At 39.7% G+C, this 71278-nt stretch overlaps 3 protein-coding genes across 3 annotated transcripts; all 3 read left to right on the forward strand.

The window, feature by feature from the left end:
* The first annotated feature begins 1410 nt into the window (after nt 1-1410).
* Nucleotides 1411-28773, forward strand: LOC104240820 (uncharacterized). The gene is made up of 9 exons (XM_070166191.1): nt 1411-1660; nt 2062-2189; nt 25500-25988; nt 26149-26265; nt 26314-26563; nt 26669-26812; nt 27204-27725; nt 27896-28242; nt 28363-28773. The coding sequence occupies exons 1-9, from the start codon at nt 1411-1413 to the stop codon at nt 28771-28773; spliced, it is 2658 nt and encodes an 885-aa protein (XP_070022292.1).
* A 2745-nt stretch (nt 28774-31518) lies between these two features.
* On the forward strand, nt 31519-32819 carry LOC104240815 (uncharacterized protein At1g66480-like). Its single transcript, XM_009795700.2, has one exon. The coding sequence runs from the start codon at nt 31942-31944 to the stop codon at nt 32611-32613; it is 672 nt and encodes a 223-aa protein (XP_009794002.1). The 5' UTR covers nt 31519-31941; the 3' UTR covers nt 32614-32819.
* A 3325-nt stretch (nt 32820-36144) lies between these two features.
* On the forward strand, nt 36145-36741 carry LOC138885261 (uncharacterized). Its single transcript, XM_070166192.1, has one exon. It carries the CDS (start codon nt 36145-36147, stop codon nt 36739-36741), a length of 597 nt encoding a protein of 198 aa, XP_070022293.1.
* Nucleotides 36742-71278: the final 34537 nt, after the last annotated feature.

A 71278-nucleotide genomic window follows, 5' to 3' on the forward strand; every position in this document is an offset into this window, starting at 1 on the left:
TTCATCTTAGCTTTTGGGCTTGGTTGACTTTGGGTGTGGGGTAGTATCTGTTTGGTTTGGGTTACGGAATATGGGGTCTGTCCTGGCTTTTGTTTGTGTCGTGGGCCCATGTCCAAAATTTGTGTGTATTTGTGTATTCCCTTCGTTAGACGCTTGTGTTAGGCCTTTCTCTTGTGGGCTGCCCGGTTGTATTTTGTTTTCCAAGTTATTGTCCCTTTGTGGTAGTGGGTTGGGTCCGGTCCATCTCCTGCAACGGTTAGATTTAGTGGTGTATCGGAAAGTTTGAGTATCAAGGAACTTACCGGATATAGCATCGAACATTTTCACTTTGATGCCTTCTGGCTTTGTTGATGTTTTATCCTTTCTATTCTTGTCTGTTGCTTCATTTTGCTGTGTGTTGTACTCTTTTTTACGTCTTCTGGGGAAAGAGACCACTTTCCATTCCTTTTCTTCCTCGTTGTTTGGTATTTGGCTTGAAACATCATTTTGCTTTGTATTTGAGCACTTTTAGTTGTCTTGCATATGTGGCTGCTGTTGTTTTTGTCTGTGCAAGCATCCTTTCAGGAGGTGCCCTATCCTTTCACAGCCAGTGCACAGTACATTTTCTCCTTCATAGATCACCAACTGTTTGTGATCCCCTATTGTGACTGAGGTAGCAACTGGTGTTTCCAAAGGTACCTGTATACATATTCTTGCATACCTTCCTTTGAGAGTGGCTAAAGTGCATGTTGGAGTTACATAGTAAATGCAAAAGTTTGAAGTGTATTTATTTGTATTGGGCTTAGCAACCCACATTACTTAGCAACCCACCCTCTGTCGGTTCAGCCCGCATAATTAGCATTAGCTCTTTACATTTTTACCATTGTATATAAAAATACAAAACTCCAAAACCTTCAGTAGCGAAGGAATTCATTTTTTACTATTCTTCTTTGTTCCTTCTTCTCTCAAGCCCTAATGTACAATTTCTTCTTTGATTTCTGGTTCAAATTGAAGCTTTACATGGTATCAGAGCCGGAAATATTGGAGATATTCATCTCTCGAGTCGATCGATGGTACCCTCGTCCAATTCCGTTTATGGTCTGATTTTCGTCAGGATTCACTCACATCGTCGATTTCCTGGTTTCCGGCGAAGATTTGTTGGTTTCATAGTGATTTTCTTCCATTTTGTTAAGCTCTCACTCCGATTGTCAGTGTATTTTGTCGAAATTCTCCGGTTTCGAGAGAAGGTTCGAAACTAGGGTTTTCAATGCCGTTCTTCTCCGATTGCGAAGAAGGCTGGTAAACACATTTTATTTTTTTTATTGCTTCTGCTGGTTATTGAGCACTGTTGGTTGAAGTTAAACCCAGTGGTATATTTCTGTTGATTTTCATGGTATATTTCTGCTGGTGTTGCTCCGTCTAGTTTCAGTCATGACTAACGGGTCTAGTAGTACTACTGCTGATTCTGAATTTACACCACGTGCTTCTAGTCCATTATTCCTTCATTCATCTGATATACCTGGGATGTCCTTAGTTGTTGTTCCTTTTTCTGGTTATGGTTTTGGTGGGTGGAGAAGGAGCATTATTGTATCCTTTTCGGCTAGGAATAAAATTGCTTTCAATGATGGTAGTTTTCCTAAGCCGGTTGTTGGTTCCCCTAAGTCTAAACAGTGGGACAGATGTAATAACATACTTATATCCTAGCTAACCAACTCACTCACACCTGCGATTGCTGAGAGTGTCAAATATTCTGACACTGCTAAAAGCATCTAGAAACAATTGAACAATATGTATGGAACTATTAATGGAACAAAGAAATTTGAAATTAGAAAAGGACCTCTTGATATAGCTTCTTATTTCAACAAGTTAAAGAAATTATGGAATGAATTGGGGGCTATGGGTTCAAATCATGCAAATACATGCACTTGTACTGCAAAGGAGGGTTTGTTGGGGAAGATGAAGAAAATAAAGTTCACCAATTCTTAATGGGCCTGAATGAAAATTATATAACTATCAGAAGCAACATCCTCATGATGAATCCACTATCTACACTTGATAATGTATAGAACATTCTTCTGCAAGATGAAAAGCAGAGACAAGTGACTCCCAATACTCATTTCATACCTGACCTGGCATCTTTCAATGCAAATGCAACTACACCTACTAGGTTTCCTCCTCATTTTCAGCCCCAAAGGCAGTACACTCAAAAGGTTAATTTTGACTCACCTATGTAAGCACGTGATTTTTGCTTTACGAGCAATCGCTCCAAAAGAAAATAAAAATAGTGACAAATGATTTCGCTGTACAATTGTTCGAGTTTTTCGTGACATGTGTTGTTAGTCATCTGTGGATCTGTCCATTTTGCATTTAATCATTAACAAACAAAATACAAAATATGCATGTCAGGGTGATTAAACCATAAGTCGGTCAGTAAAAGAAAATTCAAAAAATATATGTGCATCGTTCGTTCTAGGCTTTTAGTTAACTTACCGAAATATTTTTTGTGATAATTGTGTTAAAATGTTGCATTGTTGTTGGTTTTAATTTCATTATTTTATTGTTTGTTATTTCATTTTTTGTTTTAAAAGAAAAAATAAAATAGAAAACAAAAAGAGGGATTGAAAAACGGGTTAGGCCCAGGAAATAAAACAAAAAAATGGGCCCAAACCAGCACAAGTCCGGTCCAGACCAGGCCTGCCCAGGCACCTCCTGAAACGACGTCGTTTCAGGGACGGTTAATCTGGGCCGTTCATTCCCATTGATCCGATGGCCCTTATTAGCCCTCATGACCCGACCCATTCCCGTTTTTGACCGACCCCTTGATTAACCAAACGGCACCGTATGGTCTAGCCTCCCCAATCCTGGCCATCAATTTTAATCAATCCAACGGCCAGGATTGAATCAGCCTCCCCGTATATAAGCCTCCTATCACACCCCACGCCCCCTATTCTAACCCCCCCACTCATCGTCTTCATCCAAACACTGAAGCCCCCCCAAACCCTAGCAGCTGCCCTAGCTTCCCTTTCACCAGAACCCGGCGGCATGGACGCCGGTGGCCACCTCCTGAACACCCTAGGACCACCTCACTGTCCTGAACACAAATCCACTAACCACGAGCCTCGAATCACTTCCGTTCGTCTCGAATCTTCATTTGAAGATTTGAGTCGAACCCGGATCTATGCCAAACCATCCCATCTTCATACCAGACACTCCCCTGACCTTCCTCGTGACCAAACCAAGCTTGGTTTGGTCCGAATCTACCCACAACTCCTAAAAATCCAGATCTGGAAATCCAGAACTTGAAACACATGCACCTGGGGAACCCGGCCGGTTTGGACATGGGTTTGAGGTCTAATAGACCTTAATCAAGGTGTTCTCATGTGAGAACACCCTGATTAAAGTTTGTTCGGCCTCAAAAGTTCGAAGTTGAATCAGATTTGGGTCTGTTTGATTTAAACATTTTCGGTAAGTTTTCCTTTCTTTTGTGTTAGTTTTGATTAAGTGGTCAGCATGTTTCGTTGTGTTTGTTTGTTATTTTTTGTTATTTTTCATTCGGATTTCTTCATCTCTGTAAAGACCTTTTATTTGGTCGATTGGTTTCTGTGTATGATTTAAATGTATCCTATGATAAGCATGTCCGATTAGTATAGTCGTCGCATGAATAAACTTATATAGGTTCCTAGTGACTGACCAAGTTGTCCGAAGCCCTTTAGGTCCCTGAACATATTGTTTATGTGAGCGACTGATTATTACCTGCTATAATTAGTATAGTCGACTCGATAAATGTCGTTGATTAGTTTCTATAACTAATGAATCAAACGAGCTAATAATGTCGCATGACTAATTGATACTTTGCCACTGATTGAAGGCCCCAACATTGTTTGAAATAGTTTGTTTGCATTGAAAAATGACTGAAAGGTTCAGTCTAGGCAGTCCTGAATTTGAACTTTCATCAGTTCAAAAATGCCCTGATGCTGCAAAGGGTCAAGACAGTGATAACCAGGGTTTAACAGGGGTAGTCTGGGGTTTGCAAAGAACAAAAATGATTAGTTTAAATGAGCTGACAAGTAGGGTACTAATTTGGGATTAAATTAATGCCAATGGGGAACAAGACATAAGAGTATGGGACTTAAATTGAATAAAAAATGATGCCCATAACTCCTGATTAAACAAAACCAGGCGTGGGAATAAAGGGGGCTGACACCAAAAGATGCTTAGGCATGGGCTTTAAAGAGTATGGGCAGGCTGCAAGTTGCAGCAAAAAAGGCAGCTTAACTGCACTGGTTTTTGGCTTATAAATAAGCCATTTTGAGAACTTAAACGAGGCTAGAGTTTTGAGTCTTAGGCTGGACTTTTGAGTCTTCAAAAAGAAAAAAACTTTAGTCTGAAGAGAGGTCTAGTGAGTCCCAAATCACAATAGCGTAAACACAAGGTAGTTTCCAATAGACATTGTAACCAAACACTGCCTGAAAGTTGTACAAGAGTGCATATTGGTCAAAGCTGTCTTGGCCAAGTTCTGTTGCTTGCATTGGCTGAGTTGTTTGTTGGTTGTTGAACTGTTAGTTTTACTGCATTTGAATACTCTGGTATTGCTGTTGTTTCATCACTCTTTCCTGGGATTGCTCATTTGGGTGCTCGACTATTTGCTGGTTTTCTTTGTTCTGGGAAATATTGTTGGTTGTTTGTGGGCTGTGGAAAACATTTGTGGTTGTTGGATTGTTGCTGTGTTATTGCTGTTTATCTGCTGCTGCTGTGCTTGCTGCGTACCACTCAGCTGATCATTTCCTTCTTCTTTTGTTTCTCTATACCAGGTACATGACTAATACTCTGTCAAATGTAATTGGAAAGTTGAGCATGAATACAAAAGAAAAGACCTGAAGAGTGACTTTTATACATAGATTGTTACATTAGATATCATGTACTGTATAATAATTTTCATTCCTGTTTTGATAATGGAGGTAGCCTGTATGCCCAGTATATATCAATGTAGATTAGCTGAATGTTAGTTTATATATGTATGTTGTTAGGTGAAAATATTCCCAATATAATAGGTTGTATCTTAGACTTAGTTTAACTGTGCAGTATATTCTTTAATAGGCCAAGCATGAAAACTATCCACTACTAGTTAATTTCTTTCCCTTTAATAGGCGATCCTTTTATAACTGATAAACCACGCCAATAGAACCCAGAACAAGTTCACGGCCTCAACCTCACAAGGGTCGAGCCCAGGTCGAGGACAGATCAGGCAGGCCCGCATCGAGCGAGCAGTGGCCCAGGTCTGGCCAACCGCGCGTGGGCTGGATTTGGGCCCAGGATTATTTGTTTGGCCGACTGTGCACGCAGCTTCGGTCCCAACTTTTGTTAAGCATTTCCGAATTCCCTTACAAACAACTTGCAAGCATGTAATTAATTAGGACTATCTACCGTTTTCAATTGATAGAGACGAACACGACAAGAAACGTAGTTGCTATAGGATATCCTTTTAAAATAAGAACAAGATGAGCCTCGATGAAAATAAACAAAACACGCAGATGCGGGGCCCTTGTTAAATGTATATTATTGAAGCATTTAGTTTCCAGGACGGGTTGTTTAGCAAATCTCACAACCCTCCTAAAATAACAACACGTTAGTCTCTTTAGGACACGCTTTAATAAACCTTACCTTCTTAAACTCGGGTGCACATTTATGTGACCCAAATCCAAATCTCGACGGATTCGAAATGCCTTTCTAATCACGGGTACATTGACTGTGACGTGGTTCGAGATGCATGTCCATGACGTTGCAAATTCATTAAAAATAAAGAACGAGATGAGCCTCGCCAAATAAAATACAAATTGCGGGGCCCTCAATAAATATTGCTTTAAAAATTGTTTAGACTTCGGGATGGACCGTTTAGTAAAATTTCACGGTCCTACCCAAAATAAATACGCTAGTCGCTTTAGGCGCGCCTTTAATAATTTAATTTCCTTAAACTCGGGTGCACATTGATGTGACCCAAATCCAAATCTCAACGGAGTCAAAGCGTGTCGATGACCACGGGTACATTGATTGTAACGTGGTTCGAGATACATTTTATAACGTTGCAATTCTTGATAAAAATAACGGTAAATGATAAAAGCGGTTGAAAGATAAAATTTGCACATAAGTTCGTATTGTATTTAAAATCAGATAATCAAGCCGAATATAACAGTTGAGCGACCGTGCTAGAACCACGGAATTCGGGAATGCCTAACACCTTCTCCCGGGTTAACAGAATTCCTTATCCGGATTTCTGGTACGCAGACTGTAATATAGAGTCATTCTTTTCCTCGATTCGGGATTAAAATTGGTGACTTGGGACACCCTAAATCTCCCAAGTGGCGACTCTGAAATAAATAAACTCATCCCGTTTCGATTGTCCTTTAATTGGAAAAACTCCCTTGTACCCTCTCGGGTGCCGAAAAAGGAGGTGTGACAGCTCTGGCGACTCTGCTGGGGATCATAACCCAGAACCACTGGTTCAGGGTTAAGAATTCGAGCTTAGAATAATTGTTATTATTTGGCTTTATTTATTATCTGATTATTACATTTCCTGAGCCTAATGTGCTAAATGCTGCCTTTACCGCTTTGATATTATTTGAACTGTATATAAACTGTGCCGAAACCTTTCTCTTCTTGCCTCCGGGGATGTGCTCACTGGTTGAGACTCCCTATTCTGTTAGTGTCATACCCTAAATAAAAGAGGCTCGGAAAGTTTCTAAGCCGGCTGGCCTTTTGGTTCCCGGAAAGGAGCTCCTTCCTCAACTCGAGTTGTCCGCTCGGGTACACTGTCTAGAACACCGACCCAGGTTTTGAACATAGAATAACGTGACTTCATGCCGGATCCCTAGTAGGAACGCTTATTTGCATCATGTTGCATATGACTTAGGGGACTCAACACAGGGGTTGGGTCCGTCTAGGACTAGCAACCTGATATGAAAAGGCCATTCTGACGCATCCTATTGTTTTCCGTGCATTTATTTGTCTCATACCCGCATGCTGACCGGTGTTTGAATATTTGGAATATTGTGAAAAAAAGGGAAATAACGGTTAGGAATTGATTGTTTATTGTTGAAAAAAAAAAACAAATACTGTCAAAACTATGCCAAAATTTTGAAAAGTCGTTGTTCTGTCTTTCAAAAAAAAAACAAAGAAAAAAATATCAATAGAAATATAGAGTTTGTCTTGTCATAAAAATCAAAAAAAAAAAAAATCTTATTTTTAAAAATTGTTTTTTTAATAATAAAAAAGAGTCTTGTGTTGTCTTTACTTTTATTATTTGTTGCAAATATATATATATATATATATATATATATATATATATATATGAAAAATTCAAAAGTTTTGCTTTACTTCAAAATGTATATATATCTTTATTTGTGGCAAAAGTATTTATCTTGCTAAAGGTCTAGAAAAGTCCTTTCAGGCTCCCAGTTTTCGAAACAAAAATCCAAAATATTTTCCGTTATTGACTTTCTTTAGAAAGTTTTTATATATATATACGAAAATTCAAAATTCACAAAAAATCGCATATATTTTTGTTTTTATCAGGATAAGTGTCGTTTGTTAAAATCTTATTAATAAATGTGCAGAATGAGCACGATTCCGAATGAACCCTTTTCAATCATGAATAAAATTCCCCTCCAATTGCGGCTCTGGTGGAATGATTTGGGCAAAGAGGGGCATGACGAAATCAAGAAGTATCTGAAAGGCCTCACGAGTTTGTTGGATATCAGGCCACGAGGAGATATCATAAGGGCACTAGTCCCCCACTGGGATCCTGCGCACAATGTCTTCCGTTTCTCAGATTTTGAACTTACCCCAACTTTAGAAGAAATAGCAGGGTATATCGGCAGCACTGAGACTCCTTTGAGGCACAAATATCTGATTGCTCCAAGAGCTGTAGCAGTACACCGGTTCCTGGACTCCTTAAAGATAGTCAGAACAATTCATAACCCTGACTTGGCAAAAGGTTTTTGCAGCATGAGTTTCATATATCAAAGATATGGTCACATAGGAGGATTCGACAAGCCAGAAAACCAGTTGTGCAGCAAAGGTAATCGCCAGAAGTGGGAAGAACATAGACGAATTGCTTTCATGATAACTTTCTTAGGACTACTAGTATTCCCAAGAAAAGATGGGAATATTGACATAAAGATAGCAGGGGTCGTCAGTACGTTGCTCACACAGAGTGATAGTACGTTGGCGCCCATGATAGTATCTGATATATTCCGGGCACTCACTTCTTGCAAAGCCGGAGGAAGCTTTTTCGAGGGTTGCAATTTGTTGTTGCAAATGTGGATGATCGAACACCTATGTCACCGAGCCCAGTTTCTGAGCCATGGATCCGCTGGAAAGACCTGCATAGAGGAGTTCTATACCAGAGTTGATGAAACCTACCTACCAGAAGGAGTTATAGCATGGACCTCATATTTCCATACCCTCAACGCCAGTCAAATACAGTGGGCGCTAGGGTGGCTACCGATCGACGAAGTCATATACATGCCAGCAGCCAGGCCCCATTTTCTCTTAATGGGACTTAAAAGTATTCAACCATACGCGCCGCATCGGGTTTTAAGGCAACTTGGGAGGTATCAGATAGTGCCGAAAGACGAGGATCTGAGCATCCAGGTAATCGAGATCAGTCCCGACGGCCAGTTTCCTGAAGCAAGGGTTCGTCAAATTTGGAGCCAATGTCAATACTTAGAAGCAAATACTTGTGTAATGAATCGGGCAAAAGGGGAAGTTTCGCCCGGGTATCAGGCCTGGTACAAAGGGGAGACATCATCTGGAAGACCGACCAAAAGACCTCACCTGCAAGAATTTGCCAAATCTTCACAAGAACAGTGGGGCTGGTTGGCCAAAGAGCAGGAATATCTTGTCAAAGCAGGCAAACTGAAGCAACAAGTTCAGGATATGAAGTTTGAGTGCCAATTACAGTCTGCTGCCCACAAGGGAGAAAAGAACAAGTTAATCAGAGAAGGCGAGATCCTCAAAGCTCAGATCCGGAGAATGAAAAAAGAGGCTAATAGCCAGCTAGGAAGCCGGGCAGATAAAAGATTGATAGCAGGGGTTAAAAGATCAGGTTGCGGAATGCCAGGAAGATTTGGAAAAAGCCAGGGCCAGCACAGCAAAATTGCGAACCAAGTGGGCAAAGGGTGCGATGGCTCGGAGGCAGCACCTGCAACAAGTCATAAGGGAGTATGAACTGAGCATCGGGACATTAAGGGAAACGAATGCCTCTCTTCGAGAAAGGATCCTCAAGCAAACACGAAATGCCCAAGCCGACAGAAGGCAATATTACGATGCAATGACCAGAATGGAAAGGCAAATGGAGATGTTCCAGGATCAGCTTGCCAACAATGCGCAAACACTGGGATTGAAGAACCAACAGATAAGGCATTTGTTCACAGAAAGGGACAACATCCGGGGAAGGATTGATGAAATAGGGCATTACATCTACATGAAATGCTTGGCATATGAGCGAACACCTCGGAAGACCCTCCTTGTTTCCATCATGGGCTGCGTCCGCCGGATTATGAACGAGTTGAAGAGCTTGCAAAGAGACCTTACACCTAGAGCCGCGAAAAGGCCGGATGATGCCTCGCGGCCCCTTAAATTGGAGAATTAGTTTTGGTCAAGTCCTGTTTATTTGGCTTTGGTTGTTTTTCCATATGTTGTTTTCTTTTTCGTTAAACCGAGTTTAAAACCGTGGAGTCTGTACTATTGCTATTCCTTGCTTGATGTAATTTGTAATAGCAAAATTTTGAGAATGAATTCAATGATTTCACAAGAATTGTGTGTTTCTTTACTTTAAGGCAGAACTACGCCTGGTCTGATTCACGCGGGGACGTGATACGTAGGCAATCCCCATAAGATTCGACCGCTTTCAAAAAAAAAAAAAAGAAAATGTAAATAGAATAAAACGCAGGGTTTCGCAAAATACTTTAAAGAGACGAATGAACAAACCGGGATGACGCATGTGGATTGAAGCAAAGCATGTAGAAACGGTTAACTGCTTAGGTGCATTGCATCCTCTATGTGTTATGATCAAATCTGTTAAGCTCTAACACTAACAAAGTTTGTTGTTGTCTGATACCAGACAGTTAGTTGTTAAAGAATTCTGGCAACACATTCATACCAAACCAGATCCAAAGGACCGGTAGCAACAAGCATGACTACTTCAGAGAATAGTAATGAGGAAGAAAGGCCGATGAGCCAGTTGCTAAAAGAGGCAATGGAAAAGATTGAAAGGATGGGACTAGAGATGCATGCAATGCAGCTAGCCCTGGCCAAAACGCAAAAGAGCCCCGAGACACTGGGACACGTGCCGGAGTACCCTCACTCTGGCCCTTCCACAAGCCGCCCAAATCCCCTCTATCATCAAGAAAGAAGCCCTCATGACTCCCAAGCTCCACCACCCCATCAACCTCTCCCAACACCCAATATTCCCATTTTTGTGGGACCTGCATCAGCCCCTTTGCAGCGAACGACCAGTGAGCCATTGTTTCAGGCTCACGATACACAATACTATCCCCCTGAGCCTACATTCCACGCACCGGAACCACAGGCTTACAATCCCCATTTGGAAGTACCGGCAGAGGTTGAGAAGCCGGTTAAGGCCCCTGAACAGGATGAAGTGTTAAGAAAGTTCAAAAGCCTGGAGCAATCCTTCAGGAACTTGCACGGGCTGGGCAATCAAGTCAGCGTGGCATACAAAGATCTGTGCCCTTTCCCAGATGTCCAACTCCCGGCTGGGTTCAAGATGCCCAAGTTTGATTTATATGAAGGGCACGGTGATCCCATGGCACATTTGCGGGGATTCTGTAGCAAAATGAGAGGGGCAGGAGGCAAGGATGAGCTTTTGATAGCTTATTTCGGCCAAAGTCTGAGCGGATCTGCACTGGAATGGTATACCAGGCAGGATTTCAGCAGGTGGTACACGTGGGATGACCTGGCGCAGGCTTTTGCAGGTCATTTCCAGTACAATCTGGAGATAGTTCCTGACCGTCTCACGTTACTGAGAACTGGGAAGAAACCCGGGGAAAGTTTTCGCGAGTTCGGGTTCCGCTGGAGAGAACAAGCAGCTAGGGTCGATCCTCCCATGAGAGAGGGAGAGATGGTAGACTACTTTTTGCAGACATTGGATCCAACCTACTTTGGTCACTTGGTGACAACGGTTGGAAAATCTTTCAACGAGGTGGTCAAAATAGGGGTCATGATAGAAGAAGGTTTGAGGTCGGACAAGATCTTAAACTATTCGGCACTTAAGGCCACAACCCAGGCTATTCAAAGCGGCACGGGAGGTGCGTTAAGAAGAAAGAAAGAAGAGGTTGCCACGATCGAGGCAGGCAGTTGGTCCAGGGCTGGCAGGCCACACTACAACCAACCCAGGCCTCACAGGTCAAACTACCCATACAACCCACCACAAAATTTCTATCCACCTCGAGAACCACATTGTTCCGTACACCAAGCCCAGGTATACACTCAGCCTCCGGTTCGCCCACAATGGCGCGCACCGGCTCCCCAGAACATATGTGCACCACCACAAAACACTTACCCTCCACCAAGGGCATATAGAAATCCTTCAGGGGCAGGTTTCCGGGGAAATCCAGATGCTAGGAATGACAGGTTGCGGAAGCAAAGAACCTTCACCGAATTGGGAGAAACCTACACCGCTGTGTTCCACAAGCTGCGGCAATTGGGTTTGGTTAGTCCTGTCCATACTCGGGAACCAAATCCCCCGCCTCAGAATTTGGATCGTTCAATCAGTTGTGAATACTGTTCAGGGATGCTCGGGCACGATACCGAGAAGTGTTGGAAGTTAAGGCATGCCATACAGGATCTTATTGACACCAATAAGATCGAGGTCCAGACACCAGAGGCTCCTAACATCAACCAAAACCCACTGCCAGCGCACCACGAAACTCACATGATTGAGTTGGTGTGTGAGGGAGGAGAATTAAGAAAACCCTCACAAACAGTGATGATGATCCAAGCTGCCCCAAAAGAAGTCTTAACCAGTGGAGGAACAAATGTACAGTCGCAGGGAGAAGGCGTCAAGCCGGTAGTAATATGGGGGAAGAGCCCGTCCGTCATAGCAAGCAAACCCGAGCCAAGCAAGTTGGTAATACCAGGGATCCTGCCCACACCGGCAGTCATGTTGAAAGGGGTATGTGGAGAACGGGTGACCATAAAGCCGGTGGTCCAACTGCCAATGCTTGACAGCAGGGCTGTGCCCTGGAAATATGAAAAAGCAGTGGTGACGTACCAAGGAAAACAGGTGGAAGAAGTCAGTTGTGAAGCGCAAGGGCTGACTCGATCAGGTCGATGTTTTGCTCCGGTGGAGTTAAGGAAAACCAACCCAGTGGCAACCAAGAAGCCAGTGTCAGAAGAAGAGGCTGAAGACTTCCTGAGGAAGATGAAAGTGCAAGACTATTCTGTGGTTGAGCAGCTGAGAAAAACACCTGCCCAGATCTCACTATTGTCATTACTCCTCCATTCCGAGGAACATCGCCGGGCCCTGTTAAAGATATTGAACGAGGCCCATGTACCCAGTGAGATTTCTGTAAACCACCTGGAAACCATTGCCAGCAAGATTTTCGAGGTGAACAGGGTAACATTCTCAGATGATGACCTGCCGGTGGAAGGAACGGAGCACAATAAAGCTCTATACCTAGCTGTCAAATGTGAAGACTCGGTGGTAACCCGAGTATTGGTGGATAACGGCTCAAGCGCCAATATTTGTCCATTATCCACCCTGGACCAGTTAAAGATTGACCGTGGAAGAATCCGGGAGAATAGCATCTGTGTCCGAGGGTTTGACGGAAACGGAACAGCCACTGTGGGGGATGTTGTACTTGAACTAACCATTGGCCCGGTCCTGTTTACCATGGAATTCCAGGTATTGGACGCCACGGTATCTTACAACTTGCTGTTAGGACGACCCTGGATTCACGCAGCTAAAGCGGTGCCTTCCACCCTACATCAGACAGTGAAGTTCGAGTGGGAAAGACAAGAGGTCGTGTTGCACGGCGAGGATACAACATGCACCATGGGCGGAACCATTGTGCCTTTCATAGAGACCACTGATGACAAGGGTCCCTGGGCCTACCAGATTCTCGATACAGGGTCGGCCAACAAAATTTCTGAAGGAGAAATCATCCCGCACCCTAGGGTAGCTGCCGCAACAGTCATGATGATATCAGAAATGCTGGGTAATGGGTTTGTGCCGGGCAAAGGCCTGGGAGTTGAACTTCAAGGGATAGTCCAACCTGTCTCCCTTCCTAAGAATCTGGAAACTTTCGGGTTGGGGTTCAAACCAACCGCAGCAGACAGGAAGCAAGCGCGAAAAATGAAGAAGAGAGTTTGGTTTCTGCCTAAACCAGTGCCACGCCTCTCAAGGTCTTTTGTTAAAGCTAGTGCCAAGGGGTCAGCGATCCCAAAGATTCGAGGACCTTTGATCGGCATAAGTGAAGACCTGAATCAAAGTTTTGAGAGACTATTCGCGGATGTCAGTATGGTGGAAGCTGGAGAGGGTTCCAGCAGAGCAGAGATACAATTCGTGGGGCCTGAGGCCAAGACCAACAATTGGACGGTTACTCCTCTTCCTGTCCGAGGGGAGTCTTGGTAGTAGGCTTTGATTAATGTTTTGTTTGTTTATTTGTTTGATCGGATTATTCAAGGGTGTAATCCAAATTTTACTCCCGTTTTGTAAAAGTGTGAACCCTTTTTATCCTGCAAATTTAATAAAGTTCTTTTCTTTTGTCCCATTTTAATTTCTTGTTTTGTTCTTTTTCTTTCTGAACAGTTCTCTTTTTACTGGTCCTAATGACATGGCATGCACAGCGGATCTTCGACCTAGTCTAAATAATCAATCTAAATCTGACTCAATGATGCAAGAGGTCGTTTGTGATAATGAATCCGAAGGTGACGAAGGGGAAGCCTTCGAAGAAATAAACCGAGAACTGTGCCAATTTGAAGAGAAACCCAAGCCTAACCTAAATGACACTGAGGCTGTGAACCTAGGAGACGCTGATAACATCCAAGAGACCAAAATTAGCATCCACATTGAGCCGAATGTCAAAGCAGAATTGATCGAAACTCTCAGGGAATTCAAAGATGTTTTTGCATGGTCATATGATGATATGCCTGGATTGAGCACCGATTTAGTGGTTCACAAATTGCCCACTGACCCGGCATACCCTCCGGTCAAGCAAAAACTAAGGAAATTTAAAACAGAAATGAGTGTAAAGATCAAAGAAGAAGTGATTAAGCAGTTGCAATCGAAGGTCATTCGGGTCACTCGATATCCCGAGTGGTTGGCCAATGTGGTACCAGTCCCAAAGAAGGATGGAAAAATCAGGGTGTGCGTCGACTACCGCAACCTCAACAAAGCAAGTCCCAAGGACAATTTCCCGTTACCCAACATTCATATCCTGATCGATAATTGCGCTGGGCGCGAGATCGGATCCTTTGTGGATTGCTATGCGGGTTATCATCAGATCCTAATGGACGAAGAGGATGCTGAGAAGACAGCGTTTATTACGCCATGGGGAACCTACTGCTATCGGGTAATGCCGTTCGGGTTAAAGAACGCCGGGGCAACGTACATGCGAGCAATGACTGCGGTGTTTCATGACATGATACACAAGGAAATTGAGGTGTACGTCGATGATGTGATCATCAAATCTTGGCGTCAGGAGGACCATGTAGCAGACCTAAGGAGATTTTTCCAAAGACTCCGGAGGTATGATATCAAGCTTAACCCGGCCAAATGCGCATTCGGGGTTCCATCAGGAAAGTTGCTAGGCTTCATCGTCAGTCGACGGGGGATTGAGTTAGACCCATCCAAAATTGAATCCATCCGAGACTTGCCACCGCCAAGGAACAAAACAGAGGTAATGAGTTTGCTGGGTAGACTCAATTACATCAGCAGGTTCATCGCTCAACTCACAGCAACTTGTGAGCCCATATTTCGGCTACTGAGAAAGGATGCTGCAGAAGGTTGGACGACAGAGTGTCAAGAGGCTTTCGACCAAATCAAAGGGTATCTGTCTAATCCACCCGTGTTGGTCCCACCTAAGCCCGGGAAACCCCTAATCCTTTACCTGACAGTCTTGGAAAATTCATTTGGTTGTGTACTGGGGCAACATGATGACACAGGAAGGAAGGAGCAGGCCATCTACTATCTTAGCAAGAAATTCACAGTGCATGAGGTCAAGTACACTCAACTCGAGAAAACATGCTGCGCCCTAACTTGGGTAGCTCAGAAGTTGAAGCACTACCTGTCTTCATATACTACTTATCTCATATCCCGCTTGGACCCATTGAAGTATATCTTTCAGAAACCTATGCCCACGGGAAGGTTGGCAAAGTGGCAAATTCTGCTCACAGAGTTTGATATCATCTACGTAACGAGGACGGCCATGAAAGCCCAGGCACTGGCAGACCATTTGGCAGAGAATCCCGTTGACGAAAAATACGAGCCCTTAAGAACGTATTTTCCTGACGAAGAGGTGATGCACACGACTGATTTGGAATTACCTGAGGAACCGGGTTGGAAGCTTTTCTTCGATGGAGCTGCAAACGCAAAAGGGGTTGGAATAGGAGCAGTACTCATTTCTGAAACAGGACGGCATTATCCTGTTACGGCTCAACTGCGCTTCTATTGCACCAACAATATGGCCGAATATGAGGCTTGCATTCTGGGTCTGCGCCTGGCTGCCGACATGGATGTCCAAGACGTCTTGGTCTTGGGAGACTCGGACCTCTTGATACATCAAATTCAGGGAGAATGGGAAACACGAGATCTAAAACTCGTACCATACCGACAATGCTTGCATGATCTGAGCAAGCAATTTCGATCGGTAAAGTTCAAACACATCCCGAGAGTTCACAATGAGGTTGCGGATGCCTTAGCCACCTTAGCATCAATGCTGCACCACCCTGACAAAATGTATGTTGATCCTCTACACATCCAGGTCCGTGATCAGCACGCCTACTGCAATGCCATAGAAGAAGAAGCGGATAGCGAACCCTGGTTTCATGATATCAAAGAATACCTCAGGATGGGGATATATCCAGAACATGCCTCTGGAGACCAAAAAAGAGCCCTTCGGCGGTTGTCGAATGGTTTCTTCCTCAGTGGAGGGGTATTGTACAAAAGAACCCCGGATTTGGGATTGTTGAGATGCATAGATGCCGGGCAGGCAACGACGGTTATGGCAGAAGTACATGCTGGAGTTTGTGGGCCCCACATGAGTGGATATGTATTGGCAAGAAAAATCCTTCGAACAGGGTGTTATTGGCTCACCATGGAACACGACTGTATCACTTTCGTGAGGAAATGCCATCAGTGCCAAATACATGGAGACTTGATTCACTCTCCGCCAACAGAGTTGCATACGATGTCAGCACCCTGGCCGTTTGTAGCATGGGGCATGGATGTCATTGGGCCCATCGAGCCAGCAGCGTCCAACGGTCATAGGTTCATTCTAGTGACCATCGATTACTTCACCAAATGGGTTGAGGCTAAAACCTTCAAATCAGTAACTAAGAAGGCAGTGGTGGACTTTGTTCACTCCCATATCATCTGTAGATTTGGGATCCCAAAAGTGATCATCACGGATAACGGTGCGAATCTTAATAGCAGCTTGATGAGAGAGGTATGCCAACAATTTAAGATTACACACCGCAATTCCACCCCATATCGTCCCAAGGCGAATGGAGCAGTCGAAGCAGCCAATAAGAATATCAAGAAGATACTGCGAAAAATGGTGGAAGGGTCCAGACAGTGGCACGAGAAATTACCCTTTGCTTTGTTGGGTTACCGCACTACCGTCCGGACTTCCATAGGCACAACTCCTTATTTGTTGGTGTATGGAACTGAGGCCGTGATACCAGCGGAGGTCGAAATTCCGTCCCTCCGAATTGTCGCTGAAGCCGGAATTGATGATGATGAATGGATCAAAGCTCGCTTGGAACAGTTGAGCCTGATAGATGAGAAAAGATTGGCAGCAGTGTGCCATGGTCAGCTGTACCAGAAGAGAATGGCAAGAGCGTATAATAAAAAGGTGCGCCCCAGGAAGTTTGAAGTAGGGCAGCAGGTATTAAAGAAGATCCTCCCACATCAGGTCGAGGCAAAAGGCAAATTCGCCCCAAATTGGCAAGGGCCTTATATCGTGACCAGAATATTGTCCAACGGTGCTTTGTGTTTGACAGATGTCGAAGGTAGATGTGTCGACATGGCTATCAATTCAGATGCAGTCAAGAGATATTATGCGTAATTTCTTTAAGTATGGCAATTATTCGGTTTGTTTGTTTGTATTTGGCATTTATTGGATAATGAGATGACGGAGGCAATTCTTTCTTCTACCCAAACACTGTTTAACCCTTGCTTCCCCTTTTGAGCCTTAAGTAATTCTTTCATACCCCTCTTTTGGAATCACTAAAGGGAAAGATACGAAAAAAAAAAAAAAGAAAAAAAAAAAAAAAAAAAAAAAAAAGAAAAGAAAAAGACATGAAAAAAAAAGAAAATGAAAAGAAAGAAAAGAAAAATCAAGAAATACAAAACCGTGGGAACTACGTTTGACCTGATTCCTCAAAGAAGATACGTAGGCGCCTCACGGCTCGGTCATAGTATGCATCATAGTGAATATAGGATGCATAATGTACATAGTGTGCGTAAAACGTGCGTAACGCACATAGCGCAACATAAGTATAAAAAATAAATTCCCCAAGCAAGAAACCTGGGGCAGAAATTATGTTTTAAAATTCCAACAAAGGTTTGATTCCAAAAGTTGTAGCACATCACCCATCAAATTATTTTCATTTTTTCATAGCCTTTCTTTAACTCCACACCAGAACCAACATTCAACGTCCAAAAGACCTCCCGATCAATGTTCAAAATATGTCGAGTCAGGTAAATAAGACCGAGAATAATACACCAATCCCCAGCAAAGAAGAGGATCGTAAGACTGGGAATGAATTGATAGCCAAAGGAGTCTCCAGAAGAGAGGGTCGTATCTACAACGCCCCGATTCCTCGAAAGAAATAAAATGAGAGAGTCTCATCGGTGAAAACCTTCGCAGGCACCGAGAGGCGATGTAAGATGAGGGATATGAAATGAGAGAGTCTTATTGGTGAAAACCCTCACAGGCACCATAAGGCGCCGGGAGATGAGAGAAAAGAGAGAGTCTCATCAGTGAAAACCCCTCGAAGGGCACTATGAGGCGACGAGACAGATCAGCAAAACTACCACATTCGCAATAGGATGAACATCCATTTATCATCCCCAGCAAGTCAGACCATCGGGCAAATCGATTGATACAAATAGACTGGGTCGGGAATCTATGGTGCACATCATGATCACGGGGACCAGTTGTGTCCTCCAGATAAGTTCTTTTGATTGTCTCCTCCCACAAAATATTGGTTCAGAAAGATTTTCTCTTTTTCATATCTTTATTTCTTTTCCTAAAATGTGTCTTTAAAGGATTTGTCAAAGCTTACTACCAGAAACCGAAGGGGAATTCATCCAATGCAGGATAATACAAACAGTCTTAAAGGCCGGCCCCAGGCAATGCAGGGATTGTGCTCGGAAATGTTGGAAGAAGTAAGCTCCAAAAGGGAGTGGTTTCGGGAGTTAGAAGCAGACTCCCACATCATGTGTTTTAAAAGAAAGCAGAAAAGGGGATAAATTGAAAACCAATCCCCAGCAGGCTAGAGACCCCCAACAGGCAACTTTGCCCGCCAACCAATTATGGGGACAAAGAGCAAGAAAAGGGGAAGAGAGAAAAATTGCTCGCCAGAAAGGCACCCTCTACCACCACGATTAAAACTGATTAAATCCTTTTGTCTGCTGCAGGAAAACAAAGGATTGATGATGGCAGCAAGATGCACCGCCATGGAAGTCACCAAAAACCGGGGCAGAAAATTTTCTGCCGATTGTCGAAAATTTTCTCGGAAGAACGGGGAAACAATTTCAATACATTTAAGTTCTAGGTCGCCCACCAGTATAATGCGGGAATACTTTTAAGTTCTAGGTCGCCCACCAGTATAATGCGGGAATACTTTTAAGTTCTAGGTCGCCCACCAGTATAATGCGGGAATACTTTTAAGTTCTAGGTCGCCCACCAGTATAATACGGGAATACTTTTAAGTTCTAGGTCGCCCACCAGTATAATGCGGGAATACTTTTAAGTTCTAGGTCGCCCACCAGTATAATGCGGGAATACTTTTAAGTTCTAGGTCGCCCACCAGTATAATGCGAGAATACTTTTAAGTTCTAGGTCGCCCACCAGTATAATGCGGGAATACTTTTAAGTTCTAGGTCGCCCACCAGTATAATGCGGGAATACTTTTAAGTTCTAGGTCGCCCACCAGTATAATGCGGGAATACTTTTAAGTTCTAGGTCGCCCACCAGTATAATGCGGGAATATTTTTAAGTTCTAGGTCGCCCACCAGTATAATGCGGGAATACTTTTAAGTTCTAGGTCGCCCACCAGTATAATGCGGGAATACTTTTAAGTTCTAGGTCGCCCACCAGTATAATGCGGGAATACTTTTAAGTTCTAGGTCTCCCACCAGTATAATGCGGGAATACTTTTAAGTTCTAGGTCGCCCACCAGTATAATGCGGGAATACTTTTAAGTTCTAGGTCGCCCACCAGTATAATGCGGGAATACTTTTAAGTTCTAGGTCGCCCACCAGTATAATGCGGGAATACTTTTAAGTTCTAGGTCGCCCACCAGTATAATGCGAGAATACTTTTAAGTTCTAGGTCGCCCACCAGTATAATGCGGGAATACTTTTAAGTTCTAGGTCGCCCACCAGTATAATGCGGGAATATTTTTAAGTTCTAGGTCGCCCACCAGTATAATGCGGGAATACTTTTAAGTTCTAGGTCGCCCACCAGTATAATGCGGGAATACTTTTAAGTTCTAGGTCGCCCACCAGTATAATGCGGGAATACTTTTAAGTTCTAGGTCGCCCACCAGTATAATGCGGGAATACTTTTAAGTTCTAGGTCGCCCACCAGTATAATGCGGGAATACTTTTAAGTTCTAGGTCGCCCACCAGTATAATGCGGGAATACTTTTAAGTTCTAGGTCGCCCACCAGTATAATGCGGGAATACTTTTAAGTTCTAGGTCGCCCACCAGTATAATGCGGGAATACTTTTAAGTTCTAGGTCGCCCACCAGTATAATGCGGGAATACTTTTAAGTTCTAGGTCGCCCACCAGTATAATGCGGGAATACTTTTAAGTTCTAGGTCGCCCACCAGTATAATGCGGGAATACTTTTAAGTTCTAGGTCGCCCACCAGTATAATGCGGGAATACTTTTAAGTTCTAGGTCGCCCACCAGTATAATGCGGGAATACTTTTAAGTTCTAGGTCGCCCACCAGTATAATGCGGGAATACTTTTAAGTTCTAGGTCGCCCACCAGTATAATGCGGGAATACATTTAAGTTCTAGGTCGCCCACCAGTATAATGCGGGAATACATTCAGCTCTAGATTTTGGAATCAGTCACCCCACCTGAAGACAGAAGGTTACAACAGAGATCCCCAAACGGGAAACAATGAAATCCCCAGCACCAAGAAGCAGACAACTGCAGAGGCAAGCGCGCAATTCAAAAGGAAAAAGGAACGCGTCTCAAAGGAAGTAGTTTGGGAACGGTGTAGCATGCCCAGTATAACAATTCTGATGAAAAGCCATACCACTGAAGAAACCATTGGAAGATTTAAAGAAGAAAGCCGTATCCCCAGCAAATCAAGCAAAGTGATGAGAACTGACATTCAAAAGGTGAAGGACCAGCATCATCTCCAAGTTCACAAAATAAAGGCGTCAGAGGAAAGCGTTAGCCGACAAGAAAGCAAGGCAGCAAGAACAAGTTGAAGATGGATGAGATTTCAGGATCCTCAGTTTAGCTTAGCTTCTTGTTTTCCTTTTAGAGCAATGTAATAGGGAGATCGGTTGAGCAGTAGCATCCTACAGCAGCATACAACAGCGCACAACAACAACAAGCACTACAGTCACACGGTAGTCCCAGCTACCAAATTTCCCGAACTACATTGACCTGATTCCTGTTTTCAGCCCAGGATATGTAGGAAACCTCTGAAGCAAAGGTTCGGTCAAATCTTTTTCAAAAAATGCTTCACACGGAGTATTCGGACGGGCAAAAATCGCTCGCTTATCTTTGCGCGAAAACCCTTCGTGTCTTCGTGCAAAGAGGGGCAGCTGTAAGCACGTGATTTTTGCTTTACGAGCAATCGCTCCAAAAGAAAATAAAAATAGTGACAAATGATTTCGCTGTACAATTGTTCGAGTTTTTCGTGACATGTGTTGTTAGTCATTTGTGGATCTGTCCATTTTGCATTTAATCATTAACAAACAAAATACAAAATATGCATGTCAGGGTGATTAAACCATAATTCGGTCAGTAAAAGAAAATTCAAAAAATATATGTGCATCGTTCGTTCTAGGCTTTTAGTTAACTTACCGAAATATTTTTTGTGATAATTGTGTTAAAATGTTGCATTGTTGTTGGTTTTAATTTCATTATTTTATTGTTTGTTATTTCATTTTTTGTTTTAAAAGAAAAAATAAAATAGAAAACAAAAAGAGGGATTGAAAAACGGGTTAGGCCCAGGAAATAAAACAAAAAAATGGGCCCAAACCAGCACAAGTCCGGTCCAGACCAGGCCTGCCCAGGCACCTCCTGAAACGACGTCGTTTCAGGGACGGTTAATCTGGGCCGTTCAATTTCCATTGATCCGATGGCCCTTATTAGCCCTCATGACCCGACCCATTCCCGTTTTTGACCGACCCCTTGATTAACCAAACGGCACCGTATGGTCTAGCCTCCCCAATCCTGGCCATCAATTTTAATCAATCCAACGGCCAGGATTGAATCAGCCTCCCCGTATATAAGCCTCCTATCACACCCCACGCCCCCTATTCTAACCCCCCCCACTCATCATCGTCTTCATCCAAACACTGAAGCCCCCCCAAACCCTAGCAGCCGCCCTAGCTTCCCTTTCACCAGAACCCGGCGGCATGGACGCCGGTGGCCACCTCCTGAACACCCTAGGACCACCTCACTGTCCTGAACACAAATCCACTAACCACGAGCCTCGAATCACTTCCGTTCGTCTCGAATCTTCATTTGAAGATTTGAGTCGAACCCGGATCTATGCCAAACCATCCCATCTTCATACCAGACACTCCCCTGACCTTCCTCGTGACCAAACCAAGCTTGGTTTGGTCCGAATCTACCCACAACTCCTAAAAATCCAGATCTGGAAATCCAGAACTTGAAACACATGCACCTGGGGAACCCGGCCAGTTTTGGACATGGGTTTGAGGTCTAATAGACCTTAATCAAGGTGTTCTCATGTGAGAACACCCTGATTAAAGTTTGTTCGGCCTCAAAAGTTCGAAGTTGAATCAGATTTGGGTCTGTTTGATTTAAACATTTTCGGTAAGTTTTCCTTTCTTTTGTGTTAGTTTTGATTAAGTGGTCAGCATGTTTCGTTGTGTTTGTTTGTTATTTTTTGTTATTTTTCATTCGGATTTCTTCATCTCTGTAAAGACCTTTTATTTGGTCGATTGGTTTCTGTGTATGATTTAAATGTATCCTATGATAAGCATGTCCGATTAGTATAGTCGTCGCATGAATAAACTTATATAGGTTCCTAGTGACTGACCAAGTTGTCCGAAGCCCTTTAGGTCCCTGAACATATTGTTTATGTGAGCGACTGATTATTACCTGCTATAATTAGTATAGTCGACTCGATAAATGTCGTTGATTAGTTTCTATAACTAATGAATCAAACGAGCTAATAATGTCGCATGACTAATTGATACTTTGCCACTGATTGAAGGCCCCAGCATTGTTTGAAATAGTTTGTTTGCATTGAAAAATGACTGAAAGGTTCAGTCTAGGCAGTCCTGAATTTGAACTTTCATCAGTTCAAAAATGCCCTGATGCTGCAAAGGGTCAAGACAGTGATAACCAGGGTTTAACAGGGGTAGTCTGGGGTTTGCAAAGAACAAAAATGATTAGTTTAAATGAGCTGACAAGTAGGGTACTAATTTGGGATTAAATTAATGCCAATGGGGAACAAGACATAAGAGTATGGGACTTAAATTGAATAAAAAATGATGCCCATAACTCCTGATTAAACAAAACCAGGCGTGGGAATAAAGGGGGCTGACACCAAAAGATGCTTAGGCATGGGCTTTAAAGAGTATGGGCAGGCTGCAAGTTGCAGCAAAAAAGGCAGCTTAACTGCACTGGTTTTTGGCTTATAAATAAGCCATTTTGAGAACTTAAACGAGGCTAGAGTTTTGAGTCTTAGGCTGGACTTTTGAGTCTTCAAAAAGAAAAAAACTTTAGTCTGAAGAGAGGTCTAGTGAGTCCCAAATCACAATAGCGTAAACACAAGGTAGTTTCCAATAGACATTGTAACCAAACACTGCCTGAAAGTTGTACAAGAGTGCATATTGGTCAAAGCTGTCTTGGCCAAGTTCTGTTGCTTGCATTGGCTGAGTTGTTTGTTGGTTGTTGAACTGTTAGTTTTACTGCATTGAATACTCTGGTATTGCTGTTGTTTCATCACTCTTTCCTGGGATTGCTCATTTGGGTGCTCGACTATTTGCTGGTTTTCTTTGTTCTGGGAAATATTGCTGGTTGTTTGTGGGCTGTGGAAAACATTTGTGGTTGTTGGATTGTTGCTGTGTTGTGCCATTTATCTGCTGCTGCTGTGCTTGCTGCGTACCACTCAGCTGATCATTTCCTTCTTCTTTTGTTTCTCTATACCAGGTACATGACTAATACTCTGTCAAATGTAATTGGAAAGTTGAGCATGAATACAAAAGAAAAGACCTGAAGAGTGACTTTTATACATAGATTGTTACATTAGATATCATGTACTGTATAATAATTTTCATTCCTGTTTTGATAATGGAGGTAGCCTGTATGCCCAGTATATATCAATGTAGATTAGCTGAATGTTAGTTTATATATGTATGTTGTTAGGTGAAAATATTCCCAATATAATAGGTTGTATCTTAGACTTAGTTTAACTGTGCAGTATATTCTTTAATAGGCCAAGCATGAAAACTATCCACTACTAGTTAATTTCTTTCCCTTTAATAGGCGATCCTTTTATAACTGATAAACCACGCCAATAGAACCCAGAACAAGTTCACGGCCTCAACCTCACAAGGGTCGAGCCCAGGTCGAGGACAGATCAGGCAGGCCCGCATCGAGCGAGCAGTGGCCCAGGTCTGGCCAACCGCGCGTGGGCTGGATTTGGGCCCAGGATTATTTGTTTGGCCGACTGTGCACGCAGCTTCGGTCCCAACTTTTGTTAAGCATTTCCGAATTCCCTTACAAACAACTTGCAAGCATGTAATTAATTAGGACTATCTACCGTTTTCAATTGATAGAGACGAACACGACAAGAAACGTAGTTGCTATAGGATATCCTTTTAAAATAAGAACAAGATGAGCCTCGATGAAAATAAACAAAACACGCAGATGCGGGGCCCTTGTTAAATGTATATTATTGAAGCATTTAGTTTCCAGGACGGGTTGTTTAGCAAATCTCACAACCCTCCTAAAATAACAACACGTTAGTCTCTTTAGGACACGCTTTAATAAACCTTACCTTCTTAAACTCGGGTGCACATTTATGTGACCCAAATCCAAATCTCGACGGATTCGAAATGCCTTTCTAATCACGGGTACATTGACTGTGACGTGGTTCGAGATGCATGTCCATGACGTTGCAAATTCATTAAAAATAAAGAACGAGATGAGCCTCGCCAAATAAAATACAAATTGCGGGGCCCTCAATAAATATTGCTTTAAAAATTGTTTAGACTTCGGGATGGACCGTTTAGTAAAATTTCACGGTCCTACCCAAAATAAATACGCTAGTCGCTTTAGGCGCGCCTTTAATAATTTAATTTCCTTAAACTCGGGTGCACATTGATGTGACCCAAATCCAAATCTCAACGGAGTCAAAGCGTGTCGATGACCACGGGTACATTGATTGTAACGTGGTTCGAGATACATTTTATAACGTTGCAATTCTTGATAAAAATAACGGTAAATGATAAAAGCGGTTGAAAGATAAAATTTGCACATAAGTTCGTATTGTATTTAAAATCAGATAATCAAGCCGAATATAACAGTTGAGCGACCGTGCTAGAACCACGGAATTCGGGAATGCCTAACACCTTCTCCCGGGTTAACAGAATTCCTTATCCGGATTTCTGGTACGCAGACTGTAATATAGAGTCATTCTTTTCCTCGATGCGGGATTAAAATTGGTGACTTGGGACACCCTAAATCTCCCAAGTGGCGACTCTGAAATAAATAAACTCATCCCGTTTCGATTGTCCTTTAATTGGAAAAACTCCTTTGTACCCTCTCGGGTGCGGAAAAAGGAGGTGTGACAACCTAATTAGAGGCTTGTTTCTAATCAGAACAAAGACTTATTCTACAAGTACTGCAAAAAGAGTGGTCATACAATCGATAAGTGTTATAAATTGATTGGATTTCCACAAGGTTACAAGTTTACCAAGGGCAGAAAGTTTGGCACTGCTACAAATGTTGACTCTTCTGAAAACTTTAATTCTACAAATGTTGGTTCTAATGGTCCAGTTTCTGGTATACCTGGTCTTACTATGGAGCAGTATTCCCAACTCTTGAGTCTGCTGCAACAATCCAGTCTTGTTGACTCCAGTCCTCAACCCAACTTTGAGGGGTCTGCTAACTTTGCTGGTAGTAATCTTTCTTTGCCTGAGCTTAATGGTGTTGCTGGTTATTCTGCTTGCATGTTAACTAGTGTAGCTAGAAGTGTTTGGATAGTAGATTCTGGAGCAACTGATCACATGACCTCTGCTAAAGAACTTCTTTTTAACATTACTCCAGTTCCTATTCCCTACTTAATCAGTCTACCTAATGGATACAAAGTAAAAGTCACATGCACAGGGTCACACTCTGAATTCTTCATTTGTCTTACACAAAGTGCTTTACATACCTACTTTCAAGTACAATCTCATCTCTGTGCATAGGTTGATTCAACAATTTTATAGCATAGTCATATTTACTTCTTGTTCCTGCTTGATACAGGACCTTTCCAGAAAGAAGCTTCTGGTTCTTGGTAGACTGGACCAAGGGCTATACAAACTTCATCACCTTTCCAGTTCATCCTCTTCTGCTTTTGTTTTGAATAATATTGTCCAGAATGTATCTAGTTCATCCCCTTCTGATTCTGTTTTGAATAACATTGTGTAGAATGTAACTAGCTCATCTTTGAATACTTCTGTCTGTAGCCTAAATGAAAGTGTGGTTCCCTCTGTTTCATTTGTTCATTCTGTACAACATGTGAATAATCTTGATATGATTTGGCATAATAGAATGGGACATCTTCCTTTGGCAAAATTGAAGTGTATACCTTCTGTTTCCTCTGATTTGTCTAATAAACAGCCTTTTACTTGTTCTATCTGTCCCTTGGCCAGACAAGCTAGATTGTTTTTTCCCGATAGTACATCCAACTCTACTTCTCTGTTTCAACTCATTCACATTGATACATGGGGGCCTTATCATACCCAAACTTATTCTGGTGCTAAATATTTTTTGACAATTGTAGATGATTTTAATATGGCCACTTGGACACATTTAATGAGTTCCAAGAGCAATGCTTTTTCTTTACTTAAAGCTTTTATCTCCATGGTTAAAACACAATTTAATCTTTCTGTTCAAACAATCAAAAGTGATAATGCCTTGGAGCTTGGTTTTTCAAACTTAGCGTGCCAATTTTTTTTCTGATAATGGGATCCTGCACCAAACTACATGCCCTCATACACCACAACAGAATGGGGTTATTGAAAGGAAACATAGACACTTGCTGGAAACATCAAGAGCTCTATTGTTCCAATCCAAACTTCCAACAAAATTTTGGGGGGATTATGTTTTAACATCCACTTATCTTATAAATAGATTTCCTTCCTCTGTTTTATCTAACAAATCCCCATATGTAATTCTTTATGGCAAAGCACCCTCTTATAGTCATATAAAAACTTTTGGTTGCCTTTGTTATGCAAGTGTGCCCAAGTGTCATAGGGATAAATTTCAACCTAGGGTTGTCCCTTGTGTCTTTTTTGGTTATCCTTTTGGCAAAAAAGGCTACAAGCTTTACAATCTTAAGAATAAGTCTACTTTTGTCTCCAGAGATGTCCTCTTTCATGAGTTTATTTTTCCCCTCCATCTCCAGTATTCTTCCTCTCCCTCTCCTTCCTCTCTTTTTCCTCCTGGTTTCCCTTCTTATCTTGATGAATCTACCTCTAAGTTTTCCTTTGATCCTCCTTCTTCTCCTTCTTATTTCTTTCCTTTTCCATCTGTCACTTCTTCTCCTACTTCTAATTCACCAGCTCCTATTTCACCAACTCCTGTTTCACCTTTCCCTGTAGTCAGAAAGTCTACTAGAAGTCATCATCTCCCTTCTCATCTTCAAAATTATGTAGTTCAACTTCCCCCTTCTATTTTTTGCTCCTCTACTGCCTCCACTTCTGTTGCTCAACATGCAGCAGTTGAGACTCACTCTTATGCTCAGGCTGCTGCCAATCCAGCTTGGCAAGAAGCCATGAGGAAACAATTTGAGGCATTAAAAGCTAATGGGACTTGGGATATTGTAGAACTACCCAAAGGTAAGAAGCCAATTGGTTGTAAATAGATGTACAAAAATATAAAGATGATGGTAGTGTGGAAAGATACAAAGCTAGGCTAGTCGTACGGGGAGACACACAAATAGAGGGTATTGATTTTCATGAAACCTTTTCTCCTATCGTCAAAATGTGTACTATTTGATGTCTTATAGCTTATGCCGTTAAACAGAAATGGTCTTTGTTCCAATTGGATGCAAATAATGCCTTTGTACATGGTGATTTGGATGAAGAGGTGTACATGAAACTCCCCCTAGTGCTGTCTGTTGCTTCTGACTCTACTGTTCATACTTTGGTTTGTAAATTGAATAAATCTTTGTATGGTTTGCGTCAGGCTTCTCGCCAATGGTATGCTAAATTGTCTCATGCTCTTTGTTCTAGAGGTTATAGCCATTCTTTAAATGATTACTCCTTGTTTATGAAGAAATCACCTCAGTCTACTGTGTTTCTCGCTGTATATGTAGATGATATCATTCTAACAGGGGATGATATGCTTGAAATTGTTGCCTTGAAAAGTTTTCTGGATGACCAATTTTGAATAAAGGATCTTGGGCTTCTCCATTATTTCTTGGGTATTCAGATTCATTATCATTCTTCTGGTGTCCTTTTGTATTAACAAAAGTTCATTTCTGATTTACTTGTCGATTTTGATTGTTCTGATGTCTCTTCTGTTGTATGTCCATTGGATTTGTATGATAAGTTGCATTCTGATGTTGGTGACTTTCTGCTCAGACCTGACACATATCGCAACCTCATAGGGAAACTTAATTTTCTTACTCATACTCGCCCTGATATTTGCTTCGATATCCAACACCTTAGTCAGTTTCTCCAAACACCTAGAGTCCCTCACATGGCTGTTGCTTTACATTTGTTACGCTACTTAAAGGGGACTTCTGATGTTGGTCTATTTCTTAATGATTCTGCTGATTGTTCTTTGGTTTGCTACTGTGATAGTGTTTGGGCTGCTTGCCCTGATTCTCGCCGTTCTGTTAGTGGTTTTTGTGTGTTCCTAGGTGATAGTCTTATTAGTTAGAAGTCCAAGAAACAGCAGGTGGTCTCTTTATCCTCCGTTGAGGCTGAATATAGGGCCATGAGCAAAGTTGTTGTTGAGTTGTCTTGGCTGGTCCGTTTGTTGTCCGACTTGGGCTTACAAGTCTCCACTCCTCTCCCTATTTTCTGTGACAATCAAGCTGTCATTCACATAGCCAAGAACCCTATTTTCCACGAGCGCACCAAGCATATAGAGGTTGGCTGTCACTTTATCCAAACCAAGTTGGCTGATGGTTTGATCTCTTTACATCATGTTTCTACTAATTCCCAGTTGGCTGACATTTTTACCAAGTGCTTGACAGGTGGAGTTCATCATTCTTTGGCTGCCAAGTTGGGTGTGTGCCCACCCTCCAACTTGAAGGGGGGGTGTTAGAGTTACATAGTAAATGCAGAAGTTTGAAGTGTATTTATTTGTATTGGGCTTAGCAACCCACACTCTGTCGGGTCAGCCCATATAATTAGCATTAGCTATTTACATTTTTACCCTTGTATATAAAAATATAAAACTCCAGAACCTTTAGTAGCGAAGGAATTCAGTTTTTACTGTTCTTCTTTGTTCCTTCTTCTCTCAAGCCCTAATGTACAATTTCTTCTTTGATTTCTGGTGCAAATCGAAGCTTTACAGTGTACGTATCAATTTTTAGGAGTTTTCCTAGTTTTCTGCCTACTTTTTCTAGGACCTCCTTATCATAAAACTCAGTGGGTAGTTATGGTAGTCTTACCCAAATTGCAGTGAAGGATAGAGTCGCTTCTTGTGGGACGAATTTGGGTTCCCATCTTCTGACTGAGAGGAAGTTTCCTGAGATAAACCATGGTTTTTGTATAGCTTTCACTAGATTCTCCTCTTTACCAAATTTGACTATGGAAAAATCTCATCCTAGGTCGATCAAGATCAACTGTTCGTATGGGTTCCATAAGTCAACTAGTTTAGATCGGAGGAGATAGTGGGGCATTTTCTTTCCAAAGAGTTTTATGATGACTGAGTAACGCCATGGTTCATATAGCCTATTTTTATCCTCTTGAGAAAGCATGATATGACCTATTGTTTCATTTCCTTTTTGTTGCGTTAAGGTGTATTGAATTTCTGAAGCGAAGTAATCCGCTTGTGTAGTATTTTGCTTATCTAGTAGTATTTTCTTGTAGGAGTGGGATTGAGTTGTGTCTTCTTCCATGATAGTAGGGGTGTCAATAGATATTCGAAAACCGACTAAACCGACCGAACCGTACCGCACCGAACCGATTTTTAGGTTTCTTTTTAAAAAAACCGTAGGTTTTTATATAAATCTATAACTGCACCGATAATTAGGGTAGGTTTTTTATTTTATAAAAATAAACCGGAAAAAAAACCGAACCGTACCGAATAAATTTTACATGTAGAAAATATATTTATTTAGTAAGTTTAAAAATAATAATGCATAAAATTTTCTTTGGGCCTTGGAATTATGAAAACTATTACAAGTCAACAAGTAATTAAACTCAAAATACTAATTCCTAAAACCTATTATGTTAATTCTACTTAAACTAAGTTATTCCAAGTATCTTTATTAGCAAGACACAAAGTATTCTAGCAATTATGAGTAACAAACTACAATGTATTGAATATGTTTCCTTTCATATAATTTAGTTTTATCTTTTTGAATACTTAATCTTCTATAGACTTTATTCTTGAGTCCTAGCTTGGTATATCTTCAACTCGTGTGATTAATATTTTCTTTGCCTTTGTTTGATTTCTTTTACGCTGTTGTAGAATAGTTGATGGATCTATACTCTAGCCATATTTCCTTTTTTTTAATTCATCACCCTTTAAACAGTAAAAATGTCTAGAGAGTTTTGCTAAGTCCTATAAAAGAACGTACGTTATTGCAATTCTACTTCTACTGGTGAATTTTACATGATATTAAAAAAATACCGAAAATTAACCGAACCGTACCGATACCAAAGAGAAACCGACATGATTGGGACGGTTTCGAAAAGTCGAATTTTGGTTATACATAATAGAATAACCGAAAAATTGGTATGGTACAAATTTTATAAAATAACAGACTGAACCGAACTATTGACACCCCTACATGACAGTGTCGTCCGGTAATTCTAGTGGTATGTTTGGTGATTTGGGTGGGTTTTCCATTGATTGTTTGCAGTGATGGATGAGAGTTTCTCCCTCTGACGCATAAAGTTCTACTTTAATTTAAATAGCAAGCATGTCCAACTGAAAGATCTTATCCTCCTTCGACCTTTTCTATGAAAGCAGACCGTCTAAATTTTTAAATTTTTTAGTGACAAAAGCAAGCATCTCCTTAATTTACACACCAAATTAATGAGGATTACGACTTTGAATTTGGAATCACTCAAAAACACTGCTGTCCACATCTTCATAGCAAATTGGTTAGGACTTTGTGACAACTAATCTATAACGGTAAGGCTGGTTATATCCAATTTAAAGGTCTAATTATACGCATTAACCGTACAGTTTTTTAAAAAATATTATTCGTATAATTTAATATATGTTATAATAAATCATTTCTTATAAACTTTTTCCTACAAGTAACTTGAATTAATGGTGTAAAAAATATTATGTAAGTATACAAAACTTAAATTATATACTTAATCCTCCCACACTCCATACCTATACGTCCTTATCCAATAATGAGACCACGCCAATAAAGCATAGCCCCACCAGCCTTGATTATCACAAAACCAAAGAAAATCCAACTTCCCACTGCTCCTCCAATGTGAATATATTACAAAAAGTAGGCTTAACCTCTTTTCATTTCGTTTCTTGCTTCCCATTCAGTTCAGATAAAAATTTGTCGTAATGGAATTGAGTTACCCCTTTCCCACTTCTTCCTCAAAAAAAAATATCTCTTGCCATAATAAGGTACAATCATCACACACACACACAGAGTACATTACCTGTGAAAGCACCTTTAGTATTATTCAAAAGTAGTATTATGGTTTTAGTGGAACCTTTAAATAAATTACTACCATAATCGGAGTCAAATTCAAACTCAAATTTGATGGGTTTAATTTTTAAAAAATTTATCGTCCAATTTACCACGCGTTTGAAATTATAGATTCAGTTTTAACATTTTAATGATTTTTTGCTTATATATCTATTTTTTGTGTTTGAAAATATTGGATTTAGTTAAATATGCAACATCCACCAAGGGAACCTTTTCTAGTACATTTCCACAAATTCACACGCACACGCACTAAGAAAAGGTTAGTTACTTGTCCATATAATTATATACCAAAATATAAGTGGAGAACCATAATACCAAAAAAGCAAGATTCTCTAGAGGAAAAAGAAAAAAAAAGAAGAAGAATGGGGAACAACATTGGAGGAAATAAGAAGAAGACAAAGGTGATGAAGATTAACGGCGAAATCTTGAAACTGAAAACACCAGTAACAACCTCGGACGTAGTAAAAGACTACCCAGGTCATGTTTTACTGGAATCAGAAGCAGCGAAGAAATTTGGTGTGAGAGCTAAGCCACTGGAACCAGAACAAGAACTGAAGCCAAACAAAATATATTTCCTTGTAGAATTGCCTCTGTTTCCTAAAGAAGAAAATCGTAGAGTTCCAAGAAGAGTGAAATCTGCTGTTCAGATGAGTGCAAAGGATCGGCTCGAGTGTCTCATGTTAACACGAAGATCGGCTTCTGATTTGTCGATTTTGAAGCCGAATAATGGACCTATTCAGTTGAAGATGAAGCTGCCGAGGACTTTAGTTCAGAAGCTGGTAGAAGAAAGCAGAGATGAAACAGAGGTGGCTGAGAAAATTATGGATCTTTGTATGCCGAATTCCAGTTATGGCAGTTAATTAGTTTTTTTGCTTGGTTTGCAGCTCTTAACTTTTTTTGTTTTGGTTTGGTTGTGATTTGTGAAGTACAGATGATAAGGTCAAATTTAGTTTCAAGAATTGCATATAGTTTCACAGGTCCTTCTGCTTGCCTTTAATTTTTCTTTAATGGAACCATCTGTTTATTTGGTGGTAGTGTTGTTATATGTATTGATTGTGTTGTTTAATTTTTCTGTGTTAGCAAAAGGATTATAAATGTAAATTAGGAAGATAAGGTTGTCTTAATTTGGTTGAGAGTTGAGGATTGAGATTTGAGACCATTCGTCAAGGAGGATGACGCCTATACTCTTAATAGTGGATGTAGCCCTCATCCATACCACTTCTATTTTGGTTTTTCTTCTCTGTCCCAATTTATTTTGGCAACATTTTCTTTTTTATTTTTACAGTAAAGATTAACATTTTTCATATTTAAGACATTAAAATAGTTTTACCTTCCCATTTTGCAATTGACGTGGTTTGTCAATTGAGTACAAAGAACAAATTATTTGGTACGAGGACACTTGTGATACTTTATATCTGTCCTGTGTCCAAATGGCTCTTATTTTTTTAAGCTTAGTGTTAGTGTTGTGCTAAATTTACAACAAACAAATTAGGACACATGGAATATATCTTTATCAATAATGGCATAGAAGAAAAATAAGAAAAGAGAAAAGGTTTGTGTTGGCCGTTCGCGTTTAGAAAGTTTGATTTTAGGAGCTTAAAGTGTCTGTTGAAGGACAAAATAAAAATTAAAGGACAATTATCCTTTTAGATCTTTTTCGTTGGTTTTGTCTAGGTCAAGGAGTGAGATGAAACAGAAGCTGGGAATGGAAATCAAGAAGAGATTAATTAGAAGATAAGATTTTGGTGGGCACAAAGGTAGTGAGACACTAACGATTGTTTGCTTCAGTGGGCGAAAATAGGCCAACAGACTCGTCAGATGAAACATGTTCCTGTCTAGCTCAGTTATTAGATAATAAGCTAATAATATACCATGGTAAGTTTTTGGTTTCATCCAAAGAAATGATAATGAAACTTTAGGGGTGTGTTTGGTTGATATAGCTGCAAATACCACAAATTATAATGAAGGAAATTCCAAACCACAAATTTGCATGTACTAGACTCATAATCTACCTTTAGTCCTTTTTACCCTTGAGTAAATTAAAGTCTCCAACTCAGTATTCACACTCACGGCTCCTAAGGCAGAGTAACAGAGAAAAAAGTCGGCAGAAGTTGAAGTGAAGAATTCATCAATCAGTCCAACACAAGATTCCCATTAGCATCATAAGAAATTTTGCCAGAAAATTCCAAAGGGCGACACTTTTCTCCTTTAATAATAGTTCTCTTCCACAGTGCATTTTCGTCTTCCCATTCTACTAATTGATCATCATCATGTTTCATTTTCCTCCAAGATATCATTTTGAACATCAATAGAGCTTTACTGCTTATGCTGCTCTCTAGCCTTTCCACTGGCCTTTTACCACCCAATCGCACACTACTATTCTTTTTCTTTTTCTCTTCTCTTTTGTGAAATCCACCTCCACATAAAAATACCCTCATAGATAATACAGCCATAATTTCTAGCAGAGTAATAAAAAAAAAGGAGACGGAAAATAAAGAGGGAAAAATGAAAAGGGGATCAAAGGAAAGAAAACAAAGTTAGGGATGAATGGTTGCTTCCTCTAGCGTTATGGCTTTATACTATTGAGTAGGAAGACCAGTATTACTACTATTTTCTACCATACACAAAAGTCATAGCCTCAAGGGAAATTCCTATTGCCTTCTGCATTGCTGTAACTAAATTGACTATGACAAGGCATTAGTACTCCTCGGTCCTCAGTCCTTGCAATGGAATGGATGAAAGTGTTGCCGTGAGGAAAGTGTCATACGTACTGACTTGACTCTGCTGACTTGACTCGTCTCTGAACAAAGACAAACACTAGAAGCATTTCTCTACATGCGTTAAGTAAAAGTTTGGACTAGAAAAACTGAAAATTGCGTCTTGTCCACTCCACGCGTTTTTCTATATTTTGTCTTGATTGTTTGTGTACTGTTAAAACCGGGCCTATCCGATTTTACTGTTTGATCGAGGCTAGGGAATTGCGTCAAAAGTAGGCCTCGCAACGGACCAGACCGAGGTACGAGGATAAGGCATCGAGTTCGAGGACCGAGGCACTTATCGAAGATCGAGGCCAGTAGCGATTAAGACCAAAAGAGACAGACATTGAGCAAAACACAATAAAGGAAAGGCGAGATATCTGAGACTGACCGAAGATCATGGCGTAAATCTCCGAACATATCAAATCAAGGGCGGTTATTTAGTTAATCAAGGGATTTACTTTCATAATTAGAATTGTACCATAAATAGGATTCCTCTACTATATAAAGAGGGTCCTAATCTATCTTGTAACTATCTTACATTCACGTATATCAAAGCAATACGATACTTTCTAGCTTACATTCTTGTTCATCAGTTTGCTTCTTAACTGTTTTGGGCACCGATCAGTTCGAGGACACTTAAGCTCGAGGACTGAATCACGTTTCAGGACTGGTTTGCTTTATCTTATTGTTAATCTTTACTGCTAATTTCTACATTTATCAATTGGTATTAGGTAAAATTCACGTGTCCTTAAAACCGCATTATAAGTGTAATTGTTATCCAATTTTTAAGGTAAACAGTTTGGCACCCACCGTAGGGATAAGGATAATAGTGATTGCCTAATATTAATCCTCATAACACACACTATTTTACGCTTGTTCTCGTAAGTGTCTTTGATTTCAGGAATCAATATTTCAAACTCTCAAGCAGCACCTACTCACACAGACACCGGCATTGGTCTTCATGGCGAGAATGAGAACATAGTCGCCTCGGGAAACGGAGTACCTCCAGTCAATCCCGATGTACCACCAGCCATAGATCCAGTCATTGTCAGTTCTCATGTTGTCATTCATGAAAATTTAGGCACCGACCCTGAAAATAGCGTCCATAGAGATGCATGGACAGCCGATCAAAACACACAGAACGGTAAAGAAGGCGGGATTATCCTTTAAATGATATTTGAAATATCGTAGACTCAGCAAGCTGTGATAGCACATCTCCAAAATCAGAATCGAGCACCAAGCAGAATTAAACTCGATACATCACAGGAAGTTATTCATAGTGTCGAACCTGTACCTGAAAAATCAAACATAATGGATCGGGAACTGACCCCGCCATCATGAAGATGCTCGAGGAGCTCAGTAAACAGATCGAATCGGGAGAAAAGAAAATCGAGGTTAATGACAAGGTGGAAACGTACAATTCACGGGTTAACCAAATATCATAGGCACCCCCGATTCTAAAGGGTTTAGATTCGAAGAAGTTTGTGCAGAAGCCTTTCCCTCCAAGTGCGGCCCCGAAACTCATTCTAAAGAAGTTCCACATGCCAGATATTCCCAAATACAATGGAACCACTAATCCTAATGAGCATGTCACTTCTTATACATGCGTAATAAAAAGAAATGACTTAGAAGATGACGAAAAATGAATCTGTTCTATTGAAGAAGTTTGGAGAAACTTTATCGGAGAGGGCAATGATATGGTACCACAATTTGCTGCCCAACTCCATTGATTCCTTCGCCATGCTTGTTGATTGGTTCATAAAGGCACACGCCAGAGTAATAAAGTTCGTGACTAGGAAGTCGGACCTCTTCAAAGTGAGACAAAACGACAATGAAATGCTAAGGGAATTCGTATCTCGGTTCCAGATGGAACGCATGGACCTACACCTGGTCACCGATGATTGGGCTATCAAATCCTTCACTCAAGGTTTGAACGAGCGAAGTTCGATAGCATCACGACAACTAAAGCAGAATTTGATTGAATATCCAACTGTGACCTGGGCCGATGTGCATAACCGATACCAGTCAAAGATCAGGGTGGAGGATGATCAGTTAGGAGCTCCTTCCGGTTTCGTCTACCCAAATAGATCTGATGGTAGAGTTCAAAGGGACATCGATAGAGAGCCCCGGTCAAAAAAAGATCGGTACCAACCATACAGCGCAGATTGTAGAAACAACAAACCGAGACGTAATCCCGTTCAAAATGATCGAAGGAATGATCGAGGATAAAACTCCCGAGGGATCATGAGTAAGAGTGGATTCGATAAACATGTTGAGCCTAAAGAAGCGCCACAATTATCAGAATAGAACTTCAGCATCGATGCATCGGGTATTGTATCAGCCATTGGATGATCAAGGATACTAGGTAGCCCAAACCCCTACATACCGATCCAGCTCAAAGGAACCCTAATCAAATGTGCAAATACCATGGAACCTATGGTCACAGAACCAAATACTGCAGACAGTTAAGGGATGAGGTAGCCCATTTGTTCAAGGAGGGTCACCTTCGAGAGTTCCTGAGTGACCGAGCTAAAAATCACTTTAGAGACACAGATGCAAACAAGAAAAACAAACAAGAGGAATCACAGCACGTGATTCATATGATCGTTGGTGGGGTCGATATTCCTCAAGGCCCAATATTTAAATGCACCCAGGTGACAATCACAAGGGAGAAACATACTCGGGACTATATACCAGAAGATTCCTTGTCTTTCAATGATGAGGATGCAGAAGGATCGAATAGCCTTACAACGACGCGCTGGTAATATCTATCCTTATGAATAAAATTCAAGTTAAATGTGTGTTGATTGATCCAGGTAGCTCGGCAAACGTTACTCGATTGAGGGTCGTAGAGCAACTCGGCCTCCAAGATCAAATCATGCCTGCAGCTCGAGTACTCAACGGCTTCAACATGGCAAGTGAAACCACCAAAGGGGAAATTATTTTGCCAGTAAATATGGTCGGGACTATCCAAGAAACAAAGTTCCATAGAATAAAAGGTGACATGAGATACAACGCGCTACTCGGAAGACATTGGATTAATAATATGAGGGCAGTATCTCCAATGCTTCATCAAGTCTTGAAATTCCAACGTCGGAAGGAATCAAAACGGTGTACGACGAATAACCCTCCGCCAAAGAGATGTTTGCAATCGATAAAGTAGTACCAGTATCGACGCTTTCATCAACAAAGGGATTAGAGTCAAAGGGAAAGCAAGAAGTCAAATAGCAATCACAGGCACCGGCCTCGGCCCCATCAAAGGAGCAGGAGATCTTCGAGGATGAAGATTATATGATACCTCGAACCTTCATAACCCCCCGATGATTTTGATGCAACGAAGTTAATGGTCGAGGAGCTGGAACAACTCATACTGATCAAGCATCTTCCCAATTGAAAGGTATACCTGGGCATGGTGTTAACTCTCGAGCTCAGGGAAAAACTCGTTCAATTCCTTTTAAATAACAGGGATTGTTTTGTTTGGTCTCACCTGGATATGAAAAGAATCCCACCGGAGATCAGAATACATCGATTGAGCCTGGACCCGAAGTTCAGACCGGTTAAACAAAAGAGAAGGCCCCAGTCTACGGTAAGACATGCATTTATCAAGGACGAGGTAACCAAACTTCTCAAAATAGGATCCACTCGGGAAGCAAAATATCTCGAATGGTTAGCAAACGTAGTTGTAGTCCCTAAGAAGGGGAAAAACTTAGAATGTGCGTAGATTATAAAGATTTAAACAAAGCATGTCCCAAAGACACTTTTCCTCTGCCGAATATAGATCGCATGATCGATGCCATGGCCGGCCATGATATCCTTAGTTTTCTCGACGCTTACTCCAGGTACAATTAAATTCAGATGAACCCAGAGAATCAGTAAAGACTTCATTCATTACTAAGTATGGCACCTATTCTTATAATGTAATACCGTTTGGGCTAAAAAATATTGGTATTACTTACCAATGCCTAGTGAATCGAATGTTTGAAGAACAAATAGGTAAATCAATAGAGGTATATTTTGATGATATTCTAGTTAAGTCACTGCGCGCAGAGGACCATTTAACAAATTTTTAGGAAACTTTTGACATAATGAGAAAATACAACTTGAAGATCAATCCTGAGAAGTGTGCATTCGGAGTCGGTGCAGGCAAGTTCCTCGACTTTATGGTGTCAAACCGGGGGATCGAGATCAACCCCGATAAAATTAATGCAATCGAAGACATCACGGTCGTGGAAAATGTTAAAGCCGTAGAAATATTAACTGGGTGGATAGTCACAGGTTCTTCTCACTGCTCAAAAAGAAGAACAATTTCCCTTGGACCCCGAAATGCCAACAGGCGCTCGAAGAGTTAAAGCGATATCTTTCAAGCCCACCATTGCTTCATACTCCAAAAGTGGATGAGCAACTCTACTTATATTTAGCAGTTTCGGAAGTCACGGTAAGTGGTGTCCTAGTTCGAGAAAAGCGAGGTATGCAATTTCCTATTTACTATGTTAGTCGAACTTTAGGTGAAGCCGAGACCTGGTACCCACACTTAGAAAAATTAGCGCTTGCTTTAATAAGCGCCTCTAGGAAATTAAAGCCATATTTTCAGTGCCACCCAATTTGTGTGGTGACCACTTATCCTCTTCATAATGTTCTGCACAAACCCGAACTCTCGGACCGATTGGTTAAATGGGCCGTCGAAATCAGTGGGTATGATATCGAGTATCAATCCCGCACGACCATCTAGTCTCAAATCTTAGTAGACTTTGTGGCCGACTTCACGCCAGCCCTCGTACCCAAGGTCGAAAAAGAACTTTTGTTAAAAATGGGTACATCTTCGGGGGTGTAGACCCTTTTCACAGATGCCGCTTCGAATGTGAATGGGTCTGGGCTAGGCATCATTTTGAAGCCGCCCACAGGTAATACAATTAGACAATCTATCAAAACCTCTAAGTTGACTAACAAGGAGGCCGAGTATGAGGCCATGATTGCAGGTCTCGAGCTAGCTAAAAGCTTGGGAGTAGAGGTCATCGAGGCCAAGTGTGACTCCCTACTTGTGGTTAACCAAGTTAATAGGACCTTAGAGGTTCGAGAAGATCGAATGCAGAGGTACTTGGACAAACTGCAGGTGACCCTACACCGGTTTAAAGAATAGACCCTACAGCATGTAACTCGAGAGCACAACAGCGAGGCCGATTCCCTTGCAAATTTGGGGCCATCATTAGAAGACGACAAAATTAGCTCGGGGACTGTCGTACAACTTTCAAAGTCAGTAATGGAAGAAGTCCACGCCGAAATAACTCTACAAGCCTAACTTGGGATTGGAGGAACAAATATATCGAGTATCTAAAAAACGGGAAGCTCCCATCGGACCCTAAGGAATCGAGGACTCTGCGAACAAAGGCTGCACGATTCACATTGGCCAAAGATGGAACATTATACATAAGGATGTTCGATGGACCGTTGGCAATATGTTTGGGTTCGGGAGACACCGTCTACGTCCAACGAGAAATTCACGAAGGTACTTGCGGAAACCATTCTGGTGCTGAATCACTGATTCACGGATTCATCAGAGCGGGGTACTACTGGACCAATATGGAAAAAAATACTAAGGAATTCATTTGAAAATGCAACAAATGCCAAAGACATGCACTGATGATCCACCAGCCCAGAGAGAAACTTCATTCAGATAGCCTCATAGTCGTTTATGAAATGGGGAATAAATATCATCGGCCCTCTACCATCGGCCCCAGGTAAAGCTAAATTTATTTTATTTATGACTGACTATTTCTCTATATGGGTTGAAGCATAAGCTTTTGAGAAAGTCAGAGAAAAAGAAGTTATAGACTTCATCTGGGATAACATCATATGCCGATTCGGGATACCCTCCGAAATCGTATCCGACAATGGAAAACAATTCATCGGTAGCAAAATAACAAGATTCCTCGAAGATCACAAAATAAAAAGGATCTTGTCGATGTCGTATCATCCTATTGGGAACGGACAAGACGAATCGACAAACAAGAACATCATTCAGAATCTAAAGAAAAGATTGAACGACGTTAAGGGAAAATGGAGAGAAATTTTGCCTGAAGTCCTTTGGGCGTATCGGACAATGTCAGAATCCAGTACGGGGGCAATACTGTTCTCCTTAGTATATAGCGCCGAAGCTCTGATCCCAGTCGATATTGGGGAACCTAGCGTCAGGTTTCGATACACAATGGAAGAGTTAAATCACGAGGCTATGAATACAAGCCTCAAATTGCTAGATGAAAAATGGGAAGCCACCCTCATCCGAATGGCCGCACAAAAGCAGTGCATCGAAAGGTATTACAACTGAAGAGACAATCTTCGCCACTTTCGAATCGGGGACTTAGTTCTGAGAAATGTCACCCTCAATACTCAAGACCCAAATGAAGTAAAACTCGGCCCAAATTGGGAAGGACCGTATCAAGTCCTCAGTATCATCGGAAAGGGATCTTATAAACTTGGCACGATGAACGGCGAACAATTGCCAAATAATTCAAAATATATCACTCCTCAAACGATATTATTGCTAAGGTAGGACCTTCTCCTTTTTCAATTGTGTTGTATGCTAAGTTATTACAGGTCTTTGATCGAAGGCATCAAATTTTTCTCCAAACACGAAGTCATTAGGTCTGAAAGCATGTGTTGCACTCTTTTTCCCTTCTGTTAGTTTTATCCCAAATGGTTTTTTCCGGCAAGGTTTTTAACGAGGCAACCATTGTTCGTGCTAACTTAGAGCAATTTAAGAGTATCCGAGGCTTCTTTACAATCAACCTCGAATACTGGGGGGCATCACCCTCAGATGTCATGTTCTCAAGGAAAATACTTCATATCAACAGGGTCTTGGTAGGTAAATTTTCTAAAGGTCCAAACGGTCAGATGAACCGTGCCCATGTAGATTACTCGAGCCCTAACGGCAAAACATGTACGCATGAATGATCTATTGAAAGAAGTATTTTTTTCCTTACCAGATGTTCCATGCCTTAGTGAAATTTCTACTTTACAATTTCATACTTATGATCTATTGCGGAAACTGGTTCAAGTGTCGATCGCAACTAAAGCTCGAGCAATCAACCCCGTACTCGGGGACTGCCGTCCAAAAATTGACATACTCGAATTATTAAACTTCGAGACCATAAGACCTTGAAAAGGCAATCCTCAACTTTTTAGGCCAAGGCAGCCCCACTCGGGGACTGACACTTCGAACAAGTTTGAAGTATAATTGGGAAAATAAGCCCAAGAGGCAAATCCTAAGGCTACGCCCAAACTAACACGGTTTGGAGATGTCTGAATTTTGTAATAAAAACAGGCCTTCGAATATTTTAATAAACCGGTTAAAAAGGCTACCCTCGACAAAACAACCAAAGGGTTTCGACAGCGTCAGCCCACGAAGAACCCTAAAGGGTATCGAACTGTTCAAACCTTCGAACAACTTAGTACTGAATAAAATTGTGCTAAGGCACAAAAAAGCAAAGGGTTTCGATAACACTAAAACCCCGAAAAAAACCCAACGGGTGCAGACTTACTTCGTGCTAAGGCATGATAAATCTTTATATGATTAAACTTTTTAAGACAAAAGGGGGAAAAAGCCATTCTTTTGAGGCCATATCGGCCGAATTCAAGAGCCTAAGGGCCATTATATTTTATGAGTTCGAGAATCCGCCCTCACTCAACTAAAACCTAAAGGTTTTTCTTTTTTACTCAAGTTCGAGCAAGTACTCACTCAACTATAGAGACTATATTAGTCTGATTTCAATCAAGTTGCCTAAGTTTCGGATTTACAAAAAAAAAATTGCAAGGCACGAAGTGAGTCAAAATTCTCACAGGGTATAAAATGTATCAAAATTGTCATAAGGTGAAAAGCAAATCGGAATTCTCACAAGGCAAAAGTCAAGATAAGAAAGGAAACGTTATATATATATATATATATATATGAAAATATTTACATGGATCGGTCAGGATCCTACACAAAAAATTCAAAAAAGGAAAAATCATAAGTGCCTAATTTTCTTCGGGAGTTGCGTCTTTGTCATCAAAATCCCCTCCACTTGTGCTCCCAGAATCATCATCATCAGCAAGGTTAAAGCTACGAGCATGAATCTTCTCGAGAGTCTCTCTTCGAGACTGGTACTTGGCATGCTCAGCAACCCAGTATGATCGAGTCTGAGCCATATTAGCAACTTCCTTTGCTCGAGCTTGAGCAGCTTCGACATCAGCTCGGTAGACGACCACAATCGCTTCTGCATCAGCCTTTATTTTTTCTGCCTCAGATATGGCCTTTGCAAGTTCAGTGGCCAACCGAGCCTCGAGCTCCTCAATTTTTTTGGCTCGAGCCGAGCTTTCCTCCTTCATGCTTTGGAGTTGACATTCGGACGATGACAGTTGGGCTCAAGCAGTATCTTTCTCCTAGTCAAGGCGGTCCATGTTTTGCTTCCACCCCAAAGTCTCTGCCTTCATCATGTTGGCCTCCTCACAAATTTGCTCGATCTTTTTGGTTTTCTACTGAACCTGCAGGATAAAAGTATTAGTCATCGTTCCTGAATTGACACATCGAGCTTCTAAAAAAATTGTTCATTACCTGCTCAATCAGGTCTATCTGCTCTTTATGAGCTGTGGCCAATTCGGCTCGGAGGTCCTTAATCTCCTTTTCTTTTTGCCCACTGAGAAGTTTGAGGGCATATCTCTCCTCCGTGAGCTTTTTAAGATCAGTTTCGCACCGGCTCAGCTCTACCCGAGATTTAGAAAATGCTTCCCGATGATGTGTCAAGCCTATGAAGAAAGAAAAGAAATCAAGCAAGAAGAAATAAATGCAAATATTGATAAAGGGAACTGAGTCTTACCCGGTTCAAAAGTCGTTGAGCCTCATCTAAGAGACTCGATACATCACCCAGATCAGTAGCATCTTCGACACCCATGAAGCAACCACGGAAAAGGTCCTCCCCTTCATAGGTCGTTCCCATATTGGGTGTCCCCATGGCCTGGCTTCCTTAATTTGACCCTCGAAAAATGTGGGGAGGGGCGGTGAATCACCAATATCTATTGCCCCAAGCAAGTCACTTGGGGTGTTCTCTTCGTTTTGAAGGGCTTCGGAACCGGCCCCTTCAAGCACATCCGCTGATTTCTCATCACGGTAGGAGGCATCTTCAACCTTTGACGACTCGTGGACTTTGCTCGGGCCATCTTCCGAGATCTCCGAGATCCGAGATTGAACCTCTTCGATCATCACCGGCTCAGCGGCCTTTGGGGTCTCGGCGCTCCTCTTTGTTCGGGCTACTAGCTAGAAGCTAGCATCTTCATTTTCCTCTTCTTCCTCCCTTAGTCGCTGAGCTACATCAGCAGGCAGGACGGCAGTGTCTTTCTTCGACCTGCGAGCCTTGCTCTTTTTGGGCTTTGGAGTATCGGAGTGCAAGACCCTTTTTATTTTCTTTTCTTTTCCTTCGACGACTTCAGAACCGGGGGCGAAACCTCCTCCTCCCCGGACGGGGGACTCATGACGGCATCTTTTACGAGGCCTGCATGAAAGGAAATCAATTGAGTATAAGAGGGAAACATTTTAACAAAATCTATCATATACGTAAAAAAAGGCATTATTTTTGGCCTCCCATCGGCCCCTTGCTAAATCGCTCCATGAGCGCTCAGGGTACGAGGAGGTCGAAGCTAGGGTCCTAACTTAGCTCTCGAGGTTCGGAATTGTACCAGGCATCCAAGCGGCCATTACATCATAGAAATGGATGTCAATAAGGAAGAGTAAAGGAGAAAAAACAATAATAGAAGCTGAAGGTAGCATTGAACTTACGCTTCATATTCCACTTCTCGGAAAATGGCATCTTCCCGACTGGAATTAAGTCGAAAGTCTTCAGTCAAACGAACCGACCCATCCACCCTCGATCCTTTTCCTCGTCTATGCTCGAGAATAATACATTAGTGGCCTGACACTGAAGCTTTATTAACCCACCTCAAAAAAGATAGGGCCTATACAGCCTGAGGAGGTGGACGAGGGTAAAAGAGGTCCCTTTGGCTTTGCTCGCGAAAAAATCAGAACAAAATGACAATCCGCCAAAAGGAAGGGTGGATCTGACCTAGGGTTATTTGGTATTGGCGGCAGAAGTCGATGATGACGGGATCGACAAGGCCCAGCGTGAAAGGGTAAGTGTAAACACTTAGAAACCCTTTCATGTGGGTAGTGATATCTTCCTCGGGAGTCGGAATCACCACCTCTTTCTTCTCCCAATGACAGTCTTTCTTGACCTACTCAAGGTCACTCTCAGTTATCGAGCACATGTATCTTGATATCGGCTCACACTGGCAAGGTACAGAAGAGGTTTTCTCGACTTTGAAGTCGAAAGTAAGATCACACCCCCTTCTAGAACGCACTCCTCAGGGCGCGGCTCCACCGGCGTTTTATCACCGGCCAGCCATGATGAAGAGGTGCCCTCCTTTTGTGGAATAGTTTTAGATGTTTTTGCCATCTCTGCAAGTTGAAAGAAGGGAGAAGGGAATGAGGTTTGGTGTTTTGAGGAAAGGTTGAGAACGAAACCTAGAGATTATGCAGCACGAGAAGGCTTGAAGGAAATGAAAAGCTTTGAAGATTAAGGCGGAGATTAAGAGTAAAGTTTGGGCAAAAGAGAAGGAAAGCACATTTATAGGAAGAAGGTGATGGTTCAAAATCAATAATGGCGGACAACAACTAACAGGCATTTAATTCCTTGATATGTGAACCGACAGGACGTTTCAGTCACTTCTGTCGCTTACGTCATGAAGATGATGTTATGACAGGTCGAGGTACAAAATTGAAGGCTCAATTTGTTTCTTCTCATTACACTCCAAGAAACTAGAGGACTATCTGTATACAATTAAAACCAGGCCTACCCGATTTTATTGATTGATCGAGGCTAGGGAATTGCGTCAAATGTCGGCCTCGCAACGGACCAGACCGAGGTACGAGGACAAGTCACCAAGTTTGAGGACCAAGGCACTTATCAAAGATCGAGGCTAGTAGCGATCAAGACCAAAAGAGATAGATATCGAGCAAAGCACAATAACAGAAAGGTGAGATATCCTTGAATGACCGAAGATCATGGCGTAAATCTCGGAACAGATCAAATCAAGGGCGGTTATTTAGTCAATCATGGAATTTACTTCCGTAATTAGAATTGTACCATAAATAGGATTCCTCTACTATATAAAGAGGGTCTTAATCATCTTGTAACTATCTTACATTCACGCATATAAAAGTAAATACTATACTTTCTAACTTACATTCTTGTTCATCAGTTTGCTTCTTAACTGTTTTGGGCACCAATCAGTTCGAGGGCACTTAAGCTCGAGGGCTGAATCACGTTTCAGAACTGGTTTCTTTTATCTCATTGTTAATCTTTACTGCTAATTTCTATGTTTATCAATTGGTATTAGGTAAAATCATGTGTCCTTAAAATCACATTACAAATTTAATTGTTATTCAATTTTTAGGGTAAATATTATTGAATGCTGATTTTTTTGTGCATTTAGTTTTAAATATTTAACTACCCGTTAGTAAAGAATTTGCTATTATTATTTACTTAACAGCCTTGATATAACATATGTATATCTCTATCGGCTAAATTGAATTCTACTAAGGTTGTTGCGTTCCGTTATCCGGTTCGATCTTATACTATCTGGTTCTTCAGTCGAAACTAAATTGACTTCCGTTTTGCTAAAAGATGATTTATCTATCTATCTATATTATTATAAAAGCATGAATATAATGTCGGTTTACAAAAATAACCTTATAATATTAAGCATAATAACTCATAATAAAAGGACACAACCGAAATTCTAGATATTAGCCTTCTAATCCTATTAGTTTTAGGACAATACTACACGTTAGAAATCCTACATGATTAACTTTAGGAATCCTATTAGTATAATTACTTTCGGATGTCTAATTCATATAAAATTGAACAATCAAAATCCTTTCATTGACCTAAATTCCGGAATCTCTTTTCATGCGTTAGGTCATATAGATGGCACATGATGTTTTTGTATGTATGACGTAATATACGCAATTATACAATTAAATATTTTTAGTCATGTAATCCTATTACTTTTAGGAAATACTTTTTGAAAATTTCTATCAGTAATTTAATTTAAAAACGTATTATAATGTCCTATTACTAATTTAGTTTGATAATGTATTATATTATCCAAATTTATTCAGAAAAAAAAGAGACTATATTATTCAAAAAGCATAAATACAATATTACTATACCAAAATAGCCCTAAAATATTAAGCGGAAGAACTCATAAGGAAATGACATAACTGTAATAACCTATTTTTTGGACTACAATACCTTCTATGCTAATTTTTAATATTTAAAATTTTGTCTATTAAATTTTTATTAAAAATATGTAGGAAAGTTTTATAAAATTAATTTCATAAGAATCCTCTGTATTGGCAATATATTACACTCTATAATGTCCAATACCAAGAAAAAATAAAAGTAATATTAAATGGACTGCATAAAGAGTTGAAATTGAGAAAAAGATACCCCCACATTAATATATTTTTATTTTATATTTAAAGTATTTTTCTACTCAAATAATATATTTTAATCAATTTTTCGTGTAATATTGAAAAATACCAAATTATTAAAAAATAATTAAGAAAACATTTAAGAATATAAATGTGTGATAAAAAGAAAAATAATGATTGGTAAGAGTCAACACCACTAATGATTCTACAACCATAATGATCTAAAAGTGAAATGTCATGTCAATCTTTTACTCTTTAAAAATAAAATTTATGGTAGATAAAATTATAATTAAGGTTAAATAGTCAAACCAAGAGATGAACTAATATTAAGATCTGAATCAACATAAAATAAATTATTTTTTATGTTCAAGACAAATAATTAAATTTTAAAATTAATATTTAGCAAGAGAATCTAATTCAATTATTTTTTAAATTCATCATATGAGTAAAATTCGTATTCAAATTTAAAAAAAAATCTTAGGATACATAAATTTATTCAATAAAAAGAGCGTTAGAACACAAAGTAAAAAAGAATAGTATATTATTAAGAATCAAAATGTTATACAAGTGTCTGAGGAAGCACAATCAAAGTTAAATCCTAATCAAGAACAGGATTTCCAAACTATATTATAAAGAGTCGACTCTGGTATAACGGGATTATTCTTTGTAGATGCCTCCGGCGGAATCGAAATAATATTTTTATATCATGTATTACTTGCAAATATCATATTAAGAGGCATGACACTATTAACAATAATAGCAAGTGGTGTACCAACAACAATTTTATTGTGAGGACTTTAAATTTGATATACCTTTTCAAACAACTTAAATAATCATCACAAATATATCAAAGCAGAGCAATGGTGCTAAATTTATAAGAAAACCAAAATTGATAATATGGGATGAAGCACTTATGGCTAAGTGTCAAACGATCGAAATAATTGCCTAGAGTGCTAGAGATATATTAGATATTAATGAACTGTTTGGTGGAAAATTAACGATTTGGGAGGTAATTTCTATCAAGTACTACCAGTAGTTTCAAAATCGACAAAAGCTGAGACTGTAAAAGCTATCTTCCCAAAGTTATACTTCTGGCCTCAAATGAAAAAGATTCAACTGACAAGAAATATAAAAGCAAGAACAGAATATGCCCATCATGCTACTGAAAAACTTAGATACGCCGAATAACTTATGTAATAGCACACAGATGGTATATAGAAGTTTTGACAATAATATCATACATGCAAAAATTATGATACGGGTCAATGTACTTCTCAGTATATTCTTATCACTGAATTCAACTTTTGTCTTCCAAAACAAGGAATATTCTTTTAAATTTGTGTGGAAATAATTTTTAGTATGTTTATGTTTTGCAAATATAATAAATAAAGCACAAGGACAAACATCCTAAATATTGGACTATATTTATCGCAGTATGTTTTCTTGCACGAACAGCTGTATGTTGCACTTTCAAGAGGGATATCAAGATCGGCAATGTGATGACCCAAAAAGTCATCACTTGTGTTACAAGTGCATTCAGTGTTCCGAGCCCTAAAAACCTCCCTTTTACTCTACCTTGATTTATGTGTGTGGTCCGGACCTATATTCGGAAAGCCTTCCAAGTGAAAATATTAGAAATAGAAATTTTAGAGTTAAACCTTTGATTATAGTTGACTTTGGTCAACATTCTTAGCAAACGGATTCGGATTCGAGTTCCGACGATCCCGGGAGGTCCGCAGTAAAATATGAAACTTGGGCGTATGCCCAGAAATGAATTCTGAGGTCCCAAGCCTTAGAAATCAATTTTTGAAAGAAATTATTTTACTGAATTATCTAAGGAATAAAGAAAAGAATTAATGTTTGAAACCATTGTTATCGGGCCCGTATTTTGGTTTCGGAGCCCAGTATAAACTTGTTATAATATTTGAAAGATAATTGTGAAATTTGGTAAAAAACGGAGTTTATTTGACGTGAGTTGGACTTCTGGTGGAAGAGTTATGAACTTTGAGAGTTCTTGATGAAAATGTTGAGTTTTGAGGTTTAATTCATGATTTTACATGTTATTTTGATGATGTGATCGCACGAGTAGGTCCATATGATGTTTTTGAGTTAGTATGACATTTGGTTTGGAGCCCCGAGGGCTCGGGTGAGTTTCGGGATGTTTTTACAATAGTGAAAAAGTTGCAGACTCAGAGAAGTTGCAGGTCTCTGAAGCCAGGTCTCGCGGTCCGTGGTGGGAGCTTCGCAGCCGCGGTGGGTACTCCGTGACTGCGGTGGCATATGTACGGTCTGCGGTGAGCAAGGCCAAGCCTCCGCATCTGCGCTCGATTTATTGCGGTCCGCGGTGGAGCTCCGCGGTCGCAATCCTTTTTATGCGGTCCGCGGAGAGGGTCTGAGAGGAGTATATTTAAACGGACATTTCAGTTATTTTTCACTTTTCAAAACCCCAAAAACATAAGAGGCGATTTTCAAATAACTTTTCTTCTCCAAATTAATTGTGAGTCATTTTTAACTAGTTTTCTTCAATCATTAACATCTTTTAACATGATTTCAACTTCAAATCAATTATTTTCACGGGGGAAATTGGGTTTTGGGTAGAACCTAGGTTTTTCAAAAAAAATGGGGATTTGGACCTCGATTTGAGGTCCGATCTCAAAATAAATTACATATTTGAGCTCGTGGGGGATGAGTAATCGGGTTTTGGTCCGAATTTCGGATTTAGACCAAGCGGTCCCGGGGTCGATTTTTGACTTTTTGGGGAAATCTTTTTAAAACTTATTTTCATGCATTAGAATTGATTCATTTAGCATTTATTGATATCGTTAAGCAAATTGTGGCTAGATACAAGTGATTTGGTGGTGGAAACAAGAGGGAAAGCGGTAGTTGAGGCTTGAATTGTGTTCATTACATCGAGATAAGTGTTTGGTCTAACCTTAGCTTGAGGGATTAGGAATTGAGTCTTATTTGCTACGTGATAATTGTTGAGTACGACGTATAGGCATGGTGACGAGTATCTATACGTTGGTGTCTAGCATGACCGTGAGTCTTTAAATTTTGAAGATCTTGATTTCGTTGTATCTTACATGCCTTGGTGATGATTTCTAATTGTTGTGGAAAGTTTGTGGAAGGAATTGTAAACTTTGAATATCGAGGAGCATTGGCTCAAGTTATATTATGAATTGTGAAAGTATATGAGATGATTGAACCCTTTGAAGTACTGGCTCAAGTTATATTATGAATTGTGAAAGTATATGAGATGATTGAACCCTTTGGAACATTGGCTCAAGTGGTAAAGTGAGTTATGAAATAAAAGTGAAAGAAAGATAAAGAGTTAATAAATTGTCCCCTTTCCCGGATATTGTTGCTTTGTTGATTATCTCCCTTGTCGGGATGTTGAGATTATTGATGTTTTTCCCTTGCCGGGATTTAATTATTTAACTGTTGTTCCCTTGTCGGGATCTCTATTACTATTTTGTTTATTCCCTTGCCCCTTTGTTTGTGATTGTTGTTTGGGTGAGGAAGAGAGTTAAAGCATGAAGGGTGATGCCGACATTATTTGTTTTGTGAGGAAAGAGTGTAAAGCACGAAAGGTGATGTCGTGCCGCACAATTTACCATAACGTGCCTATTATATTGATTCTTATGGTGTGGGAGAGAGTAAAAGCATGAAGGGTGATGCCGTGCATTTGTCCTTGATTTCCCCGATTCTTACTGATAATTGAGTTATGTAGTCCTTTACGTTTATTTATTGATTTTTTGTTGTTGCTTGATTTTATTTCGATATTATAGATTCCCTTACCCTATTTGCCTTGTGATTGTTGTTTGGGTGAGGAAGAGCGTAAAGCACGAAGGGTGATGTTGTGTATTGTTTTGGTGAGAGAGTGTTAAAGCACCAAGGGTGATGTCGTCTATTGTTTTGGTGAGAGAGAGTAAAAGCACAAAGGGTGATGTCGTGCACTTGTCTTTGATTTCTTAATTTTATTGATAACTATGTTACGATTCCCTACACTAAATTGTTGGTTTCATGTTGATACTTGTTGTACCCCGCAGCATGATTTCCCCTTCATATTTTCCACTTAACTGCGGTGATCCTCATATTTATTTGTTGCTCTTCTGTTACTATTCGATGTTTCCCCGCAGCATGATTTCCCCCTCCCATACTTGACTGTATATGACTGTTTCTTTCTGTACTTCTTTTCCGCTGTATATAGTTAAATTGCACAGGTTTATTTGGTAGTCTGGTCCTAGCCTCGTCAGTACTTCGCCGAGGTTAGGCTAGGAAGTTACCAACACATAGGGTCGGTTATGCTGATACTACACTCTGCACTTTTTTGTGCAGACCCCAGTGTTGTAGACTTCGGACCGTAGTGGGATTGTTGATTCTTGCTCATCAGGCGACCCGAGGTAGTCCTGCAGGCATCCGCAGGCCTTGGCGTCTCCTTCTATCTACTATTCCTATTTCTTTCATGTATTTCTAGAGACAGTGTTGTATTTATTTCTTTCAGATCTTTAATTGTAGTATTCTTAGACCGTCTGTGAAACTGTGATACCAGTTCTGAGTAGTCGAGACTCAAACAGTTGTATTGGATTCATGTTTAGCTATCTTATTGCTTTTTCTTCCGCTTATGTTAAATTCCGCTATTTAAATGTTATTATTTCGCAATTGTTAACGAATATAAAATGGGTAAAAAAAGGGTAAATTGTTCACATAATTGGCTTGCCTAGCTCACCTTAGTAGGTGTCATCACGACTCCCGAGGGTGGAAAATTCGGGTCGTGACAAGTTGGTATCAGAGCTCTAGGTTACATGGGTCTCACAGGTCACAGACAAACTTAGTAGAGTCTGAGGGATCGGTACGGAGACGTCTGTATTTATCCCCCAGAGGCTACAGAGTTAGGAAAAACTTCACATTCATTCTTTCCTGTCGTGCGATTTTGTTCTCTCAGTGATAAATTGAAACCCCTACTTTTGTCCTTTCGCGAATGGCGAGGTCATGTACCGCTTCTTCAGTCGAGCAGCAGCACAGACTGGTGATAGATCAACTACGTCTTCGGAGGCTTTGTGAAGGTTGGATAAGTTTCACCAAGCTCTTCACCATTACTTTCAGCGGTGCATCTTCTAAGGATCCCCGAGATTATCTAGGCCTCTATCACGAGGTTCTCAGGAACATGGGGATCATGGAGACCAACGGGGTTGATTTTGCTACTTTTCGCTCGTCTGGATCTGCCAAGACTTGGTGGAGGGATTACTGTTTGGCTAGACCAGCCGGATCGCCAGCTTTGACTTGGGAGCAGTTTACTAAGCTATTTCTGGACGAGTTTCTCCACATCACTCAGAGAGAGGTCTATTGGAGGCAGTTTGAGCGTCTCTAGCAGGGTTCTATGACTATTATTCAGTACGAGATCAGATTCATCGACTTGGTACGTCATGCTCTTATCACACTTCCCACTATGAGAGAGAGTGAGGAGGTTCATTAAGGGACTCGTCCAGCCCACTCAGTTTGCTGGAGGTGGAGGTAGAGGTATTAGAGGTGGAGGTAGAGATGCTAGAGGTGGAGGTAAAGGTATTGTTCTGGTTTGTGGTAGGGAAGCTTCGGTTTTATTTTGCACCATATCTAGTCATGCCTAGTGATTCATTGAGTGCTTCTGTTTATGTGTTTACACCGGTGAGTGATTCTATTATGGCAGATCGAGTCCATCGCTCTTGTATAGTTGTGATTGGGTCTCTTGAGACTCGTGAATATTTGTCGTTTCTAGACATGGTCGATTTCGATGATATATTAGGGATGGATTAGTTATCACCTTACCACGCGATCTTGGACTGTCATGCCAAGACTGTGACCTTAGCTTTACCGGGTTTGACTCGTTTAGAGTGGAGAGGGACTCCTAGTCATTCTACCCGTAGTGTTATCTCTTATGTGAAGGCTCGACGTATGGTCAAGAAGGGGTGTTTGGCTTATTTGGCATATGTACATAATTCTAGTGCTGAGGTTCCTTCTATTAATTTTGTGCCCGTTGTTCGTGAGTTCTCTGAGGTTTTTCCTTCAGACCTGCTAGGTATGCCACCCGATAGGGATATTGACTTTTGCATTGATTTGGCTCCGGGCACTCAGCCCATTTCTATTCCGCCGTATCGTATGGCTCCGCCGGAGTTGAAAGAGTTGAAGGAATAGTTGAAAGACTTGCTTGAGAAGGGTTTCCTTAGGCTGAGTGTTTCGTCTTGGGGTGCGCCGGTGTTGTTTGTTAAGAAGAAGGACGGATCGATGAGAGTGTGTATTGATTACCGGTAGTTGAACAAGGTTACAATCAAGAATAAGTATCCATTGCCGAGGATTGATGATTTGTTTGATCAGCTTCAGGGTGACAAGGTATTTTCGAAGATTGACTTGAGATCTGGCTACCATCAGTTGAGGATTAGGGCATCTGATGTCCCTGAGATAGCTTTTCGCACTCGGTACGGGCATTATGAGTTCTTGGTGATATCATTCGGGTTGACAAATGCCCCAATAGATTTTATGGATTTGATGAACCGAGTGTTCAGGCCTTATTTGGATTCATTCGTGATAGTTTTCATTAATGATATTTTGATTAATTTCCGTAGCTGGGAGGATCACGAGCAACATCTTAGAGTGATTCTTCAAACCTTGAGGGATAGTTATATGCTAAGTTCTCGAAGTGTGAGTTCTGGTTGAGTTCAGTTGCATTCATAGGTCATGCTGCATCAGCAGAGGGTATTCGGGTTGATCCGAATCAGATTGAGGCAGTCAAGAACTGGTCTAGACCAGCATCAGCTATAGAGATTCGGAGTTTCTTAGGATTTGGCAGGCTACTATCGTCGGTTCGTGGAGGGGTTCTCAACTATCGTAGCCCCGATGACCAGGTTGACCCAGAAGGGTGCCCAGTTCAGATAGTCGGATGAGTGTGAGGCGAGCTTTCAGAAACTCAAGATAGCTCTAACTAGGGCACCGGTGTTAGTGTTGCCCACAGGTTCAGGGCCTTATACAGTTTATTGTGATGCATCTCGTATTGGACTTGGTGCAGTGTTGATACCGGATGGCAAGGTCATTGCCAATGCTTCGCAGCAGTTGGAGATTCATGAGAAGAACTATCCGGTTCATGACTTGGAGTTGGCAACCATTGTTCACGCGTTGAAGATTTGGAGGCATTATCTGTATGGTGTGGCATATGAGGTGTTCACGGATCACAAGAGTCTTCAGTATTTGTTCAAGCAAAAGAGTTGAATTTGAGGCAGAGAAGGTGGTTGGAGTTGTTGAAAGATTATGATATCACTATCTTATATCATCCGGGGAAGGCCAATATGGTGGCCAAAGCTTTGAGTAGGAAGTCAGCCAGTATGGGCAGTTTTGCCTATATTCCGGTCGTGAGAGGCCGATTGCTTTGGATGTTCAGGCTTTGGCCAATCAGTTCACGAGGTTGGATGTTTCTGAGCCCAGTCGTGTGTTAGCTTGCATACTCGCTCGTTCTTCATTATTGGAGCGTATCCATGATCGGCAGTATGATGATCCCCATTTGTGTGTCCTTAGAGACACGGTGCAGCGCGGAGGTGCCAAGCGGGTTACCTTAGATGATGATGGAGTTTTGAGATGCAGGGTCGCGTTTGTGTGCCTAATGTGGATGGGCTCCGAGAGTTGATTTTAGAGGAGGCTCATAGCTCCCGGTACTCTATTCATCCAGGCGCCGCGAAGATGTATCAGGATTTGCGGTAGCATTATTGGTGGCGGAGAATGAAGAAGGATATCGTTGCATATGTAGCTCGGTGTTTGAATTGTTAGCAGGTTGAGTACGAGCATCAGAGGCCTGGTGGTTTATTTTAGAGAATTGAGCTTCCCGAGTGGAAGTGGCAGCGGATCACTATGGATTTCGTTGTTGGACTCCCGCAGACTCGGAGGAAGTTCGACGCAATATGGGTCATTGTTGATAGGTTGACCAAGTCAGCGCATTTCATTCCTGTGGCAGCCTCCTTTTCATCTGAGAGGTTAGCTGAGATCTATATCTGGGAGATTGTTCGTCTTCATGGTGTGCCTATATCTATCATTTCGGACTGAGGTACGCAGTTTACCTCACGTTTCTAGGGACCAGTTCAGCGAGATTTGGGCACCCAGGTTGAGTTGAGTACAGCATTTCATCCTCAGAAGGACGGGCAGCCCGAGTGGACTATTCAGATTTTGGAGGATATGCTTCGAGCTTGTGTCATTGACTTTGGAGGCTCGTGGGATCAGTTTTTGCCTTTAGCAGAGTTTGCCTACAACAACATTTACCAGTCGAGTATCCAGATGGCTCCTTATGAGGCTTTATATGGTAGGAGGTGTCGATCTCCGGTTGGATGGTTTGAGCCAGGAGACGCTCGATTGTTGGGTACGGATCTGGTTCAGGATGCCTTAGACAAGGTCAGGATTATTCAGGATAGGCTTCGTACAGCTCAGTCCAGGCAAAAGAGTTATGCCGACCGCAAAGTTCGAGATTTGGCATTCATGGTAGGTGAGCGGATATTGCTTTGAGTGTCACCTATGAAGGGTGTGATGAGATTAGGGAAGAAGGGCAAGCTTAGCCCTAGTTTATTCGCCCGTTTGAGATTCTTAATCGAGTGGGGGAGGTGGCTTATAGACTTGCGTTGCCGCCGAGCTTATCAGCCGTGCATCCAGTGTTTCATGTGTCCATGCTTCAGAAATATCACGGCGATCCATCCCACGTGTTAGATTTCAGCACTGTCCAGTTGGACAAGGACTTGTCTTACGAGGAGGAGCCGGTAGCTAATCTAGACCGGCAAGTTTGTCAATTGAGATCGAAGAGTTTTCCTTTTGTTTATATTCAGTGGAGAGGCCAGCCCGCTGAGGCATCGACCTGGGAGTCCGAGTCCGATATGCAGAGCCGTTATCCCCATCTTTTTCCCGACTCAGGTACTTCCTTCTTATGTCTGTTCGAGGACGAACGGTTGTTTTAGAGGTGGAGAATGTGATGACCCAAAAGGTTATCACTTGTGTTGCAAGTGCATTCAGTATTCCGAGGCCTAAAAACCTCCCTTTTTACCCCAACTTGATTTATGTGTGTGGTCCGGACCTATATTCGGAAAGCCTTCTATGTGAAAATATGAGAAATAGAAATTTTAGAGTTAAAACTTTGATTATGGTTGACTTTGGTCAATATTCTTAGCAAATGGACCCGGATCCGTGTTCCGACAATCTTGGGCGGTCCGCAATAAAATATGGGACTTGGGCGTATGCCCGGAAATGAATTATGAGGTTCCAAGCCTTAGAAATCAATTTTTGAAAGAAATTGTTTTACTGAATTATCTAAGGAATAAAGAAAAGAATTAATATTTGAAACCATTGTTATCGGGCTCGTATTTTGATTTTGGAGCCCGGTACAAACTTATTATAGTATTTGAAAGATAACTGTGAAATTTGGTGAAAACGGAGTTTATTTGACGTGAGTTGGACTTCCGGTGGAAGAGTTATGAACTTTGAGAGATCTTGATGAAAATGTTGAGTTTTGAGGTTTAATTCATGATTTTACATGTTATTTTGATGATGTGATCGCATGAGTAGGTCCATATGATGTTTTTGAGTTAGTATGACATTTGGTTTGGAGCCCCGAGGGCTTGGGTGAGGTTCGGGATATTTTTACACTGAGGAAAAAGTTACAGATTCAGAGAAGTTGCAGGTCTGTGAAGCCAGGTCTCGCGGTCCGTGGTGGAAGCTTCGCGGCCGCAGTGGGGACTCCGCGACCGCGGTGGGATTTGTGCGGTCCGCGGTGAGCAAGGCCAAGCCTCCGCAGTCGCGCTCGATTTCTTGCGGTCCGCGGTGGAGCTCCGCGGCCACAGTCCTTTTTATGCGGTCCGCGGAGAGGGTCTGAGAGGAGTATATTTAAACGGACATTTCAGTTATTTTTCACTTTTCAAAACCCCAAAAACAGAAGAGGCGATTTTTCAAATAATATTTCTTCTCCAAATCAATTGTGAGTCATTTTTAACTAGTTTTCTTCAATTATTAACATCTTTTAACATGATTTCAACTTCAAATCAATTATTTTCATGAGGAAAATTGGGTGTTTTGGGTAGAACCTAGGTTTTTCAAAAAATGGGGATTTGGACCTCGATTTGAGGTCCGATTTCAAAACAAATTACCTATTTGAGCTCGTGGGGGAATGAGTAATTGGGTTTTGGTCCGAATTTCGGTTTGGACTAAGCGGACCCGGGATCGATTTTTGACTTTTTGGAAAAATCTTTTTAAAACTTATTTTCATGCATTAGAATTGATTCATTTAGCATTTATTGATATCGTTAAGCAAAATTGTGGCTAGATACAAGTGAGTTGGTGGTGGAAACAAGAGGTAAAGCGGTAGTTGATGCTTGAATTGTGTTCATTGCGTAGAGGTAAGTGTTTGGTCTAACCTTAGCTTGAGGGATTAGGAATTGAGTCTTATTTGCTACGTGATAATTGTTGAGTAGGACGTATAGTCATGGTGACGAGTATCTATACGTTGGTGTCTAGCATGACCGTGAGTCTTTAAATTTTAAAGATCTTGATTTCCTTGTATCTTTCATGCCTTGGTGATGATTTCTAATTGTTGTGGAAAGTTTGTGGAAGGAATTGTAACCTTTGAATATCGAGGAGCATTGGCTCAAGTTATATTATGAATTGTGAAAGTATATGAGATGATTGAACCCTTTGAAGCACTGGCTCAAGTTATATTATGAATTGTGAAAGTATATGAGATGATTGAACCCTTTGGAGCATTGGCTCAAGTGGTAAAGTGAGTTATGAAATAAAAGTGAAAGAAAGATAAAGAGTTAATAAATTGTCCCCTTGCCGGGATATTGTTGCTTTGTTGATTATCTCCCTTGCCGGGATGTTGACATTATTGATGTTGTTCCCTTGTCGGAATTTAATTGTTTAACTGTTGTTCCCTTGTCGGGATCTCTATTACTATTTTGTTTATTCCCTTGCCCCTTTGTTTGTGATTGTTGTTTGGGTTAGGAAGAGAGTTAAAGCACGAAGGGTGATGTCGTGTATTATTTGTTTTGTGAGGAAAGAGTGTAAAGCACGAAAGGTGATGTCGTGCCGCACAATTTATCATTCTGTGATTATTATATTGATTCTTATGGTGTGGGCGAGAGTAAAAGCATGAAGGTTAATGCCGTGCATTTGTCCTTGATTTCCCTGATTCTTACTGATAATTGAGTTGTGTTGTCCTTTACGTTTATTTACTGATTTTCTGTTGTTGCTTGATTTTATTTCGAGATTATAGATTCCCTTACCCTATTTGCTTTGTGATTGTTGTTTAGGTGAGGAAGAGCGTAAAGCACGAAGGGTGATGTCGTGTATTGTTTTGGTGAGAGAGTGTTAAAACACCAAGGGTAATGTCGTCTATTATTTTGGTGAGAGAGAGTAAAAGCACGAAGGATGATGTCGTGCACTTGTCTTTTATTTCTTAATTTTTATTGATAACTGTGTTACGATTCTCTACACTAAATTGTTGGTTTCCTGTTGATACTTGTTGTACCCCGCAGCATGATTTCCCCTTCATATTTTCCGTTGAATTGTGGTGATCCTCATATTTATTTGTTGCTCTTCTGTTACTACTCGATGTTTCCCCGCATCATGATTTCCCCCTCCCATACTTGACTGTATATGACTGTTTCTTTCTGTACTTCTTTTCCGTTGTATATCGTTAAATTGAACGGGTTTATTTGGTAGTCTGGTCCTAGCCTTGTCACTACTTCGTCGAGGTTAGGCTAGGCGCTTACCAGCACATGGGGTCGGTTGTCCTGATACTACACTCTGCACTCTTTTGTGCAGACCCTAGTGTTGTAGACTTCGGACCGCAGTGGGATTGTTGATTCTTGCTCATTAGGCGACCCGAGGTAGTCCTGCAGGCATCCGCAGGTCTTGGCGTCTCCTTCTATCTACTATTCATGTTTCTTTCATGTATTTCCAGAGACAATGTTGTATTTATTTCTTTCAGACCTTTAATTGTAGTATTCTTAGACCGTCTGTGAAACTATGACACCAGTTTCATGTTCAGCTAGCTTATTGCTTTTTCTTCCGCTTATGTTAAATTCCGTTGTTTAAATGTTATTAATTTGCAATTGTTAACGAATATAAAATGGGTAAAAAAAGGGTAAATTGTTCACATAATTGGCTTGCCTAGCTCACATTAGTAGGCGTCATCACGACTCTCAAGGGTGGAAAATTCGGGTCGTGACATGCAACAAGAGTTGTGGTTAAGGCAGAGCAACCAAAGTATTCGGGGGAAACATATACGGGAAAAAAGAAATTATCCACAAAGAAGTATTCGTTAATATGCAATCACGTTAAATAGTTTTAAACTATAATACATAATTATCTAACTAGCGTGACAAAATTGATTATTTGTGCAAGTTTTGATGATGTTCTTTTATTTTAAATTCATGTATTATGCTAATGTAATACGTAATATTTTTTGGCATTTGATGATTGTTGTGTTATTAAACATAAAATTTCTCTCATTATTAAATTTTATTATTCCTTCATATAAATAAATGTTTAAATCATCACGTGTCATTATTAATGTGCAACGCACGTTTATAGATACTAGTTATTATAAAAGCATGAATATGATGTTGGTTGACCAAAATAGCCCTATACATAAAATTATAGATTATTTTGGTAAAAACAGAATAGAAATAGAGTTTTAATCAAGTACTGCTTCTTGTTTTCGGTACCTAAAGATGTGCTACTAATCATCTAATTAGAAAAGCACATCCTAATTTTACGAAACTTATATATTCTCCCATTACATCTTTCACCCAAGTTGATTTGTATTTTCATTAAAAATTAGAATTTAAGGTCGATACAAATTTATCATGTTGTCCCGCGCTATTGTAAGCTCTTATGATATTAATGAACTTTTGTGAAGATTAAGTTTTGGTTATGCATAAGTTACCATTTTTCTCCTTTGCTTTATTTTCTTTTTTTCGGTCGATCATATTAATGGATTTTACGGAAAAAGTCTAGACCTATCAGGTGAAAATTTCTTAATTTGGTTTTATATTTCATTCTTTTAAAGCTCGAGTGATTTTGACTTTGACACGGGCGATTTTGTGGAGGAAGATACTATATAAGGAAAAGGGCTAAAATTATCCATCTACTTTGGTATATTGTTCACATCTATGCTTTGTTATACTATTGAGTCATATCTACCCTTACCGTTAATCAAACTTTTTAAAAATACCCTCCACCTAATGGAAAGCTACAAAATTAAAAAAATGATCGTTTTCTTTTTCAAAAAACCCATTAACCTGAATGACTTGAATCAACACCATTTTTGTGAAACTTCGGCAAGAGATAGAAAATACTACATTTGCAAGAACAAAGTCGAAAGAATCAGCCGCATAATTGATAAATCCACACATTAGAAATCAATCATAATTATAGATGGTTTCTTCTAATTCAGATTTGTGTATTATATTAAAATTTTTAGTAACAATGAGAAAATGCTACAAGCACCTAAACTTCCTACGTCATGTTAAGGTGGCAACCAGAGCCAGAGAGGAACTTATTTCTACATTTGAATATTGAATCTGAAGAATCCTTAGCCCTCATGGATAAGATAATAAGAAGTCCATATACAATTAGTTGAGTCGTGATTCAACACCATTTACAAAATGAAAATAATTTCTAATCTCCCCATATGATAATGCCCTCAATTTACTAATATATATAGAAATCCAGTACCACCATGCGTTGAGCTTTAATTTTCAACATTATGATTTGGGAATGCCTATCTTCAGGTCGAGCGCAATGTCCATTCCATTGTATGCAATGGAAGCATATATTCATAAACCATCAGAGCATGAGTTAATGAGCTTTTAAAAAAAGAAAGTGGGTCCTTTTTTTAATCTAGTAACTTTTCGTTAGGTGAAGGGTATTTTTACAAAATGTTTGGTTAACGGTAAAAGTAGATGTGACCCAATAGTATAACGGAGGATAGATACGAATGGTATACTAAAGCAGAAGAGTATATTTGGCCATTTTCCCTACTATATATTATCATCATTGGCATAGGTCCTCGCTCCTTATGTTTGTTTGTGATGGCAGTGATGATAATTGTGGTCTAGCTGGCATTATTTTTTTTCCATTATGCAGTTAGGCTTTACCCAACGCTTTTTTTTTAATCTGCCATGTTCCTCTTAAGTTTACTTTTATCTTATCTTTTTTTCCTCTTTGTTATTTAGCATCGATTTAAATCTAATAACTAACTTTAAATTGGCTAAATTGTGAAAATGATGAATTTGAATCAAATTTCAATATGAATTGCTTTCAGGGATGTCATCGATTACTACTACGAATCTAGCATTTTGAATGTAATAGTGATAATAAAACGTTTATATTATGAATTATCTACAAATATGATTTTTTTAATATCTTCATAAGCTATAAGTCGCATGAAATTAAAATAGTTCACTATTAATCTAAGTGTAATTGTATTGTACACTTCTAATTTTATTCTCTTACTTTACATATTTCTCTTCTTAGTTGGGTGCTACGTGTGAAACACATACATAGAAACTAGTAGCAACAATATTAAGAAACATAAACAGCTGCCGCCTATTTATTTATTTTTATTAGTTTATTTTTTATTGTGGACATAAAAAGTCATGAACGTGGCAAAAAGTGACGCACGTGCATCGAATATTTGAATCTCCACAACCAGAGCTCTAATAATGCTGGTTCAGCCATTAATATAATAGCATGTTTGGCCAAATTGGAGTAATCAGTTTATTTTGAAAAGTACTTTTTCTAAAAGTGCTTTTGAAAAAAGTATTTTTGGAGAGAAATAATTTGTATTTGGCTAATCACTCTGAAAAACACTTTTGAGCAATAATTTGTGTTTGGTCAAGCTTTTCAGAAAGTATTTTTAAGTATCAAATTACGAATAAGGATATGAATAGATTTACTTAATAGTTAATATTATAAGTAAATAAATAATCTCAAAAATTTATTATTACAGGCAATAATTTAAAAAAATTATCTTATTTAAGTAAAATATGAAAATAAAATTAAAAAGTATTTAATTCTTTTAATATAAGTTAAATATATTAAAATTCATTCAACAAACATAAAAGCATTCACCACTAAAGACATTATATATTAGAAAGCTATCCTAAAAATAAGAAGAAATACTTATACATTAATATCTTAAGTATTGGGTTTAACGGTTATTTTGGTATATCCTATATTTTGTTAAGAGTATTTTAGGTAAGAAGAAAAGTCAAAACTGCTTCTGCTTCTGCTTATGAGAAGAAATTATTTTTTTCTGCTTCTCAGAAACTGCTTCTGTTTCTTCCCAAAAACACTTTTTCCCCCAAAAAAGCTTGTCAAACACCTCAAGTTAGGGGGGAAAAGTGTTTTTAGGAGAAAAAAAAAATATTTTTGATCTCTTGAGAAGCTTGGCCAAACGGACTCTTAAAATCTGCTTATTTTGAAAAGTACTTTTTTTAGAAGTACTTTTTTTAAAAGTACTTTTGGAAAAAAAAAATTGTGTTTGGCTAATTCATTTAAGAAATACTTTTTGAAACATTTGGTAAATAATTTGTGTTTGGCCAATCATTTCAAAAAGTACTTTTGAGTGTCAAATTATCAAAAAGGATAGTACCGAGGTCGTACAATTCTTTTAAACATAAATATGAACTTAAATATTTATCGTAAGAGACTTTTATTATTTTTTATTTTATTTAACTAAAATATAAAACATAAAGTAAAAAAATATATTAAAGATTTAAATCAATTTTACATATATAGTTATACTAAAGTATATGATATTATCTAGGATAATTACTTATTTTTATATGATGATTTGAATCATTAAAATAACATCATTCAGTATAAATTAGAAGTCTATCACAAATTACTATATATTGATAATCCATCATGAAATAATAAGTAAAGTCACTTACACATCATAATACTTCTCAACAATTTCATTTCTACTTCTATCACACAACGCTTCAATATTAGTAGAAGACTTGCTTCGCATTTCTAAAGGAATATAGAAGGTTGATCTCCTTCATCAATCTTTGCAATAATATCTTCGTTAGCATAATAGTTAAATTCTTTATCGGTAAAAGAATGTTGTCGGATGAAATTATGTATAGCCATGGTAGTTGTAACTAGACGATTTTGAGTGTCAAACTTTAAAGATGGCATTAAGCATAAAATAAAAATAATTTTAAATATATAAAAAATCGTAAAAGAAATAGTTAAGTATGTTTAAATTCTAATTCAAAAAGAGTAACTAATATTAACAACACATAATGTATAATTTATTTATTTTTAAATTTAAATTCAAAAAGAAACTAGTTATTACCTAACCTTACTAACTTTGTCCTAAAATGTCAAGTGGTCTATTGCGAGGCTGTCACTTGACTAAATATGGATGTATTTTATTCTTCTTTATAATATATAGATAGATTATGCAATGCAATTGTAAATTTATTACCTATTTGCAGGTCATTTTCACAAATCAGATTTGATAACTATTTTAAAGATTCGGGAACTAATAGCTTATAATAGAAGAAATTATAAATAATTATTTGTAGGAAGAGAATCAATAATCCAAAGAAGATGCAGATAATTTACTTTAGTGTGAAAAAAAAAGAAGATAATTTGGAAAGTTACGAGACATTACACAAAGAAAAGATAAAAAAAAAGTCAATAAAAATTTAAAAAAGTTACAATATCATTCATATATATGATATCTTTAATTTTAAAAGGATGGTAAAAACTAGAAACAAAAATGAAAAGAAAAAACTTAAATTAATAAGGAAAGTTCGAATTTCTATCGTTGTCTTTTTACTTTTTTTGTATTAACCGTAAGCTATTTTTTCTTTCTTGTATTCGGCATTGATTTGAGTCTGATTTGGTTCATGAAGGAACCGGACTTTTGACGGGCTAGCCCTTTTTTATGCGCTGCTTTACCCTGAAAGGAAAATGAGCTTTGCTCCTCAGCAAAGTGTTCCCTTCTTTTTCACCAGGTTTCATTCGATTTGTTGTGGATTGGATGATGGAAAAACCAGCAAGCTACGGCTTGAAAGCTTACCTTATTTAGAAAAGGCATACGGTCTTGGACACTTAACCAAGCTCTTGATGAGCGGTATCCACCTTCACCTTATTTTGCTCTCCTTAGCCGCCGGCTTGGGTGTGGTGAAGCAAAGGGTCAGTGAGATCGAGCCCGATCAATATGCCTCGGTTCTCTTCTTGAGGTACATCATGCACCTCTATCTGGTGTACATGGGGTGCATACTTATCGGCTTCTGATAGAGCCTTGACACTTGTCGGATGTTAGGTGACAAACTCAACACTCGATAAGAAGCTTTTTTTTTATCTGGGTTAATCTCGTCTTCTTGAAAAATTACGGATTCCTAAACCTAGTAAGGGAAAAGCAATTCTACTCTAATTGCATTCATCAGTCGGATGAGAGTGAGAATAGAAAGGAAGCCGGGAGGAAGAATGGAGTATAGCATTACCTCTAGAGTTCAAAAGCAATGAGAAAATTCTTGCACATTTTTAGGATGGACATATCATAAAAAGGTATGGTTGATGCTAAACATAAAAAAGATAGTAGTAGCTTCATTCCCACACGTCTGTTAGGGTAGCCTAAGAACTGTCCAAAATGAAGATTTATTCAGAGTTGACTTTGTAAACTAAGAGGTCGGTAGGTTACTTTTGAATCAAAGTAGCGATGAAAAGGGGAAATAGCTCAGTCGGTTAGAGTGTTGGTCTGTCACGCCAGAAGTCGCGGGTTACTGCCTTAATGAAATCAGTATAATAGTAACAAGACAGCTGAAGAGAGGATGATGTAGACAAGAATCAACCTTTTTTCCGGTGAGGTTTTGCTTATGTAAAGATGGGGTGAGTCTCTTATAAGATCTTCCTTTCTTCTCTTTTCTCTTATTAGTTAGCTTGGATTGAGAAAACCTGGCTGGATCCGGGCTGGGATAGTGTCGCGCATTCTTAACCAGTTCCGAAAGGGTTCGCTCATGCTGGAGGGAGCATCCCCACTTAGTGATCGGTTCGCTAGTTCACACAAATCCGAAAAAGTTATCATGGACGAGCCACATGCAGGGAAACTTGCACGTGCGGTTCTGGTCGGGCTTTCTTGAGGTATCTAATAACCTTGCTTCTGTAGCGACTACCTTACTTAAGCAATTCTTCTTATTCTTATTCTTTCTTCCCGAAATCACTCTGCATAGTCAGTCTAGGGCATCGTTCTACTCTTTTTCTTCTTCCGTTTTGAATTTCTCTTTATTTTATATAAGCCCTTTCCTTAAGGTTATTTTTGAATTGTGTCCACTGCAGTACTCTAACTCTCTTACAGTGTACTACATTACATCAAACGTAGTTCATGATTTCCCCTTCGCTCTCTTTAGCATTTTGGTTTAATACCATGTAGGCATAGAGAAGGAAGAAGTTATCTCAATATCCTTCACACAGATGACATTTATCTTTCCCATGACTACTTAGTGTGTCTCAACAACTGTGTCGGCTCCCTGGGTGAGAGTCTCTGGGTTTGTAGGCGCTGTCGTACGAATTCTACCCATTCTGGATCCTTATCCGGTTTATTCATATAGTGAAATAGTAGCCCCAGCTCATATGGGAGAATACCAAAGAGGGAATGAAGTAAAACAGCATCAAACAAGTTCGAATAGATCCTATTTCTTTTCTGGAAAAAAAAGAACCTAATGGATCGAACTTGAACTCCGGGTGACTGGATCGCCCCGGCGGGGTCACTCTGACGCAGAGGGCCTTGAGAAGCGCAGTACTTCTGTAACTGATCTTTTGTAGGTGATGGGAAAGTTAGGGATTCACTATCGCTTTCCACTTGGAGCGGCTTACCCTTTTGTCACTTAGAGGGCGAAGTCGCCGAAGCGAGTCTAAAGGCCAAGGAGTCATCTTTGAAGGCATCAATGCACGGTGTTCTTCGACTCATTGTTACTCTAGATGGTAAAGATGTTGTCGACTACGCGTCCATGTCATAGAACCTTTCTGTAGCCAAGAATCTCATTATTGATCGACTCGGGGCGGATCCAATTGATTGGCAAAAGAAAAATCTATCGGAGGGCCCTTAGGAGAAAGAAGGAAGGTCTTAAGAAATGGAGCTCAGATCAGTTTCCCCCGCCCCCAATACTAGCTGATCAACCCAGTTGCAATCCTCCCCGCCAATGCCTGGTTGACCTCTCCTATTCCTTCGACACATTTCCATGGAAACAGGGGAAAATGGCTTATTCCACATCAACCTAAGCCTGTTTATTCCGACTAAGTGATCCATTGGCAAAAAGAGGGCCTTCCTCCTTCTTGCTTGAAGCTGTCTGGATTGAGTGGTCCTTTCTTGGGCAGCTACTGAGACATAGGTTGGCCCGAGCTTCCCTTGGCATACCTTCGTTACCATTACTAAGAAAAGTAAGTAGGAATTTACTTTTGGTGTTCTATGATTCACCTCCGAATAATGAGTAGGTAGTTCGATCTTTTTTATTTTGATCTCTTCAGTAAACTGATGGGGGGTTTGATTCTTTTAGTGTGGGCTAAGACTTTTTGCTTTTCTTTCTATTGATTGAGACCTAGCCTCTCTCCTTTGGTTCGTAGCCTTGGGGTTATACACTTGTCCTTAAGGCTTGTTGTATTTAGTATACAACATCAAGCAGTTCCGCTTTCCCTATCGATGATGTGCCGAGAAGTGCATTGTTGGAACTGGGTTGGAACCTCATTTTGATTTCTGGTCTACTGGAAATTTAGTTGATAGTATAGCTTCAAAGTGGAATTGATGTGCACCCAATTCCACGGACACTGTTGATATAGTTTGCTATTACTTGTGTAGCTTGTTTTTTTAGTGCCACTTACTCTACTCTATTGGGTAATTTTAGAGTGTCTTTATTGATGTCCGCTGAGAAAGACGGTAAGGCAAAGAGAAAGTACCACTTTTCTTAAGTTAAGATGAATCTAATCTATTGAAGAGTCAAGGTTTCCAAAGAGCACGGATGAGGCGAAGCATCGATCCAACTACATAACAACAGAAAGACATTACGGGCGGTCGTATCCCATCGTACCTTACATCAGTGCCTAGGGCCTACTGAAACGCTGTAGATCCTAGCATAGTATCATGATGAAGGCCTAAGTGATGCTCATCAGCGTCGGGACAACGCCAAAAAACGAAAGAAGGGCTCTTTGAACGACTCTGGTGCTATAGAATCTATTTCCAGAAAAGGGCTAATCTAAAGGCCTTGCCTTATGAAAGAAAGGAAGGATAAGAGGAGGGGAGCGTAGAGAGTAGGCTGCACGTGACAAACTATAATTTGGAAAATATAAATTTTTAGTGAGGATAGTTTTGTCTTGAATAAATTAATTTTCTACCTGCTTCTGCTTCTTGGAAGAAGCTAAAATTTTCTACTTCTTCCCAAAGTAAAAAAATTGCTTCTGCTGCTGGCAAAAAGTACTTTTCTGTATTGGCCAAACAACTCAAATTTTTTTAAAAGTATTTTTTTAGGGGAAAAAAAGTACTTTTGGCCTCCCATAAGCTTGGCCAACAGGCTCTAAGCTTGGCCAAGCTTATGGGCGGCCAAAAGCTTATGAAAAAATTTTCAATCACTAACCAAATAATGCCCTGAAAATTATTCCTATGACATTCCCAATCATGATTTTTCATAAATTTTTTGTAAATTGTGATCTGTGTACCTTCTTCAAAAGGAAACGCTTAGGTTTTAACCAAAAATACTAGAAAATCAAAGCCCAAATAAATCCAGGAAGAAAAAAAAACAAATAAATTAAGAACATATACGTTTCTCATTGCTCGTTCTTTCGATTCTACATGTATCCCTACAAAATCTTCTATTTTCCGTCTTTATCTTTTCGGCGTACGCATAAACCCAGGGGCGGATCCACCCCTTCAAGAAGGAGGTGGCATGGCACAAGGTAAGATGGTAAAATTTTTATATACTTATGTTAAGGTTTTCTTAAATTAGGTCAATTATCTGATCTTGTCACCCACAACCGTAAACTAGACAAAGGTGTCATGGCTGATAGACCTTTTTGAAAGCTTTTCTTGTGTGTAAAATTCAAGTTGAATTTATCTTAAATCTTGTCTGACTTTCTTTTTTCTTTGTGCTTTTATTTCCTTTTGCCCTAGTCATTTCCCTTTTCGGCTACCGCCAAATTTTCTGTTTGTCGTTTTATTATTTTTTTTATATTTTTCTTTTCTCTATTCTATTATTTTATATGTGATCTCTAGCAAGAACACTCAAAAAAGAGACTCTTAAACTTTAAAATTATATAAAATAAGCAATCCTCTTAATTAAATTTATGAGTTTTCTTCTTTCAAATCCGAAAAACTTGGGTCTTAATGAGAATTCTGGATTGAGATCAATTTTTTTCCATTTTTTTTGTTATATCATAAAAATTTGTATTATGCGATGGTTGTTAGATATAATTTAAATCACTTTATTATAATTTCGTAACCATTGCTTAAAAAATATGTGATTTATGATAAATTGTAATTTATCTAATTTATGCTTATGGAGTATAATTTATCTATGAAAAATATTTTTTAAAATTTTCTTATTCTGATTGATGTAATTCTCTTTCAGATGTTATCTTACTTGCGTAAATTAATTTTTAATATACAGAAAAGATGTAATTTCCCAGTGAAAATATTAATTTTAGCTATATTGTTATAATAAAGGTGTGATCCTATTTTAAAATTCTAATCACGCTTGCTTTTTCACATTTGAAATGTAATTTTAAATTTTCAAATAAAAAAATACCTATTAGGTTAACCCAAATCAATTCAAAAAAATCGATTAAACGTTTCTAACAAATTTTGTATTAGTCATTACAAATTATACATTAAGCAGTTCACTTTTTAACTAGTACTATATTTCGGGCAAATGCAATATATAAGAACTCGACCATAATAAAGATCAACTCTTATCTTAATCATAGAGACGGATTTAGAATTTATAAATTCAATCTGTAACATTTTTAGCATTGAACTTATTGTTAATTTAAATATTAAAATATTAATAAACTTTTATATATAAATTTATGCACTGCGCCAAAAGTATTGTGTTCGGGTGAAACCGATACCTTGCATCGGAATCATCTGGCCAAACAAGCCGAACGCTCAAAATTAGTGGATATATGACGGGGATTTGTTCATTTTAATTTCTCGCAGGGAAACCAATTGACCGTGGTATGTCTTCACGTAGTCCAAAAACACGAAGCCTTTTAATTCCTATGCCCATATATCATAGTGCATTAATATCACCCAAGACAAATAGCGCATTAAAAAAGCAACGCACTTATTTATTGTGCTGCAACAAAGTAAAAACAAGTGACACAAGGACCTGGAGAACAGGAGGAACAGAAGACAAGACAACCACTACCGTATGTGATTCACAAACAAAGCATACATTATCTTTTATTTACTAGGTAGTATTAGTTAAAAACTGACAAACGTACAACATGAAAATACAGGTTATGGTGGGGAAAAAAACAAAGTCAAATGCAGGCAACATTTCTCACATCATTATTAAAGGTGGGAAAAAAAAAGATAAAGTTAAATAGGAATGGAGTTTGTGACGGAAGGATAAATGACGGTGGCAGGATGACCCATGATACGGCGGCCCTTTGAGTGGCGGAATAAATAAACGAGTGCCCCAACCGGCCATTCCACAATTGCCGCCGCAGCGAAAGCCAAAAAGCCAAGTGTTGGACCAACCACCTTGCACCTGATGAAGGCGAATTTACAATTTAAAGTTAGTAAATTCTGTAAGAATAACAATATACACGACACGTATAGGACAGCTGATGCACAAGGCATCTAGCGTATAAGAAAGATCCCCAAAAGTTTTAGATTGCGACGTAAACTGCCTGCCCTAATGCAAGGAAGGGTTAATGACGACTACTTTTGAACTCGTGCACTATATATCACACGAGCACTATATATCACACGAGCGGGGCGGGTTCAGCCGAATCCAGTAATCACGTATTTTCTTAAGTTCAGAGGAATTCCGAACCCTTAAATGATATTATCGGGAAATCCCGAACCTTAAGTTTCAAACATAATTTAAGCCGAAAATAAAATCACTAACCTACAGGGGTTGCTAGCATTGCCACACTGCACACACAATGGAACACCAATCGCCATTTTTGTCCTAAGTAGTTGTAGAATAACCCAAATAAACAGTCAGAGGACCAGCTTGAACAAAGAGGGAGAAGAAGAAGAAGAAGAAGAAGAAGGAGGCTGGGATTTTTGTAATGTTACTCAAAGGGAAGCAGGGGGTGGGGTTTTTAATGTCAAACAGTCAAAGTATGGGCTGTGGCGGTGATGATGTTTTTAAATATGGAATTGGAGACGTGTTGGTTTCTGAAGGTGCTTGTAGAGGCCACGTGTTAATCAACTGTAGGGCGTCGACACATGTCCAAATAGTAGTATTATCATAGCCAAAATCGACGAGTTGGAAATTAGTTTTTCACTCGTGATTATTTTCGTCGTTTTACTTGTTCCTTCCAACATTTTCTGTGTTCGTACAAAATTAATTAAAAAATATCACATCAAATTTTATTTAGTTAAATATAGTAAACATGATTTTCCAAAAATTTGCCTGATTAAAAGTTGTTTAAGAATATTTATATATTTTTATATTTCCCCGGGTATATCATTTAATCGGAGACATAAAGAACATTTAGGAAAAAGAACACTGAATTTGGAGAAGTATGGCTGGTTTTAAAACAGCTCTTGTATCTTAAAGGCTTTCATGCTCTAATTTAGAACTTTTAAAATCATTCCCTTTGGAAATTTTAAAAAGAGTGGATTGCTCTTTTCATTTCTCCGTTTTTAGCTAAATTAATCTATATCTATTTATATATATACTATATTAAAAGCACAAAGGTCTTTAGCGAAATGTCGTTAGCCTTTTTTACCTCTTAACAATAGAATTCATATTGAATAAAATTATAATTTAAATTATTTTTCTAATATTTAGAAACTAAAATCTTTATCATTAAATCATTCCTTATTTGAATATAGTAAAAGGTTTCTAGGACACTAAAGTTGATTAAAATTTTACTTTAGAAGGAAAGTTTCGTTTTTCAAGAAAACTCCGCGATAATATTTGCGTTTCTTGTCATTGAGTTATAATCTACAAGGTCAATTTGGTCTCAATATTTACTTTCACACCAAATTATTTGTAATTC

This window comes from Nicotiana sylvestris, chromosome 2 (genome assembly GCF_000393655.2).
Source record: "Nicotiana sylvestris chromosome 2, ASM39365v2, whole genome shotgun sequence".
In the NCBI taxonomy this organism is placed as follows: Eukaryota; Viridiplantae; Streptophyta; class Magnoliopsida; order Solanales; family Solanaceae; genus Nicotiana; species Nicotiana sylvestris.

Bases quoted from the DNA above. Each gene is read 5' to 3' on its own strand.
- LOC138885261 (XM_070166192.1), top strand. From the start codon at position 36,145: ATGACGAAAAATGAATCTGTTCTATTGAAGAAGTTTGGAGAAACTTTA.
- LOC104240820 (XM_070166191.1), top strand. From the start codon at position 1,411: ATGACTAACGGGTCTAGTAGTACTACTGCTGATTCTGAATTTACACCA. The intron at 26,266-26,313 runs GTATCTAGTTCA...AACATTGTGTAG, and splicing joins TGAATAATATTGTCCAGAAT to AATGTAACTAGCTCATCTTT. The intron at 27,726-27,895 runs GTAAGAAGCCAA...GATGTCTTATAG, and splicing joins TATTGTAGAACTACCCAAAG to CTTATGCCGTTAAACAGAAA.
- LOC104240815 (XM_009795700.2), top strand. From the start codon at position 31,942: ATGCAACATCCACCAAGGGAACCTTTTCTAGTACATTTCCACAAATTC.